We start from the raw sequence: 72,089 nt of genomic DNA on the forward strand, positions 1-72,089 counted from the left end.
AACCCAATGGTTAAAGGATTAACTGCTAAAAGGAGCGAGCGCGATGAGGATGTGTTAACCATTTAATTTTCAATATTGCAAAAAAAATAATTATACATATAAATACAGATAACACTTACTACACAAAATAAATACAATAAATTAATATGAAAAAAATATAATAATTTTTTGTAATATAGAAAAAATATATATTTTTTTCATATTAATGTATTGTACTTATTGTGTGTAATAAGTGTTATCTGTATTTATATGTATAATTGTTTTTTAGCAATATTGAAAATTAGGGCCAGATTCAATTAGAGGCGAAAAGTCACGGCAAGCGAAAAGCATTCGCTGATGTTTTCGCCTCATTTGCCTGTTTGTATGCGAAGTTATCGCATACTTTCACTTTGCGCTCTCCTGCTTTTCGCCCTATTCAATTGCAAAACAGGCAAAAACACGGACGTGCGGATGTCAAAACTAGCGAATAGGACTGCTTATTTTGGGGAAATCAGTCTGTTCCCCCCCAAAAAAACCTAAGTGAGCCTGGTAATCAAGATAGAAGTGTTTTAATAGCTCTGATAAAAGTATTGTGGGTTCCTAAATTGAGTCAAATGACTGTTATATGCACTTTTGTATTAGTGTGATAAAATTATATAAAGCAATTTTTTTGGTTGAAAAAATAATTGCTGTAGTAAATTGGGGGTACATTTAAATGGGTACTAGCATATTTTGGTGTTAATAAAGTGCATTTTTTAAAACTTTTTTAATAACAACCGGTGCAGCCCCTTGCCATCCTAAAAACACCTGTCCCAACCATACAGCCCCCCAAAATACCGGTCCTAGTACTTTAGGCACATTTTCCATCACTTTTAACTTTTCGCCCCAAAATTGACATGACATTTTTTGGGGATATTTGGATTTTTTTTTAAGTTTTTTTTTTTTTTTTTGCTTAAATGTCATTGGGGGGGGATTGTCCAAAGGGTTCTGAACCAAGTACCCACATTTTTAGCCCAAAAAAGATCTTGCACTTCTGCTCTCCTGCCTTGGGTGGAGAAACTTTTTTGCCTGTTTTAGCCTATGGAGTTTTTGCACATGCGAAAACATACCGGAATTGTATAGGGCGATGCTTTGAAATGTGGCGAAAATATTGTGTCAGACTAACAACACATTCCTCATTGCACTCCTTCTGTTTAGCAGTTTAAAGCTTTAAAACCAATCTTTATTCATTGATATTGCTTGCTTTGTCTGGTTATTGATGTTTTTAATTTCCATTTATCCAGGCAGTGAACGATGTACTCTTGGGGTTCAATCCAAATGTTTGAGATGATTCTCGCGGATGCGAGTCATCGCGACAACTGCAGCACTTGATGGCAGCCCGAACTCGCACAAAAGTGCTCACAGCTCCATAGGTCTCTGAGCAAAATTGTGCGAATTCGGGCTCAGAGCCGGTAGCGAGGGGTGTGGGATGCCGTGGCAACGTCAACTCGCACCCTTTGCAGCTATTTGGATTTACCCCTTGGTATCTAAATATATTTATTTGTTTTCACCTGAAAAGTAAAATTAAAAAAGTTGTTCCCTGGTAATTTGTTTCCGTACATTGCAAGTTCATCTTAATACCAGGATCATATTTGTTTCCTGCCGTACATACCACAGTATATGCACCATTTATTATAACAATGTGAAATAAAATAAGGTGGTGATACAACAGTATCATAACTGTGTACAAGGTTCAGCTGTGATAAAAGTATATATATATATATAATGCACAAATGGTCCAGCTCTCTCTATTACAAATGGAACAACACCGTGTGCCCGCACGAATAGATAAATGGTGCAGCACTCCTGGATTGAAAAGAATTAGTCCACCATCGGCATGTATGGCAACGTTTCAGTGCCTGGCTTTAATAGTGTGGCACTTTCATCAGACAAAGATTAAAACAAAACATCTTACCTTAAATACAGACGAACACCATGTGCAAGCTGCAGGCGGACGCGGGACCTCCCACCCAGCCAGCGGCGCAGTGAGTATGACATCATCCTAGTCAACGAACCAAGTGTCATCGTTGTGCACCCCATCACCATGGCAACGTAGTACATAGTATGTTGCTGTAAACAGCATAAACATTAGTATAAATGAAAAAAATACTAACTATAAAAAACATGGCTTTGATTTCACATAGAGCACATATACACAACCCGTATGTTCAAAGATAAATGTTGAAAATTATGTTATATACCCATCAAAGCTATTACGGATGTTATAATATAGATTGGTTATTTTTATACCCTTAAATCACTATAGAGTCATTTATAAGTAAGGAAAGACAGGAGGAACAAAAGAAGAAAAACAGAGGAGAGAAATATACAACTTCATCTATGATGTAATGTGGCAGTATGAACGGCACCAAATATAAATTAGATATATTAGATATAGACCAATGATGGATACTGTAGTAAGTAGTTTGCAAAAAGCTGGATGACAGGATGACAAGGGACCATGGCTAATCCTGTCTAATAACGATACAAAACTATTAAGGCCTAAATGGCCATTTAACCCTTTAGGTGACAATGTACTTAATCTAAAGATCCATTCAGATTCATGTTGCAATAATTTGAGAGGACGGTTACCACCTCTGATGGAATATCTAATGTGGTCGATCATATGATAACGTAGGGAGGCTGGAGAGTGGGGGATCTTACAGAAATGTCTGGCCACAGGCTGGTCACTATCTCCACTGCAGGGCCGTAACTAGGGGGGGGGCTAGAGGTGCATGTGCACCGGGTGCTGCAATGCAGGGGGTGAAAAAGGGCTGACTCAGCCCCTGCACAACCCACGTAGTCTTGTAGTGCGCTGTGATTTGGGGGCGGACTAGCCGTCTGCATGGGCTCTGCTGAAAATGCCCCTCCAAAAATGGCCGCCGCCAAGGAGGAGACAGATGCTAGAGGTCCTACTGGACCTGTAGTGTCTGTTAGGCCAGTGCAGCTGCTGGGAGAAGATGCTGAAAGCTGCATCTTCTCCCGTAAAACCCCCTGGCAACAAGCATGGAACCCCTGGTAATGAGCATAAAACCCCTGACAACAAGCATGGAACCCCTGGTGACAACGAGCAGGTAAATTTAAAGTAATTAGAAGCCTTACTGTGGGGCATAAAATGGTGTCAGGTGCAAATATGTTAGTGGCACTTTGGTAATAGGCATTACAGTGTGTTGCATAATGTGTAATGGGCATTATGGTGTGTGGAATAATGTAAGTCACTATACCAGGGACGTCTGACTACTGCACTGCCTTATGGATGAGCAAGGACAAAATCCAGGTACGGGAAGGGAGGGGCGCAAAATTACTGCCTTGCACCGGGTGACCGATATCCTAGTTTCGGCCCTGTCCACTGGTTAAAGCTGCTCTTATTGCTGACCTGTGTGCCGCCATCCTCCCTTTAAAAGTACACTCAGTCTTCCCAGGGGCGAACGCAGGATTTTTAGGGGGGGGGGTTTCCATTTGTGTATGTATATATATATATATATATATATATATATTATATATATATACATACATATAATACATAGACACACACACATTAAATATATATATTCACATATATATTATATATATATATATATATACACATGTATGCATCATATATATATACATATATATATATATATATATATATATAACACTGTGTGTATGTGAGAGAGGAGTGCTGTGTTGTTGACGTAGAAAGAAGAGTGCTGTGCAGCCAGGTGTACTGACCTTCCTTCCTTACTGTACCGGTATGTCTGTTCAAACATCTTCTAAGCGCGGGGGGTGGCGTGGTGCAACTGCTGCCCTTGTGTGAGCCAGACTCCCTGTGGTCACCGTGCTGCGCTCCGCCCACCAGGTCTCAAGCTCCAACAGTGAGTGGCTACATGAGTCCGTCGCTCCGGATCCAGTCTGGGAGCAGGGGAAGACTGTGTGCAGGCCTCGCTGCTGCTGCTCAGGAGCAGTGGGCAAGGCCTGACGAGTCCCGGGAGGAGGCGGCGTGGGCCAGCCAGTGTCTGTCTGGCTGGACGGAGCTGCCTGCTGGCTGAGGAGACACATCTGCGGTGGGGACTGATTAAGGAGATGGCACCAGCGATTGGCTGTTGCGGCGCTCTGCGCGTAGCACAGCCATACACTGCTGGACCCGCTCAGCATATTTTGCAATCACTGGGTTCATCAGGGGGGGTTTATGGGTACTCAGAAACCCCCGCTGCGTGAGCTAGTGCTTCCCTATGTATGAAAGCCCACAAGGACAAATTATTTGATATACAATAAATCTAGAGTTACAGGCCTTAATATTTTTGTATAGTTATTAGACATGATTAGCCATGGTCCCTTGGCATCCTGTCATCCAGCTTTTTGCAAACTACTTGCTACGGTATCCATCATTGGTCCCGCGTCCGCCTGCAGTTTGCACATGGTGTTCGTCTGTATTTAAGATAAGATGTTTTGTTTTAATCTTTGTCTGATGAAAGTGCCACACTATTAAAGCCAGGCACTAGAACGTTAGCATACATGCCGCTGGTGGACTAATTCTTTTCAATCCAGGAGTGCTGCACCATTTGAGAAGTATACATTTAGCTATTCGTGCGGGCACCCGGTGTTGTTCCATGTGTAATAGGGAGAGCCGGACAATTTGTGCATTGTGTATTGGATACTGCTTTTGGCATATGTTGTATCCTGTCAAGGCTCCCTTACATATATATTTTTATGACTTTCATCATGTGTGACAGTCTGTGATAGATACTATTATCTGTTATTATGTACGCACTTGATGTTTGAAGAAGTGTAATACAGTTAAACTAAAAATGTTCTTATTAACATGGCTGACACAAGGGTCAGAACTATGGAAGTCAATGGAGGCGCCTGCTGCCGGGCTCCAGCTCTGAAGGTACACTCCTCCACTGTCAACATCATATTCATCCCACTTAGGGCTGTGACTATGTACCCAGAGTGTACCGTCATAGCCGCCCAATACATGGCACCCCTTCCCGGCACCTGAGAAGTCACCGTACAGTAGTGGAGAGCTCCATGTCAGACCATCAGCTGCTGCCTTTGTCTATCTATAGCCGGTCTGCATGCAAAGTGCTACATTACAGCGTCAGTGGCTGTAAAGGTAGGGGGCAACAAATTGTAACTTGGTAACTTGCCTCCGGGCGTCTGGGATGAACTTACGCCACTGGCTGACACAGAAGGCACCGATAATGCTAGTGGTTTCCACTATACTAATTACCCAATTGGAGATGTCTATAGCTACTCGGAATCAGAAGCTGAGCAGATACTGTATTCTGAACAACTGGTAGAACAACTTGAATCCAGCTGAGGATATACTGTATATAGAGAGTTATTAAAACTTAAACGGAAAGAAACAGACTTTTATTTTCACTGCATATCACTCAGTGATTACCACCGTGCAAAAAAAATCCCTAGAGGCTTGCGTATAAGAAACGGGCCTACCATTGGTAGAAACGATCCCGCTTTTTGCAAAAAATGGGTAGCAATTGTCAACAAGTGTAGCATGGATTTAATGCTCCTTATAATTGAACAATCAACCAAAGGAATGAACAAAATAAAAGATAAAATTACTGTGTTTGAACAGACACAAACCCATATTAGTTAGGGATCAATCCACTGATTGGTATGACAAATTATCCAACCAAATCCAGATATATAAACATGACTTGATAAAATTCAAGAAAGAAAAACGCATGAAGGTGGATTTGGATTATGATCACAATACAGTGTATCAGTGGTCGCATAGCAGCCACAATCGAACATTTAAAAAAAAAACATTTTTTCGGAGGGGACGAAGGAGAGAGCAAGATTTTGATTCAACCAATGACTTTATATCATCGGCTAGTGATTCTCTAAAAACAGGATGCTCTCTTTAGGGATAAGAACCAGAACCAGAGATATAAACGTAGAGCAAGACATTACATCAGACGAAGTAAACAGTGGCAGAGGAAGGGGACGTGGCACAAAACCCCCGAGGCAACGCAAGAATTAGTTATTAATTTATCTTCTCACCAATTATCCCCAGTGGAGTCAAGAGTACTGTCCAAATGACTTTCCTTTGTGCCATCTTGTGCAATAAAGCCATTTAATATGCAAATCGAACAACACCGATTAATCAAACAATTGAAGCTCCGTGAATTCTTTGCAAAGAATACAAGTGACAATTCTAAACCTTCAGATATTCCTGCTACATTAAAGAAAATACTACCTAAATCATCCTTTGACCCGTTATCAACAAACCCATCTATACGTACTTTCTCACGTTTACTTGAACAAAATGTTACCAATTACATCAAACAGGGGGGGATATGTATGAAGCCCAGAAACGGTATCAGCGCACATTAGGTGCGCTGATACCGCTTCTCCCCGATGTATGATCGGGGGTCTGGGCGGTAAATGACAGGGGTGCTATGCGCCCCTATCATTATCGGCGCTGCTATCTACAAGATAGCAGCGCCGATGGCCTGGGCTATGTATGAACAGTCAGATCGCCTGACCATTCGGCCCACTGTAGCTGTCGTTATCAACAGCTACAGCCTGGCGCTGCCCTATACCCACAGCAGGGACAGCGCTGTCCCTGCTGCGGCGGCTGCCAGCTCCAGGCTGCATGCGGGGATCTCGCGATACTTGCCAGATCCCGCGCATGCTCAGTGGAGCCGGCCGGGACAGAGACACAGCGCATCAGCACTAGGCTGATGTGCTGCGGTCTCCAGCAGGTAGAGCCGGAGGGGGGAGTTAACGCTCCCCCTCTCCGGCCAATGAGATGTTCTTACATCTCATCGGTAGTGCTTCCTGCTTCGGCTCGGTAAAGAGGCGAAGCGGGAAGCGTTATAGCGGCACGTTCATACATCTACCCCAATGTCCAATACAGTGACATAATTTAAACAGAGAGGAGCGTACAGCACTAAAAAACTTGTCCAAAATGAGCAGCTGATATTCCGTCCAGCAGATAAGGGTGGTGCCCTTGTAATACAAGATATTGATGCTTACAAAGAAGAGATTAATAACCAATTACTGGAGGGGCATACCTATCGTATCTTGGACAAAGATTCTACATCAATATACAAAAAGGACCTTCAAGATCTATTGACAGTAGTGGTACAAGAGGAACTTATTACCAAAAAATTATCAGACGCTTTAATTCCGGAATATCCCATCGTCCCTGTACTCTATACCACACCTAATGTCCATAAGTCCATGATTAAACCCCCGGGCAGTCCTATAAGTACAGCTGTCAATTCCTTATTTCAGCCTACATCCATTTATTTGGACTCATTGTTTCAACCATGCATTCAGGCGCACCAGACGTTTTTACTAGATACTACATCTTTATTGAATTTTTTATATAAACTACCTAAATTGGAGGGTGATGTTTGGTTATACAGCATTGATGTAAACAGTCTTTACACTGTTATACCCCATGATATGGGTGTAGCAGATGTGAGAAGTTTTCTTACAGGACATCGTTTGTATGTCGGTCCTGATTTGGATCTTTGCATGGAGTTACTGTATATGATTTTGACAAAAAAAATCTTTGTATATGATGGCAAGTTTTATTTACAATGTGTTGGCTATGCGATGGGGTCCAGTGTGGCCCCATCGTACGCCAACATATTCATGTTTGAAGCAGAGCATGATATCTTTTTTTCTGACAGTAACATTACAAGTAACATTATTGCATACCATTGATATATAGATTATGTACTTATATTATGGAGAGGTACTAAACAGTCCTTCATATCCATCATTGAAGATCATAATGCTAAAAATCATCCAATTAAATTTTCGTATAATATAGATAAGGAAAATATCACATTTCTTGATGTAAGAATCAGTTTGGTCAATGGTTTGATAGAAACATCGGTATTTACCAAACAAACAGACCGCAATAATTTATTACATATGTCAAGTTTTCATCCACCATCGTTGAAACGCGGCCTGCCGTATTCACAAATGCTTCGCATTATACGTATTACATCTGACCCTTAATTAATTGAACAACAAATCGATGACCTTATTGACAGATTTTTATTGAGAGGATATGATCGGAGTTACTCCAACAAGCAAAATATAAGGCACTAAAAATGGATAGGAGGTCACTATTAAATACAAAAACTAAAAAAGAAAAATTTGAATTTATTCCATGGGTTACTGAATTTTGTCCCATTAGTAGTAATATACATCAGACAGCTAAATAATTGTGGCCCATTATCCAGTCGGATAACGACTTAAAATTACAAGACACCAGGCTTATGGCATGTTATACCCGGCCACGCAATATGAGGGATATACTAGTTAAAGCTGATATTAGCAATCGTAAAAACAAAACTAATGTTAACTTTTTAACTACTAAATTGGGCTTTGTAAAGTGCTCGTGCACAACGTGCAGATATTGAATACCAGGAGATAAATTCTATCATCCAGACACTGGTAAGGAATTCAAGATTAGGCACCGGCTCACTTGTAACTCTAGATTTATTGTATATCAAATAATTTGTCCTTGTGGACTTTCATACATAGGGAAGACTGAGCGTACTTTTAAAGAGAGAATGGCGGCACACAGGTCAGCAATAAGAGCAGCTTTAAAAAGCGGAGATAGTGACCAGACATTTCTGTAAGATCCCCCACTCTCTAGCCTGCCTACATTATCGTATGATCGACCACATTCCATACTCCATCAGAGGTGGTAACCGTCCTCTCAAATTATTGCAACGTGAATCCGAATGGATCTTTAGATTAAGTACATTGGGCCTGATTCAGAGCCGTTCGCTATTTGCGGTCGTTCGTTCAAAAACAAGGGGTGGCTATTCAAATGATCCGTTCGCAAATTGCAGTCTGTTCACACCTCTAAGTCTGAATGAGCGAGCAAAACATACGCTCGTTTATTTGTTAAAAACGCCCCCTGGCCGCTCGCACCATACGTCATGTCCGCTATTTATTAGATTAATCGAGTACATCGACCAGCGTCTGAACTGCTCGCTATTCTTGTGGTTGGTTTTTGCTACCACAATCTTGCGAGCAGTTCTGGCTATAAAATAACCCAGTGACGTGGTCAATGACGCTGCTGTATTAATTATGCACACCCATAAAACGCCCGTTTTGACCTTTAAGCACGCCTGCGTTCGGATCTCCACTCCCCATTTTCAAGCACCTTCCCCCGTTACCACCCACATATGCCTCATTCTGTCACTCAAAATAGCAGGCATTCGCTATATTGCGAGCACATGAATTTCGGCCGCACTGACTGGTTCGCGCATGCGCATAACGATCCGTACGCATGCGCAGAAGTGCGAACATCGCTCGGAACGAGCGTACTGCCGCTAGCGAGTGGCTCTGAATGAGGGCCATTGTCACCTAAAGGGTTAAATGACCATTTAGGCCTTAATAGTTTTGTATAGTTAGCCATGGTCCCTTGGCATCCTGTCATCCAGCTTTTTGCAAACTACTTGCTACAGTATCCATCATTGGTCTATATCTAATATATCTAATTTATATTTGGTGCCGTTCATACTGCCACATTACATCATAGATGAAGTTGTATATTTCTCTCCTCTGTTTTTCTTCTTTTGTTCCCCTGTCTTTCCTTACTTATAAATGACTCTATAGTGATTTAAGGGTGTAAAAATAACCAGTCTATATTATAACATCCGTAATAGCTTTGATGGGTTTATAAGATAATTTTCAACATTTATCTTTGAACATACGGGTTGTGTATATGTGCTCTATGTGAAATCAAAGCCATGTTTTTTATAGTTAGTATTTTTTTCATTTATACTAATGTTTATGCTGTTTACAGCAACATACTATGTACAACGTTGCCATGGTGATGGGGTGCACAATGATGACGCTTGGTCCGTTGACTAGGATGATGTCATACTCACTGCGCCGCTGGCTGGGTGGGAGGTCCCGCATCCGCCTGCAACTTGCACATGGTGTTCGTCTGTATTTAAGGTAAGATGTTTTGTTTTAATCTTTGTCTGATGAAAGTGCCACACTATTAAAGCTAGGCACTGAAACGTTGCCATACATGTCGCTGGTGGACTAATTCTTTTCAATCCAGGAGTGCTGCACCATTTGAGAAGTATATATATATATATATATATATATGTATATATATATATGTATAGCGCCAATAAAACATATAATAGACAAGTGGAAACTATGATGATGCACGGGAGATAAAGATTTAAAAGTGCAAGTCTAAAGGCAGGTATCCTCTACCCGATTAAAATGAGCGATTGAACGATAACGATGTCGTTATCGTTCATTAATTGATCACAAATTGGCCATGAAAATTTAAAAAATGACCAGCGATGCACGCTCCCGCTGGTCATTTTTGACATCTATCATCGCCTGAACATGCTGATCAATCTGCCGATAACGACAGATTGCCCATGTTCGGGGATGATTGATGTGCCTAAACCAGGGCCAGATTAAGGGGAGGGTGACAGAGCGGTCGTCCCGGGGCCCCCACACACAGAGGGCCCCCCACCACTAGAGCACGGCACGCTGACAGTGACAGAACAATTTCCCTGCTAGCATGGTCGATGTGGGGGCGGAGCCAATATGACAAGCCCCGCCCACATATGACCCGCGAATCACGGGATTTCATCGTGAGGGGCGGAGTCTAATGAAGGGAACAGCAGCTGTATATAATGAAAGTGTATGTGTACTGTTTTATTGTTTATATATGTGTGTGTATGTATGTATATACAGTATGTGTATGTATGTGTATATATGTGTGTGTTTATGTGTATATCAGTCAGGTGCATAAATATTGGGACATTGACATCATTTTCATATTTTGGCCTCTATTCACCACCACAATGGCTTTGAAATGAAACAAAGAAGATGTGCTTTAACTGCAGACTTTCAGATTTAATTTGAGGGTAATTACATCCAAATCAGGTGAACGGTGTAGGAATTACAACGGTTTCTATATGTGCCTCCCACTTTTTAAGGGGCCAAAAGTAATGGGACAAACTAAACAATTCTAAATCTAACTTTCACTTTTTAATACTTTGTTGCAAATCCTTTGCAGGCAATTACAGCCTGAAGTCTGGAACGCATAGACATCACCAGACGCTGGGTTTCATCCCTGGTGATGCTCTGCCAGGCCTCTACTGCAAATGTCTTCAGTTCCTGCTTGTTCTTGGGGCATTTTCCCTTCAGTTTTGTCTTCATCAAGTGAAATGCATGCTCAATCGGATTCAGGTCAGGGGATTGACTTGGCCATTGCATAACATTCCACTTTTTAGCCTTAAAAAACTCTTTGGATGCTTTTGCAGTATGCTTTGGGTCATTGTCCATCTGCACTGTGAAGCGCCATCCAATGAGTTCTGAAGCATTTGACTGAATATGAGCATATAATATTGCCCGAAACACTTCAGAATTCATTCTGCTGCTTTTGTCAGCAGTCACATAATCAATAAATACAAGGGAACCAGTTCCATTGGCAGCCATACATGCCCACGCCATGACACTACCACCACTATGCTTCACCGATGAGGTGATATGTTTTGGATCATGAGCAGTTCCTTTCCTTCTCCATACTCTTCTCTTCCCATCACTCTGGTACAAGTTGATCTTTGTCTCATCTGTTCATAGGATGTTGTTCCAGAACTGTAATGGCTTTTTAGATATTGTTTGGCAAACTCTAATCTGGTCTTCCTGTTTTTGTGGCTCACCAATGGTTTACATCTTGTGGTGAAGCCTCTATATTCACTCTTGTGAAGTCTTCTCTTGATTGTTGACTTTGACACATATACACCTACCTCCTGGAGAGTGTTCTTGATTTGGCCAACTGTTGTGAAGGGGTTTTTCTTCACCAGGGAAATAATTCTTCTGTCATCCACCACAGTTGTTTTCCGTGGTCTTCCGGGTCTTTTGGTGTTGCTGAGCTCTCCGGTGCGTTCTTTCTTTTTTAAAAATGTTCCAAACAGTTGATTTGGCCACACCTAATGTTTTTGCTATCTCTCTGATGGGTTTGTTTTGATTTTTAAAGCCTAATGATGGCTTGCTTCACTGATAGTGACAGCTCTTTGGATCTCATATTGAGAGTCGACAGCAACTGATTCCAAATGCAATTGTCAAACCTAGAATCAACTCCAGACCTTTTACCTGCTTAATTGATAATGAAATAACGAGGGAATAGCCCACACCTGTCCATGAAATAGCTTTTGAGTTGATAGTCCCATTACTTTTGGCCCCTTAAAAAGTGGGAGGCACATATACAAAACCATTGTAATTCCTACACCGTTCACCTGATTTGGATGTAATTACCCTCAAATTAAAGCTGAAAGTCTGCAGTTAAAGCACATCTTGTTTGTTTAATTTCAAAGCCATTGTAGTGGTGAATAGAGGCCAAAATATGAAAATTCTGTCAATGTCCCAATATTTATGCACCTGACTGTATATATGTATGTGCATATATGTGTATGTATGTATATACAGTATGTGTATATATGTGTATGTATGTATGTATATACAGTATGTGTATATATGTGTGTGTTTATTTGTATATATGTGTATGCATGTGATTGTGTATATATGTGTGTGTTATTATATATACAGTATGTGTTTGTGTGTGTATACTGTGTGTGTATATATGTGTGTGTATGTGTTATTGTATATACAGTATGTGTTTGTGTGTGTATACTGTGTATATATGTGTTTGTGTATATATGTGTGTGTGTTATTGTATATACAGTATGTGTTTGTATACTGTGTGTGTGTATGTATGTGTTATTGTATATACAGTATGTGTTTGTGTGTGTATACTGTGTATGTGTGTATATATGTCTATGTATGTGTTTGTGTGTATATATGTGTGTGTATACTGTGTATGTGTTAATGTGTATATATGTGCTAGTCATACTTGCCTACTTTTGAAAAAGCATTTCAGGGAGATTGTGAAAGCAGCACCTATGAGCGCAGCGGTAAAGTGGGCGTGTCCTGCTACATCTGAGAGGCGTGTCATAACATTGATTTACATCCACATGTAAATAAGCCCCAAAGCAGTTAGTAATATCTACTTGTTGATGAAAACACACTGATACTTCTCAGAGAATGCATGTAACCATAGGGATCATTATGCCTTATAACATATGCAGGGACATTACACTAATGATCCCATTTGAATGTATATATCTGTTTTTTCTTTTATATAACAGTGTCATAATGGGGGTAAGGTGAAATGAGGGAGATTGGTAGACTCTTCAGGGACAGGGAGATTGCTATTTCAGGGAGTCTCCCTGACAATGAGGGAGAGTTGGCAAGTATGGTGCTAGTGTGTGTATACTGTGTATGTATATGCATTAGTGTGTATGAGTTTATGTGTGTATACTGTATATGTGTGTGTTAGTGTGTAAGTTATATAAAATATATGTTTGCTACATATATATCCTATGTGTGTGCGTGTGTTTAATGTGTGGCGGGGGAGGGGGGTAGGCTCCATGTGGCTTGGTGGGGGGCCCCAAAACTTAGTTGCCCCAGGGCCCCCACAAGCCTTAATCCGGCCCTGGCCTAAACTGAACTACTGATCGTTCAGTGTAGGCAAAGCACAGACTGTGAAACGACTGCACGATTATAATGTCATAATTGTGCAGTCGTTTCACAATCTGCTAGTGGATACGCACCTTTAGAATCAGTGTTGCTTATTTTCATTCCTGTGGTTGATCAGGAGTTTTACAATGATCCATAGGATAACTGTCACATAAAGAGAAGACTGTGATCATGAAAATATATTCATCTGGGGATTTCCGCTGAGTTCAGCCCAGTAGTTGTGGCTCCTGAAACGTAATTGCTCCATTGTGCTCGTATTTGGCACTATATTAGCGAAACAAAAGGACGTTATTGATGCCATATATTAATCTTATCTTGTCTGTATTCAAAACATGGATTGGTTTTTACATTTATTGCAGTACATGACAAGCTGATCAACTCGGGCCACTGTATCCCCATCAGATCAGTTCCTAGGTCCGTCAGGCTCGCAGTGCTAATTTAGTATCCAACTCACTGCAAATAGCAATAGAGCAATTCAACATTGCTCTATTGCGGGGACAGCTGATCCAAAAATTGCCCAGGATGGGGAGATAATGCCCGTAATCGGTGATCCGTAAAGAATGGGGCGGGGCTAAAATTCTGTGAACCACTTCATTTTAGCCCCGCCTCTACCTCACAGATCTGTGATCAGCTGCATTTTGATGTGAAAGACCCCCCCACGATTTTGTCAGCTGCATTTCCACTCTGGCTTCCCGGAGAGGAGAAACAAAAAGTAGGCAGGCATGGAATAGACCCCTAGGGGTAAATTTACTAAAATGAGAGTTTTTAGAAGTGAATTTTAGAAGAGATGTTGCCCATAGCAACCAATCAGATTCTACTTAACATTTAACTAGCACCTTCTAGAAGATTATAGCTAGAATATGATTGGTTGCTATGGGCAACATCTCTTCTAAAAGTCACTTCTAAAAACTCTCCCCTAGTGTTAACTAAAATGTATGCAGTATATTTTATAGCTGCTGCTTTCTTCAACATATTGCCAAGGTTGAGTGGTGATGATGCAAATTGTGCAATGAGGCAATAAGCTTCACCCCAATCCTTGCTCCGCCCACTTGTCATAGTCATCATTTGTATGTCCACACCCATCATTTTTAGACACATGATCTTTTTTATAATATATTTTGATTTTGGGTGTGCCACTATTTTTCAATCTCTTTATACTGTATGTCTTTTATTGTGTTCTCAATTACCAACTATCATAATATTCCAGGAAAATAATTAAATGCAATATAACATTACATGTTAGTCTGGCAAATAATAATCGTCTTTTTACTATCCAGCTTGACAGATGCCAGCTGCAGCTCCCATCAAACCTACGATGATGTTAAGGTAGAGTGAACACAGCTAATTCCAATTTCGAAAAACACCCACCAACCCTTTTCCAGATTCTTTATTAATGTGCTGTCTGAATAATTTAGGACATTGCCAATTAACCTACCAGTATGATAAGACAGTGTTGGAGGAAACCGGAGCACTCTGAGGAAACCCATGCAAGCACGGAGAGAACATACAAACCCCACATTGATAGGGCCTTGGTCAAGAATTGAACTCATAACCTCAGGGCTGTCAGACAGTAACGCTAATCACTATGCCAACCGTGCTGTGCCATGAATCTTTCTCTGAGCCAGATATACTTATATGTATATATGTATATATATATATATATACAATATTCTGTAGTAATTGAGTTTATAAACAAGACTATATTGTTATCCAACATTCTCAGTTCTCAACGAAGTCTGTTAATAATGAGTAAAATGGCAGGTACAATAGAAATTTCTGAATGGTGAACAATTATTTTCTTATAATCTCTACCAACGGGTTGGGTACGGGATACTGGCATTCGGGATCCTGACGTTCAGAGTACTGAGGCCGGCATCCTGGCTTGGTTACCATCCTGACGGCTCTAAGTAAGTATCTTAATCTAACCCCTAACACTACCCCTCCCTCCCCGTTGCCTAAACCTATCCTCCCCCTCCCCGCACCCTAACCCTCCCTACCTTAGTGCCTAATCCTAACCCTCCCCCTAGTGCCTAAGGCCTAACCCACACCCCAACCCCGCTACTTAATTTTGGGATTTCGGTGGTTGGGATGCCAGAGCCAGTATTCCAATAAGTGTCGGGATTCCAGCATCTACATTTTGACCCCGAAATTCCGGCTGTCGGTATATTGAACTTATCCCTTCCGAACGCCTGTTTGTGGAGCGTATCTTGTGTCTATTTGCACTGCGCTTGTTCAGAAAATGTATTTACAGTTCTAATCAGAGAGGTGGAATGGAGGGTATGAATGTGTGTTCTTACTTCTTAAATAGGCAAAGTTCATGAAGGGCATCAGAATGTGGGGCCTATTCATCATCGAAGGCCGTATGGCCTCCGATGATGAAGTATTCGACTTGCTGCGAGGGATACTTAAGTATCCAACTTGCAGCAGGGGAAGCGTGACACCGGAGCAATTCATCATTGCTCTGGTGAGGGGACCTCTCTTCAAGGCTTTAGTACATCTACCTCTTAGTCCCGACACGGGTTAGGAGTAGAGATGACCGGTTTGGCTTAGCTGAAAACCAAACACACCTGAACTTTGGGATTCTGATTTGAACCGAGTCCCAGCTCCGATCACTTTTGGGGTTCCGAGTAGTACTAAGTCCCTGCTCGGGTCCTACCAGTAAGTTCAGATCTCGAATTTAAAATTCGGATCTTGGGTTTTGGATTACATCATGTAAACAGGTCCAAATTACATGATTTTATCTGTTTTTAGTAGGGATGAGCAGGTTCAGATTTCTGAAATCCGAGCCCCCCCGATCCGAGTCGTATCCGAGTCAGGCTCGACTTTTCCCGACTGACTCGGATCTGAAATCGAGGCAAAACGTCATCATCCGCCCTTCCGGATCTCGCGGGTTTTGGATTCTATCAAAGGTCCCCGCGTCGGCGCCATTTCTCACTCCGGCTGTCTACAGTGAAGAGGGAGGGTGGGAGCAAGGGCTGGCTGGGCTGTGTTGTGCTGCTGTTGTCCATAGGGGCTGTGACCACTCAGTCCATAGGGGCTGACTGGGCTGTGTTGTGCTGCTGTTGTCCATAGGGGCTGTGACCACTCAGTCCATAGGGGCTGACTGGGCTGTGTTGTGCTGCTGTTGTCCATAGGGGCTGTGACCACTCAGTCCATAGGGACTGACTGGGCTGTGTTGTGCTGCTGTTGTCCATAGGGGCTGGCTGGGCTGTGTTGTGCTGCTGTCATAGGGGCTGGCTGGGCTGTGTTGTGCAGTCAGTTGTCCATAGGGGCTGTGTCCACTCCAAAGTCTATAGGGGCTGGCTGGACTGTGTTGTGCAGTGTCCCATAAAGGCTGTAGTCCTAGAGGGGTGCTGTAGTGTTGTCCAGGGGGTGATCTGTACATTAGGGGTGCTACCCCAAAGTGCACTCCAAAAAAAATTAAAAAAATTTCAGTGTTTCTGAATTGTGTGCGCAGTAGCCGCACGTGCATCAACAAAGTAACGCCAAGCATGCGCCTGTGTCATAAGTAAAGGGCCGGCTGGCTTGACCATTAAAGGGTGCTGTAACCCCCAAAGTGCACTCCAAACAAAATAAAAAATAATTTTCTGTGTTTGTGAATTGTGTGCACTGTGGCTGCACGTGCATCAACAAAGGAGCAGCACCAAGCGTGCGCCTGTGTCCCATAAGTAAAGGGCCGTCTGGCTTGTCCGTTAAAGGGTGCTGTAACCCCCAAAGTGCACTCCAAACAAAATAAAAAATTATTTTCTGTGTTTGTGAATTGTGTGCACTGTGGCTGCATATGCATCAACAAAGGAGCAGCGCCAAGCGTGCGCCTGTGTCCCATAAGACTGTTAAAGGGTGGTGTAACCCCCACAGTGCACTCCACAAAAAATAAGCAATTCTTTTTTTTCTGTGTTTGTGTGCAAAACGTATGCGCAGTAGCCGCACGTGCATCAACACAGCAGCAGCGCCAAGCGTGCGCCTGTGTCATAAGTCAAGGACTGAAGGACGTGCCAACAATGTCAATTTCTGACATGTCTACTGTCACTGCATATGATACTGTCACCACTGACAGAATGGTGGAGGAATTATTTTCTGTGTTTGTGAATTGTGTGCACTGTGGCTGCACGGGCATAAACAAAGGAGCAGTGCCAAGTGTGCGCCTGTGTCATAAGTAAAGGGCCGGCTGGCTTGTCCGTTAAAGGGTGCTGTAACCCCCAAAGTGCGCTGTAACCCCCAAAGTGCACTCCAAAAAAAATAAAAAATTCTTCTTTTTTTTCTGTCTTTGTGAATTGTGTGGGCTGTAGCTGCACCTGCATCCTCAAAGCAGCAGCGACAAGCGTGCGTCTGTCTGTTAAAGGGTGGTGTAACCCCCAAAGTGCGCTCCACAAAAAATAAAAAATTCTTCTTTTTTTTCTGTCTTTGTGAATTGTGTGGGCTGTAGTCGCACCTGCATCCTCAAAGCAGCAGCGCCAACCGTGCGTCTGTCCGTTAAAGGGTGGTGTAACCCCCAAAGTGCGCTCCAACCAAAATAAAATAATCTTCTTTTTTTCTGTGTTTGTGTGTGAAATGAATGCGCAGCAGCCGCACCTGCATCCTCAAAGCAGCAGCGCCAAGCGTGCGTCTGTCCGTTAAGGGGTGGTGTAACCCTCAAAGTGTGCTCCACAAAAAATAAAAAATTCTTATTTTTTTTCTGTCTTTGTGAATTGTGTGCACTGTAGCTGCACGTGCATCAACAAAGGAGCAGCGCCAAGCGTGCGCCTGTGTCCCATAAGTAAAGAGCCGGCTGACTCATTTCTTAAAGGGTGGTGTAACCCACAAAGTGCACTAGTCTCCAACAAAAATAAAAAATTATTTTCTGTGTTTGTGTGCGCCTTAGCCGCATGTATATATCAATATAACATAAAAGGAGGACCAAACTCTCTCCGATAAAAATAAAATAGAGAAAGTTCAAGAACCACTTCCTCCTAGTGCTGAAGCTGCTGCCACTAGTCATGACATAGACGATAACATGCCATCAACGTCGTCTGCCAAGGCCGATGCCCAATGTCATAGTAGAGGGCATATACAATCCCAAATGACAAAGTTCAGGAAAATTATCTTAAAAAAATATTTAAATCGTCTGAGGAGAAACGTAAACTTGCCAATATACCATTTAGGACACGGAGTGGCTAAGGTCTTTCCCTATGTTCATGACTAGTGGTTCAGCTTCACATGACGATGGAAGCCCTCCTCCCGCTAAAAAAATCAAACGAGTTAAGCTGGCAAAAGCACAGCGAAGAACTGTGCGTTCTAAGAAGATATCACAAATCCCAAAGGTGAGTCCAAGTGTGGTGGCGGTTGTGATGCCTGATCTTCCCAGCACTGGATGGGAAGAGGTGGCTCTTTCCACCATTTGCACGCCCTCTGCAAGTGCTGAAAGGAGCACCCACAGTCCACTTGCTGATATGCAAATTGAAGATGTCACTGTTGAAGTACAACAGGATGAGGATACTGGTGTAGCTGGCGCTGAGGAGGAAGTTGGCGAGGAGGATTCTGATGGTGATTTTGTTTGTTTAGATCAGGCTCCGGGGGAGACTGTTGTTGTCCGTGGGATGAAAAAGCCCATCACGGTAATGCCTGGGCAGAAGACCAAACATTCCACCTCTTTGATCTGGCAATATTTCTATCCAAATCCGGACAACAACTGTCTTGCCATATGTACCATATGTAAAGGTGAAATAAGTAGGGGTAGGGACGTTAACCACCTAGGAACATCCTCCCTTATACGTCACCTGTAGCGCGTTCATAAAAAGTTACTGTCAAGTTCAGAAACTTTGGCTAAGACCGTAAGCAGTCCAGGGACACCTAAATCCCTTTGTCCTGTTGTATCCAAGCGCCTGCAGACCACACCGTCAACTCCCTCCTCGTCAATTTCCTTCTTAGTCAGGATCGGAAGTAGTCCTGCAGGCCATGTCACTGGCATGACTGACTCTCCTATCCGGGATTCCTCTGGAGGATCCTGCATTGCTACGCCTACTGCTGCCGCTGCTGCTGTTGCTGCTGGGAGTCGTTCATCATCCCAGAGAGGAAGTAGGAACACCACTACTTTTACTAAACAATTGACCCTCCAACAGTCCTTAGCGAGGAGGATGAAGTACGACAGCAGTCATCCTGAAGCAAAACGTATAACTGAGGCCTTGACTGCTATGTTGGTGTTAGACGTGCGTCCGGTATCCGCCATTAGTGCAGTGGGATTTAGACAATTGATGGAGGTAGTGTGTCCCCGGTTCCAAATCCCGTCTAGATTCCACTTCACTAAGCAGGCGATACCGAGACTGTACTGAAACGTCAGAAAAAGTGTCCTCAGTGTCCTGAAAAATGCGGTTGTACCCAATATCCACTTAACCACGAACATGTGGACAAGTGGAACAGGGCAAACTAAGGACTACATGACTGTGACAGCCCACTGGGTAGACGTATCACCTTACGCAGCAACAACAGCAGCGTCACCAGGCTATTCTGTGTATCACCGGTTTCAGTAAGAGGCACACCGCCGACAACCTCTTACAGAAACTGAGGGAAATCATCGCCCAGTGGCTTACCCCACTTAGACTCTCCTGGGGATTTGTGATATCTGACAACACCTCCAATATTGTGCGAGCATTACATCTGGGCAAATTCCAGCATGTCCCAAGTTTTGCTCACACAATAAATTTATTGGTACAAAATTTTCTGAAAAGCAACAGGGGCGTGCAGGAGACGCTTTGGGTGGCCTGAAAACTTTGTGGCCACTTTCGTCATTCAGCGACTGCGTACCGAAGACTGGAGCGCTAGCAAACACTCTTGAACCTGCCCCGCCATCACCTGAAGCAAGAGGTTGTGACGCGGTGGAACTCAACCCTCTATATGCTTCAGAGGATGGAGGAGCAGCAAAAGGCCATACAAGCCTATACATCCACCTATGACATAGGCAAAGGAGGGGGTATGCACCTGACTCAAGCACAGTGGAGAATGATTTCCGTGTTGTGCAAGGTTCTCCAGCCCTTCGAACTTGCCGCATGTGAAGTCAGTTCAGACACTGCCAGCTTGAGTCAGGTCATTCCCCTCATCAGACTTTTGCAGAAGCAGCTGGAGAAAGTGAAGGAGGCGCTGAGACGGAGCGATTCCGCTCGGCATGTGGGACTTGTGGATGAAGCCCTTCATTCGCTTTGCCAGGATTCCAGGGTGATCAATCTGTTGAAATCAGACCACTACATTTTGGCCACCGTGCTCGTTCCTAGGTTTAAAGCCTATGTGGTGTCTCTCTTTCCGGCCGACACAAGCCTGCAGAGGTGCAAAGACCTGCTGGTGAAAACACTGTCAGCTGAAGCGGAACGTGACACTTCAATAGCTCCTTCTTCATTTTCTCCCGCAAATGGGGCTGCCAGGAAACAACTTAGGTATCCTAAGCAACCCGCTGGCGGTGATGCAGGGCAGGAAGGACCAAGTTTGGACATCTGGTCCGGACTGAAGGACCTGGCAACAATTGCTGACATGTCTACTGTCACTACATATGATACTGTCACCATTGGCAGAATGGTGGAGGATTACATCGGTGACAGCATCCAAGTAGGTATGTCAGACAGTCTGTACCTGTACTGGCAGGAAAAAGAGGCAATTTGGAGGCCCCTGTACAAACTGGCTCTATTTCACCTGAGTTGCCCCCCCTCCAGTGTGTACTCCGAAAGAGTGTTTAGTGCAGCCAGTAACCTTCTCAGCAAAAGGCGTAGGAGGTTGCTTCCACAAAATGTGGAGAAGATGATGTTCATAAATATTAATTATCAACTCTTCCAGAGAGACCAGGCTCCAGAACGTACAGAGGGACCTGTGGTGGTGGATTCCAGCGGGGATGAATTAATACTCGATGAGGATGTACACAACACTGAAGAGGGTGAAGAATCGGTGAATGAGGAGGATGAGGACGACATCTTGCCTCTGTAGAGCCAGTTTGTGCAGGGACAGATTAATTGCCAGCTTGTTTTGTGGGGGCCCAAACGAACCAATCATTTCAGCCACAGTCATGTGGCAGACCCTGGCGCTGAAATGATTGGTTTGTTAAAAGTGTGCATGTCCTGTTTATACAACATAAGGGTGGGTGGGAGGGCCCAAGGACAATTCCATCTTGCAACTCTTTTTTTTCTTTGCATTATGTACTGTTTGGGGCCTAGTTTTTCAAACTGCCATCCTGTCTGCCACTGCAGTGTCACTCCTAGATGGGCCACGTGTTTTTGCCGCCCACTCGTGTCGCTTAGCATAGTCATCCAGCCACCTCGGTGCAACCTTTTGGACATAAAAACACTATTGTGAGGTGTGAGGTGTTCAGAATAGACTGGAAATTAGTGGAAATTAAGGTTAATGAGGTTAATAATAGCATAGGAGCAGAAAAACCCACAAATTCTGTGATTTTAGCTGTTTTTATGCTTTAAAAAAAAAAAAAAATACAGATCCAAAACACAAATCCCAGAACCCAAAACACGGAACGGTGGTTTTGGCAAAACCAATCCAGATCCAAAACACGAAGAAAGATCCAGATCCAAAACACAAAACACGAAAATTGCCCAGTGCACACCCCTAGTTTTTATCAATTTTAAAGTAATCCAAAGACAAAACCAAACCAAAGCACTTGAGCATGGTTTTGCCGGAACTAAAATCAAAACACAGGGGGTCCACTCCATGTACACCTCTAGTTAGGAGGCATATTATTTGCACCTAATACAGGGCATGTGCAAGTACTCATGGATTATGATAACTTGCAGAAAACCATCTTGAGATGGGCAAATATACACACTTCTCCTGTGCAGTAGTTTTCACCCGATTTAGGGCTTTGTTCAATTAGGTGTGAAAAGCCGTTTTCGCCCGTTTTTGGAGAAAATTTATCTCTTTATTCAATTACAGTTTGTTTTCGCCATTGCAAAAAGTCAATGCACTGAAATAGGCGAAACTTTTTCTCCACAGAATGGCAGGAGAAAAAAAGTGCAAAATCTATATTTTGGGGTGCAGATGTTGGGAAACCACCCAGAACCCTTGGTACACCCCCCCAAAGGACAATTCACCCAAAAAAAGGGGAAAAAATTCCAGAACACCCCAAAAAACAGCTTATCAACTTGGTCCGAAAACAAAAAAAGTGGTGGGACAACGTAAAAAAACGAACGAAATAAGCTTCGGGGGGTGCTCTTAGAAGGGGCCAAATGTTTTTGGGATTGCAGGTGCTTGTATGATGGAGGAATTTCACTTTTTTCAAATTCACTTTATATACATAAAAATATGCTAGTACCAGGGGCGTTTTAAGGGAGGAGGGGGCCCGTGTGCACTCCTCGTGCAGGGCCCCCTCCTCTCTCCCTGGTGCCTGGCAGCCGACTGACGCGCCTGGCCAGCCACCGCAGAAGCAGTAGACTCCGGGCACTAGAGTGTGTTCGGAGTCTACAGCGCATGTACAGAACGCCGGAAAATGGCGCGGCGGCCATTTTTCCGGTGTTCTGAGCAGCAGTGATACCTGATATGGGTGCAGTGTGTGCGGTGCAGACCCCCCCTGGACTGCACCCATTATAGATACGCCACTGGCTAGTACCCATTTTCAAGCACCCCAAATTTGATGGGACTACTTATTTTCAACCAAAAACACTGCTTTATGCCATTCTTCAACACTTTTACCTAGATGCTAATAGCAAGCAATTACAAACACTTAAGTACCGTAACTAGTTCAATTGGGGCTAATACTAAACTACCATCATGATTTACGAAGTTAGACCATCTTCTTCTTGGGTACAGAGTGATTCCCCCTATTCATCCTACACTTTTCGCATGTTTAACATTCACCGGGTGCCATCGTTTGGGAATTGATTTCGGAGTAAAACGGGAGAGCGCACAAAACGTTTTCCGCGAAGGCATCGAAAAGTTGGGTAGGCGAAACTTTTTTAGTGGATGCAAAACATATTGAATACGGCCCTTAGTATTTTGTATCAGCCCCGACTTATTTACATTCTAGGAATCATATTTACATTAATATTTATCCAACATTTGCTTATTTCACATGCAGAAAAAGACACACAGTGTATAGCTTGAAGGAATCAATAATCAATATTAGCTGACATTGTATGTCATTTTTGCCTAAACAGGACTATTATGGGAAGCAATTGAGCAATACTAAGGATATTAAAACCTCAGCCTGTGCTGCTCCAGCAAACCCGCTACCGAAACACATAAAGGATGCGCTGAGTGAAATACATGAGGATATTTCTTCACGGTATGGAACCCCTGAATGAATCCTATTATATGGTAGATGAAAATAATTGTAGAATATTACTGCTGTCTCGATTGCTCTTTTATTCTTTATAAGGATTATCATTTAAACCATTCCTAATAAACCAGTAATAGTTTGCATTTTTAGTGTGTAAACCTTATATTGGATATTGCTTGTAGAAGCAGGTCGAGGAATTAAATTTGTACCAAGTTTTTAAATCGGTTATTAAGAGCAAGCATGATATCAAGCAATAGTATTTACAAAAAAACACATAAAAAGCAGTACAACAAAGGACCACCAGGTGGCAATGCAGAGCTATTCCTCTCACTGTGGGCCTGATTCAGAAAGGAACGCAGCCGCGAATTCGCACGCACCCAGCCGATGTTTGAGTTCTGCGCATGCATATGCATGGCAGTGTGCGTACGCAAACCGGCCGCTGCGATCGGGAAGCAATCGCAATGAGCTAGTGATTGACAGCAAGTAGCCGTTTGGGGATGGTGATGAGGGGTGGTCAGAAAATCACAGGCATGCCTGTGCATTTGAACGCCGTTACAGGGGCGTGCATAATTAAGCCCCTGCGACGGAAGATGCAGCCAGAGCTCTAGATGCACACAGGAAGCGGCCCAAATCCTGAGTGAGGTCGGGTCAACCACTATTATGCTAATGTTCGATGGTTCTTGCTGTTACCGATGTTTTCGCTGTATAGCAAGGTATTGCGGATGCGAGTAAAGGGAAGTGGGCGGCATTATGTAGTGGTGGGCGTCTGGTTCTTGTGCTGCAGTGTCATTGCGATTGGGTTTATTGGCATATTTTCGCAGCGACCGCTGCGTGCGTGTGCAGACTTGCGTTCCGTGGTGATTCAGGCCCTGTATGGGGTCAATGCAATTAGCCATGATTAAGTTAGCTATATGCCTCGCTTAGGATACCGCCAGACCCACCGATTTTTGTTTGCAGCCCCACGTGCACACAGGAGGATCTGAATCACTGCACCAGGACACCCCCTACCCGTTTCTGGGAAACCGCCCATTGCGGCCCCTTCCCCTGTCAATCACTCTGCTGATTAGGGAGCACTGTGAGCGATCTCGCAGTATAAGGGCTGCACATGCGCAGTACAGGTTCTGTTCATGCGCAGATCAAAAACCATCGGAGTTGTATTGCGTTCGCACTAGGGATGTGCGCCGGACCATTTTTGCCGGATTTGGATTTGGTTCTAATTCGTCGTCCGGCTTTGGATTTGCCAAACTGCGGTGACTGGATTTGGATTTTTTTACAAAAAATGACAAAAAAAAGCTAAAATCACATAAATTGGTCTTTTTTTTCTTCCTAGAGTATTATTAACCTCAATAACATTAATTTCCAGTCAATTTAGAACACCTCACAGCTTATAATATTGTTTTCAACATTATTTGCCAAAACTTGCAGTGAGCTGACTTGTTACTAAGCGACAAAGCAGCGGCACAGTGACGCAGACACCACAGTACAAAGCACATCTATGAAACATTGCCACACAGCAGTGGCAGAAATGAAAAGTAGTGCACCCACCCAGTGGGGTACGGGCAGCAGAATCAAGGTACTTGTTTACAAAGTGGGCTATGGCCCAAGGAGTCACAGTGCACAATCTTATTCACATTACACCATAAAGTTGTGTCTCTTATTTATGTTACGACACACAGTAGTGCCCTTTTTACACAATGCCCACAGTAGTGCCCCTTTTACACAATGCCCACAGTAGTATGCCCCCCAGTAGTATGCCCCCACAGTAGTATGGCCCCCCAGTAGTATGGCCCCCCAAGTAGTATGGCCCCCAGGAGTATGGCCCCCAGTAGTAGGCTGCCCAGTAGCAGGCCCCCCCAGTAGCAGGCCCCCCCAGTAGCAGACCCCCAGTATTATGCCCCCCCAGTAGTATGCCCCCTCAAGTAGCGGACCCCCGCAGTAGCAGGCCCCCCAGTAGTATGCCACCCCAGTAGCAGGCACCCCCAGTAGTATGGCCCGCAGTATTATGCCCCCCAGTAGCAGGCCCCCCCAGTAGTATGCCCCCCCAGTAGTATGCCCCCCCCAGTAGCAGGCCCCCCAGTAGTATGCCCCCCCAGTAGTATGCCCCCCAGTAGCAGGCCTCGCCAGTAGTATGGCCCCCAGTATTATGCCCCCCAGTAGCAGGCCCCCCAGTAGTATGGCCCCCCCAGTAGCAGGCCCCCCCAGTAGTATGGGCCCCCCAGTAGTATGCCCCCCAAAGTAGCAGACCTCCCCAGTAGTATGCCCCCCAGTAGTTGTGCCCCCCAGTAGCTGTGCCCCCCAGTAGCGCCCCCGGCCCTTACGCACATAAAAAAAATTAAAAACTTACCTGAATCCCCGCTCCCGCGCCGTCCGCTCTGCATCCACGCAACGAGGAGGGAGCCGGAAGACGGAGCTCCTGAGTGAGCTCCAGCCGGCTCCCTCCGTGCAGCAGCCAATGAGAGTCTGTCTGACTCTCATTGGCTGCTGTAACAAGCACACAGCTGCTGCTGGCGGCTGTGTGTTTGTGTCTGTGTAGGGCAGACTGCTATCACAGCGGTCTACCCTACACTCGAGGAGCCCTGATGTCGGATTCTCTAGCGAGATCTGAGTCAGGCGGGGAACACCCGAACAGCGTTCGGGTGGACTCGGATCCCCTATGTTCGGAGCGGCTCATCTCTAGTTCGCACGCAGTTCAACTGCGATAACTCAGTTTACTCACATTACTCAGATATTGCTAACAACCACACACGCTATGAGACCTCAGGCTGCTATCGCAGTGGATAAATCATGCATGCTTTGAAACGGCGTGCGAACGCACTAGCACACCTGCGTTTCCCCGACCACCCCCTGTCCCCACCCACAAATGGCACTTCCTGTCAATCGCTCTGCGATGGGTCTGTGTAGCCTCTGCAATCGCAGTCCCGATCGCAGTGGCTGTCCCTGATGCATACGCACGCGCAGAACACAAAACCCATCTGATTGCGTGCATAATAACAGTTGCGAACGGTAATGAATCAGACTCTCAGTATGCAGCAGGTACACAGTGCAGTACCTCCAGGTGCAGCAGGGAATGTATGGGGTTAATGCAGGTGTTGTAGCAGACACCTATATATTATACAGTGGTGGTAACAGAGTATATTATATATACTTGTCAGTCACCTCAGGCAGTCCAGGCGTCCTAGTGCCAGGACTGAAGAGGAGATAGCGCAGATCGCTTTCTTGTGACCTGCATGGAATGCATTTGCACTTACGCCTAGAGTAGCGGGCAGGGCCTTCTTACCTCTTTGTCTGTCTGTTATTACCCAGCCTTGTTTTATTACTGATCTATGACTGTTTTGTTCCCAATTATAAAGTGTAACAGAATATGCTGGTGCTATATAAGTAAATGTTAATAAATAAAATAAAGGTTTGTGTGCAAGTCAACGCCTCTACTGTATTCAGCCAACGCTTACACACCACCACCCTTGTTTGTTCTGCCCTTCTGGGTGCAAGGAAGCGTAAGCACAAGATACACCCATATCTACAAAGGCATTGATTCTTAAAATGTTTTTTGTGCGCAAAAGTTTTTTGTTTGAAAAAGTGCAACTTGTGGAAAAAAAATGTGCCTGTGCCCAACTCATTCCCCTATATTTGGTGGCTGGAACACATTAATAACTTTCCTCCCAAAACCGTTAGGACTGGGCAATCTCACCAAATGTGTACGGGAAATTCATTAATAACTTCAGCTCTTACCCACCTTCCAGTCTCTTCTGTGTTTCACGCACTCCTGCCTTAGTATAGTTACTGTATCTTCCTCCCACTACTTCACCCCACTTTCATTTTGGGTTTATTCTCCCTGACTAGGTACTATGGCTGTGGACTTTTGGTACCGGAATGCCTGGAGAGCTGCAGGATGCTGGACCTGGGCAGTGGGAGTGGAAGGGACTGTTTCATGCTGAGTAAGCTGGTTGGACCTAAAGGACAAGTCATTGGAATAGACATGACTGATGAGCAGGTACCTTGTCCATACAGAATGTAGGAAATTCACTGATTATATTGGTGATATCCTGCTAGGCTTTGATATACTGTATAAGATGCACACTGAAAGTCCCCACAAAGACAGGAAATCAAATGTGCTGTCTCCTAACATCCACATGGTCACATCCCAGAGATTTACCCTAACATTCCATTCCAGGCATCTAAAGTCACATCCCACATCTTTAGGGCAATATCATATTGGATCTGAGAGCTGAGATTTCAAAGCAGAGCATCTTAGCCCGTCCCCTGTGCATAAATCCACATTAAGGGGGTGATTCAAAGGTAGACGCTATTGCAGACGTATGGGCGTAACCAGTGCAAGGGGTGCAGCTGCTATGGGGCCCAGAGCTGAGGGGGACCCATCTGCTGTGTCAAAGTTACATGTGTTATATACACTTTTCACCATAGGGGCTCTTACAAACCTTTTCTGTGGGGCCTTCCAATACCTAGTTACACCTCTGTGCAGAAGCGCTGCCATGGCCGATGGGCGTCCTATTGAGATGCCCACCTGCTGCGGTGCAAATCCACCGATGTGCGTACAAAGACGTACTATTGGCACACCATTGCCCACATCATTGGCCTATGGATGGCACAGAATGAAGACTGAACATGGCCGTTGGTATCATCAGTGCAACAGCGTCTTTAGATACAGTCACTGACACCGATACGCCCACGACATGTCAGCATCTGGTAGCCATCCCCCTCCCAGTCACCCCCCAGAACGCCCATCGTGGATCTGTATACGATTTTGATCTGCACCACTGTGCGTGAAACCATAGAGGCGCATGCGCAGTGTGGCTCGGACGCATGCACAGAGGGAAACCATTGGCCACTTGCACTCGATGGCTTCCCTGCATCCACCTCTGAATCACCCCCAGACCCTTAATGCAGAGCATCCAGCAAGCCTGTCACCCACCCTCCGCTGGCCCAAATAGAGAGGCAGCACCTTGTGCAGTAATTTGCTACAAGAGGGTGAAACAGAGCATTATGAACACAGGGCCTGATTCAGAGATGTGCGCTAATGCCGCGCTGCTGCGTCCGTGTGCATAGCTGTTATGCAAAAATATGCAAATGTCGCAGCCCCCGGGAGACGTATTGCAACGTCCACCTGCAGCTTTGCAAATCCAATGATCTGCGTATAATGTTGCAGCAACTGCGTACATAGACTCAGCATCGGTCACAGATCATCCCATTGTTGCAGTCCTGAGTGAGTCTATTGTCCCGTAGAAAGGCCGTGGGGATTGAGACACCGGTGCCATATTCCTTGCATGGGCTCGCAGTTGCAGGGTGAGACATGCCCCCGACACTCCCCAATACCTCCCCCAAACGCTCTCTGACTTTTAATCACACTGTATATAGTCGCCGCAAGTGACTGCGAAAACACCGGCGATGGTGTACAGCTCCGAATCTAGCCTATATTTAGCCAGGTGTGTAGCTCCTGCACCACTGTGCACCTGGTAGGGAGAGGGATGATAGGCACAGATAGGCACACCATACATTTTCTTAGATTTTCAAATGCGCTGCCCTTTTCCGAGTCATATTCTCACTTCCTACCATCTCGCCAGCCAGAGGCATCTCTGGAAATGTTTTCTGACACATTTGGCAGCAGAACTTGCAGTCTATTACATCTGATGATTTGTATTGAGAACACTTATAGATTGGGATGGCAATCACGCATATCTGATGATTTTTCTGCACGTTTGCCTTTAATACATCTGGGGGTTTGCAACTCATCCCCATAAATTGCGCTCTATTACGTTCCCCCCTGCAGGTTTCTGAAAGCAGTTACTAAATCCTATTGTAATTAATATGGAAGAGCTGCCCTATTAAATTATTATTATGATTATTATTATTATTATTACTATCACTTGTTTAAATGAAAATACTGTTTCTTTCTGTTTCCAGTTAGAGCTCTCCAGAAAATACATTGATTATCATATGAAGAAGTTTGGATTGCAACAGCCTAATGTGGACTTTATCAAAGGCTACATTGAAAACCTGAAAGAAGCTAAACTAGAAGATAACAGTTTTGATGTTATAATGTAGGTGATATTTTAATGTAATATGGATTATTTCTCTCCCAGAATGTGGATATTAGATCAAAGATCTGCTTACTATACAATTGTGTACTATTCAGGAAATAAGAATATATGACCATTAAGGACATGTAGCAATGAGTTTGCTTATTCAGCCAGTTGGTTGGAGGGAGGGGGGCTTATTCTGAGTTGGGAGCAAGGCAAAAAAGACCTACAGTAGTAACTTTTCAGCTTGGTAAAGCCATGTTCCACTGCAGGTAGGGCAGATTAAGACTAGGCCCACTCTCATGGAACAGCTAGGAGGCTACCGAATCATGGGCAGTGTTCCCGACAGCCTGGAAGAGTGTTCAAGTCTCTGGGAGCTACTTACGTCCGCCCGGAGGAGTGAACTGGATGGTCCGGGCGACTGACGCAATTCACGCTGAATTACATAATTGTAGCCCCGCCCCCCACTTTACAATGCCGGCAATCTCAGTATTGTATAGCAGACGATAAGTCCACAATGATGCGGTCCTGTCATTATGCTCCCTGCACCGCCCACTTATGCCGCCTCACCCCCCCCCCCTTCTGTGCAAGTATGGGCAGGTTTAAAATGTGCAATGAGATTTAGATGTGAGAGGGGAGTGTCCTAGCCAAAGCCGTAACTTGACTTTTTGGTGCCCTGTGCCAGAGAGAGCATTGGCGCCTCCCTCATTTTTCAAATAGGGACATAAGATAGTGCACCCGAAAAAGGGCCATGGCCCTATGGAGAAGAGCCAGGGAAGAGATAGAGGAGGCCAGGAGATGCTGGGGATAAAAGAAGAGGAAGCTACAAGTGATAAACAAGAAAATTGACAGGCCCAAACAGCGCCCCCTGCCCTGCGGTGCCCTGTGCCATGGCGCAGGTCACACTACCCTAGTTACGGCCCTGGTCCTAACTCAAAATATAAATTGCAGTGTAATGTTAAAGCTGTATAGCATTGTGGGCTACATATAAAAGCAGCCAGTAGTTACCCTGCATGCAAAATAACGTATTAGCACCTCTTGCAGTGTAACATGACTTGTTCCAGGTGCACAGTTACTGGCTTTTTTATTTTCTGCTTTGCTCTCAGCTCAGAATCAGCCCCACATGGACTGATTCTGAACCGGACGCAGCCGCATCCGCGTCGGCATCTTTTGCCGGTCACATGTCTGCGACTTTGTGTAAATGCCTCTACAGAGCCCTTCCCTGGTGTAGAGCCGTTCGTCCGAATGAGCAAGGACTGAGGCGCCCACTGTCAGTGTCTGCAGACGCTGAAATACCATTTGGTGCATCTTTAGTCTTTAGATTCACCATTGGTCGCAACATCGAAACTTAGCAGGCGCAGATTTTCCATCTTAAGCTGGCCACACACTAGACCAACTTACATCCAACCAGCCAACTAGTTGATTGGTTGGAATGAAAATCTGGTAAGGTATGAAAGCAAATGACAATCAGCAATTTGCTCCCAAACGCCGGAAAATGGACAAAAACTCTTGTTTGAACAAGTTGTTTAGATCAAACATTTAACAAACTTGTCTGAACAACCATTTTCATCTGTTTTCTGGTATTTAGGAGCAAATTGCTGATCATCAGTTACTCCCATTCCTTACCAGATTTTCATTCCAACCAATCAACAAGTTGGCTGGTTGGATGTAAGTTGGTCTAGTGTGTGGCCAGCTTTAGAATGGCTTCCAGTGTGAGCAACTAAGCATCTGTGTACTCAAACACGTCAATGACACGTCTGCGACACTCCCATAACACGCCCATAAGATGGGCCATCTCCGTGCACATCCTAGAAATGCCCAATACATTTTCAATGAGCTTCTCCATTGGTGCTTCTGAAATCGCAAGTGCGAACACAATCTGGACTCATGCGTGGTGAGACTTAGCTGCGTGTGACTCCAAATCAGACCCAATGTGTGGCCTGCAAATTATAGCCATTTATAGATAACATGTTAGATATCCCTATCCCAATGCATACTTACTGGCTTCTATAATCTCCTCTCTGGGAGAAGACCAGATATTGGCTGGGGCTGCTCTATTTGCGTCAGTAGACCCTTGCGGCATAATGCCAGGAATTGTGGGTCTATGGTGAGGGGGCAGGACACAAATTTACATGATTATCACGTCATGGTGGTCCCGTCCTTTTCCCATGGATCCATGATTTATGGAATTATTCTCCCCATCCTGCCCACTTCCCTAGGAAGTAGGTGGGATACCGGAGGATTACCCAGTCTTCTGGTAGTCTCCCAGAGGATCCAGGATACTAGGTAAGTATGTCCCAATGCAGAGGCTGCTAGAACTCTCTCCAGACACAGAGTGACAAACAGCAATTCATGATCCTACGTGGGCCAAACTGTGCTTGACTACTGTTCCAGTTTCCTAGATCTGTGGTTCTCAAGTACCCCCCAACAGGTCATGTTTTCAGGATTTCTGTCTGTCGAAGCAGGTGGGATAATTACTGACCCAACATAATAGAGTAACTCACCTGTGCATGATTAAAGAAATCCACAAAACATGACCTGTTGGTGACACTACATTGGTCCTGATGCTGAGTTGGACGCACTATACTAGACGGAATTTACACAAAAAGAAAAAAACATACCATAAACACAGCGTATTTCCGTTCACATTCTGACGCATACGTATTGCGATATGCGTAAAAATCGGCACTAGTAGCATACGCGCCCGGTTTACACTTGACATAGGTCACATACACTTACACCCCACCCATGTTTTTAATCATTTGTTTTTTTGCATTCGTCTTTAGGTTTCAATAAAACTTAAAAAGAAAACTCTCTAATATAATAGGGACAACCATCCATCTTTGTGTACAGCCCCCCAAATATTGCAAAACCACAAGCATAAAACCGTATTAGACGCTGGAGCAATATTAACACGTACCTGTCAGCTTCAGAGGTGAAGTCACTACCAGCCATGCAGGAACAGGTGCTGTTGCTATTTATTAATATATACAGTATTGCAATGAGGACTGTGTGTCCAGTGCTGCCGACCAGGGCGCAGAGCTGGAGGTGCTGTATGTACCCTATTCCGGCTTCCAGTTTTTTGAAGCTTGAAAAAAGCTCTAATAATATACCCGGATGCTGCCTGATTTTTCCTGTCATGATACTGGCACTGTTATCTTAAGGGCGAGTACCAATTTTTTAAACTTATTCACCTATTTGGCACTACAGGTAAATTCTATGTATCTCAGTGTAAATTATGCATTGTACAGTCTACGAATATAGATGACCGTACTTTACTGATGTTGATTATCTGTTTCCTGCAGATCTAACTGTGTGATAAACCTTTCTCCGGATAAAAAGGCTGTGCTTGCTGAGGCTTACAGAGTTTTACAGGTAACGCTCGCTGCAATGAGTATCGCCCCAATTAATGTCACCAATGTACTATTAAACTGACACGATAACTATCTTGTGATTTGCAATAATTTAAGGGTCATTTTACGAACCAAACATGCAATAGGCAAATGCTGCTGTGGGACATCTCATGTCTACTTTTGCACAATTGTACAGTATTTTACGTAAAAGCGCTTGGATTTGCAGGACAGGATGGCGTGGTCTGTGGAATAAGCCAAACGAAGGTAGAAGTAGGATGGACTATAACACCTGGGCAAAGACGTGTGTGCAAAGGTTTCTACATCTACACACAAAAATTAGATTTCACTTTCCAGCACAATCATGTTTATATGAGGTAAAAGGGTAGAGCAGTGCTAGGTACAGAGGGCCTGATTCAGACCCGCTCGCGAACGCTGAGCGCTCGCAAGCGGGTCGATGGTGCCCTAGTGCACATGCGCACGACGGAGGGAGCTCCGTCGTGCGCATGTGCGAGACCCAGATCGCGACAGCCAAGCTGTCGCTCCGGGTCTCGCACCAAAGGGGGCGTGCTGTCGATGCTGAGTGACAGCATGCCCCCTTTGGTGGGCGTGCCGGGGCTGTGGCTGCCAGACGGAGGCGTTCCCATGGGAATGCCTACCATCTGGGTCCGGCCCCACTGACATCACTAGTGATGTCAGTGGGAGTGATTTTGGCTCTGATAGAGCCAAAATCACTCCAGGGCTTGCGGTCACCGAGACCCTACCGCAGGGTCTCGTCGCAAGCCCGATGGTCTTGACCATCGCGACCATCATCATAGACGCTCGCATAAGCTGTGGGTGGTCACCCACAGCTATGCGAGCGTCCAGGAGGACGCTCCAAAAATAAAAAATAAACGCCCTGATTCAGAGCGGGCGCTCGTTCAGAGCGTCCGGTTCTGAATCAGGCCCAGAGTACTAAGGTGTCCTAGGCCAATACCCCCATGCTCCCGGTGCGCAACCCTCATTACAGCCCTGGGGTGGAGAAGGTGTATTTCCAGGGACGTTCCCTGCTTCGTGGGAGCACTTAGCCTTTTTCTCTCCACAACAGGTCTTCATGTCCATGTCACTGACCAGTTCATAGTGTGCAGACTGCATATGTCACACATTCAGTGTTCTAGGTCCCCTCTAATCCTTGGTGACCTCCTCACTTTGCTTAGGCCCTGAATACATCCATCTGTTTTTAACCCCAGTGGAATTGCTGTACCTGCACAGTTTTGCACCTTGGCCAGCAGTGGAGTCCCCAATCCCCTCATTGCCATTTCCAATACCATCACCCTCTCTTCTCTCTGTACTTAATGTCTCGGCCACTGTTCTTCTTCCTTTTCTTCTCTCTGGCGACGCTGACAGCATCACCACTAGCACTGCTGAAGGGAGCAGGGAACTGGGAGCCTTCAGAAACAAGGGGCGAGATGTACTAAGCCTTGGAGAGTAATAAATTGGAAAGTGATAAAGTACCAACCAATCAGCTCCTAATTGTCATTTTTCAAACACAGCCTGTGACTTGGTAGTTAGGAGCTGATTGGCTGGTAATTTATCTCAGTTCACTTTATCTCCATCCAAGGCTTAGGGTCTATGTACTAAGCCTTGGAGAGAGATAAAGAGGACGGAGATAAAGTACTTACCAATCAGCTCTTAACTGTCATTTTTCAGACACAGGGGCCTATTCATCAACACTAAAATAATGTTTTTAAGGACATTTTCCTTAAATAACGTTATTTTGGTATTCATGAACAGACTTAGCACAGGAGATATCACAGATATCTCCTTGCTAAGTTCCCCTGCGTTAATTTCCACACTCCCCATACATTAGTACATTAGTATGGGGATGTGGAAATTGTGGTATTCATCAAATTCCGAAAATTATGAATTTTCGGAATTTAATGCAGTTACTATTCGCCACTGTGAGGTGGTGAATAGCAGAATCGACTTACCTGTATCCGCGTGTGCAGGTCCCCCGACGAGTCCCTCCGGCGCTCTGCTCCATCCTCAGGCTCCGGAGGCTGGTCGGACATGTGTGCTCCCCAGCAGAGCACAAGAAAGTTTAGAAAAAAAAAAAAAGTTTTTTTTTCTAATGTCATGTGGTCTGCTGGGAAACCACATGACAGACCAGCAGGACGGAGCCAGAGGCTGCTGCGCGGACAGGTAAGTCGGGGGGGGGAGGTGAGCGGAGGGGAGAGGGGGGTGGGGGGGTCAGGGGGATTACACAAACTTAACGCATCTGTAGGCAGTGCTGCGCATGCGCTGGTTTTACAGATGTAACAGCGCATGCGCAGCACTGTTTCCAGATGCGATAAGGTAGTGTAGGCAGGGAAAAGTATCTATTTCCCGAAAAGCTGTCATTGCAAAAATGACAGCTTTTCGGAATAGATACTTATGGAGAGGTGGAATGATGAGTTCCACCTATAATTAGGTAGAACCATACTTACCTACCTTTTAGAATCTCTTCCCGGGAGAAGCCCGGGTAAGAGAAGCAGCACGGGGCAGATGGGGGCGGGGCCTAATGAATTGCGTCATTAAGCCCCGCCCCTCACTGATAAACTGCCACGATTGGGTGAAATTTACATAGGGGCGGGGCCAAATGCTGTGATACATGGGCTCTGAAAACAGCCCATCCTAGCGAATGCTAAAAGTTATGCTATCACTTTACTTGCAGTTTTGGATCCAGGTTCAGGTCACTCTCCAAAAAGAAAATGTGCTAATATAGCATGTAAGAAATGGCATTGGGGGCTCAGGGCCTGATTCAGAGCCGGACGCTATTTGCGCTCGCTCGTTCAGAAAAAGGGGCCGGCTATTTAAATTGAGCGCTCGCTCTTTGCGGTCTGTTGACGCCTCTATGTCTGAGCGAGCGAACGAAACATGCGCTCGCTGTTTTGTAAAGACGCCCCCTGGCCGCTCGCATCCTACGTCATCTCTGCTATTTATTTGATTAATCGAGTACATCGAAAGGCGTCTGAACTGCTCGCAGTGCTTGTGGTTGGATTTTCCTACCGCAATTATGCGAACAGTTCAGGCTAAGTGACAACAACAAAGTGACGTGGTCGATGACGCTGCTTTGTTAATTATGCACACCCTTAAAATGCCCGTTTTGACCGTTTGGAACGCCTGCGTTCGGATCACCACTCCCCGTTTTCAAGCACCTTCCCCTGTTACCACCCACAAACGCCTCATCCTGTCACTCAAATTAGCAGGCACTCGCTATTTTGCGAGCGATCGATTTCCGACTGCAATGACTGGTTGGCGCATGCGCATTATGACCCATACGCATGCGCAGATGTGCGAACATCGCTCGGAGCGAATGAACAGCCGCTTATGAGCGGCTCTGAACCAAGCCCTCAGCTCAAACACGCCCAGCTTTTCAGAGCTTGGTAAATGGGATTTTTTTGCAGCAGCCATAGAAACCTATGGGGACTGCTTCTGCATGCATAAAGAGGGGGTCTACAGCAGTTATATCCAATATCTGCTGTGATACCCCCTTGTGAAATGACCCTAATATTCTCAAATGCGGCAACCCTTAATTGCATTATTTTTGATAATAAATAGGCCCTATAAACAGTTCTTTCCTAAAATATTGTAGATACTGAGGTAATCATTTTCTATTTAAGCTACAGTACTCAATTGTACAAAATAATCACAATATTTTCATACATGATATATATAATGCAACCTGCAGCTACCAATAAGACCACTAGGTGCCAGTATATGATCATTCATAGCTCACATGTTTATTGAGAAGAACTGTCATCCTCTATCCTGTGCTTTTGTTTTAGCAGCGTGTAACTCATTCATATAGTCCCCAGTAGGAAGGTAACTGATAATACCTGCAATATTTGTAATAAATCTAAACATATAAGTATAATGCTTCAGCGTAAATGAACAAACATGCTCCAGAGAGCTTTCAACACGTTTCAGCACAGCCGGGAACCTTGTCAGTGATCAGCATACAATAGGCTACTTCCTCAAAATGTGGAAATTATGTTCATCAAAATGAACTACAAATTTCACGAGGAAGATCTTTACTGCCAATTACATCCAAAAATTATAGAGGCACCTGGGCTGTAATGGTGGATTCCAGCGGGGACTAATTAATATTGTGTGAAGATGATGTACACATTGATGAGGGTGAGGAATCGGATGATGATGGCGACAACAACTTGCCTCTGTAAAGCCAGTTTGTGCACGTAGAGATCATTGCCAGCAATGTCAGCCCATTGGTAGCTTGTTTTGTGGGGGCTCAAACAAACCAATCGCTTCAGCCAGATTTGGAAGTCCCTGTTGCGGAAGTGATTGGTTTGTTAAACTGTGCATGTCCTATATACAATATAAGGGTGGGTGGAAGGACCCAAGGACAATTCCATCTTGCACCTCTTTTCTTTGCATTATGTGCTGTTGGGGCAGTGCTGCCTGACATTTTTAATTTTATAGTTTATGAAACTGCCATCCTGTCTGCCACTGCTGTCTTGCAAAAGTTTAATAGATGTCATCTTTTCTTTTAAACTGCCGTGCTTTTGTGCCACTGCTCTGACATTTACTTTTTTTTTATAGTTTCATACTGTATTTATTTCAACTAAAATCACATTGCAAGATACTCTTATGCCATTTTTTCAACCTTGATTTGTAGATACAAACCTGGGGGGCTTGGCTTTCCTTGATCATAACAGTCATGTTTGGTCAGATGCAACTCAAACACCAAATGGAAAGGCTATTTTTTGATGACGTCTGGAGATGTTCTCTCTCCTCCCCTCCCTGCCTTCCCATCCATAATCCAAGAAGCACAATGATAACAGATGTTTTGTACCAAACTTTAAAAAGTCCCTCTGCCCCCTTCCTGTTCAGAGCTTCCATTTTGTGTGCTGCCACAGACAACATCTCCTGCATGCCCCTTTAATTGAAAAAATAAATAAATAAATACTGGACCACCACAAGAGCTCAACTGGGGCAAGGACTGATGTGAATAAGTCAAACATTCTTTGAAAATTACTCTCCACCTCCCTCCTTCATACATTTGCTTTGGAATGAAAAAAATAAATAAATTCAGTTTACTATGAATCAACTCTGCCTTTCCCTGCCTGAAACTACATACATACTCCATCTCCCTCAGGCCTCTCAACATATGTTTCCTTATGTGCCATGTTTGAAGTTGAACTGCCACGTGTTTGTGCCACCCACTGCTGCCACTTAGCTTAGCAGTTGAGAATGCATTAGCGCACAACTATTAATTAATCAGACTCATCAATTGTCCCAACACCTCCAAAAATACTCCACCATTATATCATCTCACATCCCCAAGTCAGTAGTTTATTTGTAAGTGCTGAAACATCAATTATTGTATTAATTAGTTTTCCATTAAAGCAGTGTATATTCTGTTCCACAGGATGGGGGTGAAATGTTCTTCAGTGATATGTATATTAACAAAAAACTTTCTGAAGACTTGAAGAAAAACAAAATGCTGTGGGGTAAGTATGAAGGAAAAACTACAATGATCTAACCTCTTTATTAATTCTTAATTATGAAGTAGCTAATTAGCAAGGTAACTTTTTATTTGTGAACTTGAGTTCAAGAATTCTTCACATTTGCAACTTGCGAGCTGGGTCTTACCCAGTGAAGAGGGTCATGTACAAAGCTGAATACCTGCAGAAACTCAGCGTTAATGCCGGTTTGTTACTTCGTGCAACCATTTATGATCGTTTGTATGGAAAGAACATGATATAGCTAATGAAGACGTCAGTAAATGAGTGGCTATGAAACTTTGCTGCTTCTCATGGAAAGAGCTGCTCGTATTGTAGTGTTCAATGGTGAATTTTGGCAAAATGGGTTTTGATATGTTATGTCAACAAGAGCATTGCAGATAATGTTCTTGTCAGCACCATAATCTCGGCACCACAGAATGGAATTTGTATAATGGGACAAGTTGTTTAAAGAGTAAATAAAGCAACAATTTTATATAATTATACAAAGATCTGTCTTTGGGGCATATTTATCAAACCCTGCGTCGTAGCACTGATGAGTATAATTTCTTCTTGCTGCAATAAGAAATTATTTTTTGGGAATATGTATCAAACTTTTACAGCGAAGCCTAAAGAATAAGGTGATCACTTTGCTTCCAGGTTCGGACCCAACTGAGCTGCTGTGCATGTTCTGCTGCAGATGCACTGGTTTCTGCTGCCAGGAGCAGACGGGCATTCTGCGTCTCCACAGGGCTGGTGCAAAGGAGCTCATTCAGACCTGCTCGCTAAATGCGTATGCTCGCTCCCAGCGTATGCAAATTTGGCTATGTGACGGCATGGCAAGCGATCGCACGGCAAGGCATAAGCACAACCACTATGTTTTGACATGCGATTGCTTTATGTATGTAGACGCCCACCAGCCATTCATAAGACGCCCACTTGCCCACGTCATCTCCTGGAAGTGCTTGTAACCATTGCTATACCGAGCAGCATTGGATGCGATCGCAGCGCTTAAGGTTGCCTTTACCCTGCCGCAAGTACAGTGATCACTTCAGAGTGAAATCCCACCAAGTGACGTGTACTATGACGCTGCCTTTTAATTATGCACGCCTCTGAAACGGCATTGAGGCACTCAGGCACGACTGCGTTTGCACCTCCACTCCCCCTCTTCCAGTGGTCAGCCCCTGTCACCACCCACAAACGGCCTCTCCTGTCACTCCCTCTACTGGGCAGTCTATACGCAGTGAGCGAACGCATCCTGATTTCTCGCATTGTTTTGTGCAGGCGCATTACGATGTGTACGCATGCAGTTAGCGACTATCGGCCATCTACGAATGTTCTCATCATAGCGAACGGGTTTGAATCAGCCCCAATGTTTGATGATGCAACCGATAGGCGGCTGAAGGTGAATCTTAATATGCAAATTGACGGATTAGCACCGCAGCTGGTGGGAATCTCAGTGCGAACTCCATCGGCATAAGCATAAAGACGCAGTTGTACTGCGGAAAAAGACATGGTCGCGGCTCCAATAGCGTCCACCTCTGAATCATACCGAGAGAGAAAGAGAGAGTAAAGCTGGGGGGAGGAAAGAAGGTGGGAGGGAAAGAGTGTGGGGGGCAATGGGAGATAGTGGTAAAGGGAGAGGAAAATTAAAAGCTTTATAAGAAAGAGAGGTGGGGGAGAGGGGAGAAAAATGGGGGCAGAGAAAGGAGGGAAGGGGTAGTGTGGAAGGTTCTCTGAGTGAGGGGTAAAAGTAGTGAGAATTCAGGTGGCCTGATTCAGAGATTTCTGCAAAGCCGATATTTTTGCAGATCGATCAATTGTTTGCAAATACGCCTGCGTGAAAGCCGCACTGCGCACATGCAGCAATTGATGTGCGATTACTCTCATACATAGGAACCACTCGTAAAGTGAGTGACAGATAGTCAGTGTTTGGGGGTGGTAACAGGGGGGGTCTGACCATTTAAACGCTCTTTCATGGGCATGTATAAATTAGCCATTGCCATCTCCTACATAGCAGGAGAGCCCTGCATGTCAGGGGAGCTGCAGTGTTTGCGGCTAGTCAGACTTCCCTTACATGCTGCAGTCACTGGCGAATGTGCATCGATGGTACCGATGTTTACCGTTTTGCACATCGTCAGATGGATATCAGGAGGTAGAAGTGGGCGTCCCTATGTGCGGCTGTGCTTTGGAGGGCATTAGCATATTTTAGCAACTGCGATCTGTGAGAATATGTAAATCTCTGAATCAGGCCCCTTGTATATAAATTATGTATAGGCTGCAGAATATACAGTCATGCAGAGCGTATCATGCTACATTGTGGTTTTAGGAACCCTCCCCCTAGAGAGCGCTCTGTGTAACCATGTGCGAGTTTGGGTGGAAATGTACAAGGTGGATAGTGAGAAAGTACCATCTGTACTAATAATTTGCATCCAACTATTGTATATTTGAATATTTTATTATGTTAGATCCCCATATATTGCTATATTGTGCTTGGAAGGTACTAATGAAATGACTGGCTGATGCTAGGTTTCCACCACCTCCGAGGTAATGTAAGAAGTCCTGACCTCTGCGGATGACAAGAAACCAGGGAAAGCACATGGAAATGCCCCTTTTTCACTATTTGAATCTTTTAATCATCTTAAAATCTTTTTTTACATCATAACTCATAATTTTTACTGGTGCATCTTCAGCGTTAGTGCATTATAATTATAGAAACAGTTCCACAATGTTCTACATACGTGTTGTGTAAAGTCATGTAGAGTAACCAATGGATCTGTTGTGACGCAGGGGAAGGCATCGGAGGAGCGTTGCTGTGGGAAGACCTATCACAGATTGCTAAAGAGATTGGGTTCTGTTACCCACGATTAGTCACTTCTCGGTATATCACCTTTAACAAGGAACTGAAAGATCTTTTAAGTAAGTTAAATGGAAGATAATTTTATTATTTATAATACAGGGTGTTTCACTCGCTATTGGCCCCAAAGTTTTTCTTATAACTTTTAAAGTAGTTGACATTCCGGAGGTGAAAATTCAAATAGGGGAACCACACCAACTGCCATCCTCACTGGCTATATCCTCACTGGCAGTTGGTGTGGCTCCCCTATTTGAATTTTAAACTTCGCTGCTGACTAGGGTGGTGAACAGCTGAACTTCCCTTTGCACATGCGTGAACAGCTGGCCTTCACTTCGCACATGCGTGAACAGCTGGCCTTCACTTCGCACATGCGTGAACAGCTGGCCTTCACTTCGCACATGCGTGAACAGCTGGCCTTCACTTCGCACATGCGTGAACAGCTGGCCTTCACTTCGCACATGCGTGAACAGCTGGCCTTCACTTCGCACATATATGAACAGCTGGCCTTCACTTCGCACATGCATGACCAGCTGGCTTCCACTTCGCACATGTATGAACAGCTGGCCTGGATGCTAATGGCGAACACTTTCAACACTTGCTATGACTTCCTCATATTTCTCATAGACCAAGGTATGTCTGTGTCAAATTTCACTAAATCAATTACTTTAAAAGTTGTAAGAAAAACTTTGTGGACAATAGTGAGTGTAACACCCTGTATTACCGAACAGGTGTTGAGTCCAGTTTAGCTTTATCATTTAAATCATGTGAATCACCTAATATGTGTTAATGCCAAAAAAGATTTGGTTATGGTAACTATTCTGATTGCAATAAACACATTGAGCTTCATGTAGAGTTGGACACATTGCTATCAGAACATACACAGGAAAGGACATGTGTCACACATGTGTTCCGTTCAGTCTGAAGATGTGTCTAATGCAGTCATTTGTGCCAAATGTACGCAGGGCTGCCAAGAGCCGCGCCTGGCCCGTGTGAAGGGACGTGGCCTAATTGCGGGAGGTGTGGGCACGCCCCCTTAAGGAATAGAGATGCATTGTGGGGAGGGGGGCTCTGCAGCAGAAAGCAGTCTCCCTTTGCAGTCCAGCACAGCTGATAGGAAGGAGGGGGGGCGGCGGCAGACCTTGGCCCCCGTCGGGTCCCTCTAGCAAGCCCGGGCCCGGGGAATTAGTACTTGCTCTCCCCTCCTCTCTGCGCCCCTGAGTGTATGTCAGGTATGGTTGCGAAACCTCCTTAAAGTTTACATTCTTATTAAAGTTATAAATACATTTGTAATGGACAGCATAGAAATATATCATGTGCGGGTTTTCAGAACATTTCATTAGATTTGCACCAACAATACTTTATCAAGTAAGCTTTATACTGTATTAACATGAATGTATTGCAGGATATCAGTGAAGCTTATGCTGGAAATAACTAGAAGTCTATGCGACTTCCTGCAAGTGGTAGCATAATAAAAGTTCTGTCTTATTTACTAAGCATTTTGCAGAAAGTAGCAATTGATGCTAGCGATTGTGGTATAACCAGTACAGCCAGTTAGCAATTAGTAGTCAAGGGCAATACCATAACAGATAGTAACGACCCACAAAAAATAACCTGTCCTGTTTACAGGTACTCTACTGTAACATTTATATAATCTAATCCAGTGGTCTCCAACCAGTAGCTCGCGAGCTACCGGTAGTTTGCGGCCATAATTTGGTAGCTCTCCTAGCTGCAGTACCGCTCAGTCAACTAGGAAGAAGTGACCTCTGACAAAGCCGTAGGCGGAGCGACGGGGAAGCGTGTCAGGTCATTGCCATAGGGCGACACAATACGTGACGGACACCATCTGGATATCACAGGAGTTGACTGCAATTGGGGCGAGTGACTCCTGCCCAGCTCTCCCGAAAAATCACACAGCAGCCCAGCCTATATCTTTTGCTCCTCTACTGTACTTACCTCCTTGGAGCCAGTAATTAAAAGTGATGTGTGCAACAATATCACTGTATTAATGAAATGCATTGTTGTTTTCTATGAAACATTGTTTTAATTTTCATTAAATGATTTTTAATTTTGCGGTTATTAGCCAGAGTAGCTCACATCCCAATAAAGGTTGGTGACCACTGATCTAATCTAAAGGATTTATAGATAGTGTATCAAAGTAATGTTTATGTATACAAAATATTGAATTGCTCAGTAACTAGGCAGAGTTAAAAATAATTAAAATACACCTGGATTAGATAAACCCACTTATCAATCGTAAATTGAAGATATGTGACCCGGGGCTTTCGGGGGTGGGGTGGGGGACGGGATGCCCTGCTTGGTCGGCCCTGATGTGGGCATCACATTGTCCCATAGCACATCACTTTTATTAAAATACATTGCCTGCTATGTCTCCCAAAGACCTAATAAATGATGCACATGGAGGGTAAAAAGGATGACTCATACCCCCTCACCCCCCATACAGAAATGCAGGGACAATATACTTTCATTTATTAGATGTTTGATCTCCTTAAATATTCAAGCTGTCTGTGATCTCAGTATTGTCATATACTGTAAGCTTTGACCAGCAGGGCCCTCTCCACTGTGATTTTCACGTCTGAACCTCTATTGTAAATCTCCATGTTCTGTGTTTATATTTCATTTGTATTTTGTATGCTTTGTATTTTTGAGAGTCCGGCACTGCAGAGTTTTGTTGCGTCCTATAAATAAACAGCAGTGGCGATGATGAGGGAATGTAGCAGGAAGTTTCGACCATATGTAATAATGCTAAGGCTAAGACTATTGTTTTATCACTAGTTTAATATATTGTAGTCTGAATTGTGTATTTTAATGCCAAACATAATTTTTCGAACAATTGTTCAATAAAACATTTAGCAAATTGAACACTTTTTAACTTTAGTGGATCAGTTAAAAAAATGTATTCATTGATATGTACTTATTTATAGAAGATGACTACAAGCTTGTCTCTGCTACCTTTCGCCTGTTCAAACTCCCAAAGGAAGCTGTAAAGGAGAAGTGCCGGGTTACCTACAAAGGTGGAGTTACAGGTTGCAAAACGGAGTTACAGTTTGATGCAAACTTCACTTTCAAGGTACCACATTCTATTAGTGCAGTGGTTCTCAAACTCGGTCCTCAGGACCCCACACAGTTCACATTTTCTAGGTCACCCAGCAGGTGCACAGGTGTGTTCATTATTCACTGACATGTTTTAAAAGGTCCACAGGTGGAGCTAATTATCTCAAACTCGGTCCTCAGGACCCCAAACAGTGCATGTTTTCCAAGTCTATTTACAGAATCACAAGTGAAATAATTAGCTTCACCTGTGGTTCTTTTAAACGGTGTCAGTCATTAATAAATACACCTGTGCACCTGCTGGTGACCTGGAAAACGTGACCTGTGTGGGGTCTTGAGGACCGAGTTTGAGATCCACTGTACGACTGCCATCCAAAACTTGGCTGCTGTCAGTATTAGCCACTCCTAAGTAATGTATGGGCTAAGAGATAGCTTTGAAAACTTGTTCTTGATTTGTTAACTTGTATTTTATTCTCTCTTTGCAACCATTGAATTATAACCTAGTTTAGCAGCTATACATGCCTTCCGGGGTCAGATTATTGTTTGTGGGAGGCTTAGGGAAACTAATTTGTGTGGCCCCGACCAGAGCAAAGTTTAACCTAGGGGGGAAACAGACGCCACTGGCTTGTGAGAAGTCATTAAAAGGTAGTTTTAGCCACATGCTAATAAAATTACATAATGCCACACAGTGCCCCCATTCAGCACATAATGCCCCCAGTATAAGCATTATGCCATATAGTGCCTACAGTATACCACACAGCACACCCCAGTAAGCCACAATGCCCTCAGGATTCAGGGGTACCTGCAAATAATAAGTATCCCCTGGATGGATCCAAGGTTTTTGTGTGCAATAACAGTCCCCATATAGAAACCTTTGATGGCTGCTTTCTTGCACATTTACCAAGCGGAGCTGGCCCCGATAGCTAACGTCATGTGAAGATATAGTTAGCCATTGTAGCCTTTAGGCTTCATATCGTAAAAATACTGGGAGAGGAATCCATAGGGTCCCTCCCTGCAATCTCCACTCACGTCTGTGCAGTTAGCAGACTGCATATGAGCAATAGCAGAGCGGCCGATGGAAAGTGAAAGTAAAGTGATCGCTAATGCAAATCATTTCAGAGCCCCCGTCCTTGCGTGTGTATATTAGTACATCCCGGCGTAATGTCATTTTTTATTGCCATGAATGAAATTGACAAGAAAACATCCAATGTCTAACTAGCTGGCAGCTCAGATGCTGGTCCATGTAATACTGCTCAGATTTTGTACCAGAGTCCAGTGATAAATACTACTGCAAAGCTTTACACCATCCGTGCTGTCATATTGGTGCTCAGAGGTGACGTACTGCATAGTGACTAGTGAGTGATATTTAAATTACTTTATTGTATTGTTATTTTTAAGGAGGGCCAAGCTATGGAGGTGGATGAAGAGCTCGGTGGGATTTTGAAGAATTCCCGGTTTATAGATCATTTTTCATTTTCCTCACTTGAAAGTAGCGCTGGTTCTGAAAAGGTTAGTTTTATTTTCTAGATCGAGCAGTTATTTACCCTTTCCTGGTCTAAAATGCATTTAAATTGGATAATTTCATCTACTTTTTAGATCCCACTTGTGTACCACAAAACTACCCAGACACTGCATTTTGTACTTTAAAATTTTTGTACAGTATAATTACACTGAATGGTGCAAACACAATTTATTTCTACATCATCATAACCGCCTTTAACGTAAACTTTCCTAACCTCCTGGGGCGGAATGTATTAATGCTTACCGCCGCGGTCAAGGTTCTGAATCTGCAGCGGTGACTTCATCCGGTTTCTTTACATAAAGTTAATGTGAAAAAAAAAATTTTGGAAAGGGCGTTATTACACTCCCACGATGATACATACACAGATGATGAGACAAGTGGATGCGCGTATGTAACAAGGGAGGCAACGGGAGTGCGAAAGTACTTTTGACGTTAGCTTTATGTAAAGAAACCCGATGAAGTCACCGCTGCAAATTCAGAGCCTTGACCGCGGCGGTAAGCATTAATACATCCCGCCCCCGGAATGCAGCGAGTTTCCTGAGTTTCATGGGAATTCTCATTTCCAGCAGAATAGACTTGCCTCCCAGATCCCACCCACTTCGCTGGGAGTGCAGTGGCACAACTCAGGGCCGTATCAGGGCTTTATGACGCCCAGTGCCAGACAAGCTCTCTAAGTATATGATGTCATGCCGAGGGAGGTGGGCCGCCAGCGTCGGGAAGAGCAGCACTGCCCAGAGCACAGCGTAGTAACAGCAGGGGGCGTGCGAGAGCTTGGGACGGCACAGGGGGCGGTGCAGGGAGCGTGTGTTGGGTGTGGTACAGCATAGGGGGCGGTGTGTGGGCATAACTACATGATTGCGTCATTGTGGCCTCACCTCCCGCTATACAATGCCGGGATTACCAACATTGTAAAGCGGGGGCGTTGCTACGATTACGCGATTCAGCGCGATCATGTAATCTGGATCACTTTACTTGGGAAGTTGGCAGCGCTGGGTGGACCTGGGTCAGCCTCCGGGAGACTTGGATGCTCTTCCAGGCAGCTGGGAGCAGCACTCAAGATTCGTGAGCCTCCTGGCCGTTTCTGGGAGAGTAGGTGGATACACTTGGGGAATGCAGTCAAACCTCCGAAAACATCAGTTTTCTGAGTTTTGACCGCATTTTGCCATTAGTACATCCCACCCCCTGTGTTATGTTTGCTCTATTTTCCCCATGTCCAGCGCTATGGAGCATTGTGATGCATTAAAAATCTACAACAATAATAATTATTATATTTTTTGCACTAAAACTGAGAGATGTACTCAGCAGATATATGATAATGGGGATTCTCATCAGTTTTAGTTTTGCTGTTGTTATTTTTTTAAATTAATGGTTTGCACTTTGTTAGTGTCGGTATTAGGGTGGTTGTTAATTCTATTTTACCGCATATTTAAACAAAAATATCACTCTGTAAATGGTCCTGGACATATAGAAAGTTCTTATCTGAAAGGTGAAAATTTTAGTTATGAAAATAATAGCACAACCCACTTCTGAATTTCAATAAACGACTCTTTTTTTATGTCACTCTTTCTTTTTTTATAATCTTCCAAAAAGCAAAAGGGTCTGTGCAGCCCGGTGTTATGCAGAGCTATAGAATGTCAGATGTTATCCCTCTAACAATGCCTATAGATTAAAGTGACTTAAATACTGGGCTATGTCAAAAGTTCACTAGTTTACCTACAACCCCCAGCTATTTACTAGTAGAAGTACTAGTTTAAACCAGAGATTGAGTCAGGTTTCGTTAAACATTTCTGGTAATTAATAACAAAATCTATTAGTTCCTTGCACCTGGGAATGTTACTGCACACATTTACATGGCAGCAATTCTGACAATTGCAACTCCTGACTATGGTCAAAGCGTGAATTTCAATTTGTAGCAAGTTAATAAATGCTAGTCATTTCTAAGGTCACACGATTGGGATTGTTTTGAGACTCAGTTGCTCAACATACTATAGCATGAAGTAATTCAACTGGCTGCCAATAACTTATTTATATTTTACGGTGCGCCAGATTCAAAAAGTTCTGATAGGTGTTCCCCTCTCAGCTAACGAAGTTTCATTCATGACACATGGTTCATTAAAATATATTTTTGAAGTTGAACCATGCCCATTCTTGGGGCTAATTCTAAGACGAGCGCATTCGTGGTCTCTTTAACGTACGGGTGAGACAGCCTATGCGCGAATCTCCCCGTGTATGCCGAACATTCATGTGTATGCATGTAGAAGCCTATCCCGCCCACTGCTTTTCCATGTGGAGAAGCAGCCATCATTAGTATCCGGACTCATTGCTCTCATTGCATGATGGGTGCAAAATATCCATCTGAAATAGGTGGCCCATCTCCATCTGCCCGCTACTGAAGTTGGCTTACCCGTCCATGGCACTCCCTGTGGATGGAACAGTTCCGTGTTTTTGCATGATTACCGCCCAGAAATTCCCATTACCCGGAAAAAGCGGTCCGATTAATCCGCTCGTCCTTGCAATCTACTTCTGAGTGTGTGCCTGAATCGGCACGTGCACAGTTGCCGATTTATTTTCGGCAGGGCATGCACAGTATACTGAGATCTGAGAGATGAGTCCACAAACCCACTTGCATCCAATTCAGAATCAGGCCCTTTCTCCACAATAACGTGGAGGAGAGGTCAACTTTGTCCCAGAATTGCTGTATTGTTTTGTTTGGTTTGAACAATTTGTCATTTTTCAACAAGAGTTCCAAAAACAGGCATGTTTATTGCCAGACAATTGCATCATTGTCATAATTATGCTCTATGGTAAACAGACTCCAGCAATTGGGGGAAATGTACTGAGCTTTGGAGAGAGATTAAGTATTAACCAATCAGCTCCTGTAAAATAACAGTAGCTGATTGGTTGGTAGTTTCTCTATCTCCAAGGTTTCATACATCGCTGGGTGCCACTGGCAAAGTGAATGACTTGCCACCACCCGTCCCCCAGAAAAAAAAAATCACTAATTAAATACCTTCAAGTGCATGATCATTCATTGGAATCGGGTGTATCAGAGCTTCTGCATGCAAGTCCCAACATCTTTACCTACTTTTCACGTATTGTCTGGCAATAAACATGCCTGTTTTTGGAACTCTTTTTGAAAATCCATGTAAACTACCATTGAGACCTATGTTAACTAAATACAAATCGGAGGAACCCTCTCCTGGTAATTTTTTTAAATTAGTAGCCAAAAGGAGGAAGGAAAGATGGGCCAACAGTCAGGAGTATCACCTGAATCATTTATAATGCTGGGTGGTGCACTGGCATTGTGATTCTTCTGTGAGGATCACGGTTGATTGTCAGGCCAGGGGGACTGCCATGGTTTTGCCTATGGTCAGAGTGGCGTCCCTCCACCCTTTGTACAGCGCCCATGGTGACTGCCATCCCAGCCAAACTCTAGTTACAGCCCTGAGTTTCCTCTATCTAACCTCAGGGTTGTCTGTATTAACAAAATCCATGCAACAAATAATGTTAACATGAGGTGAGTCAAATGTGCCAGCCAACCCGTCTTTTAAAGGTAACGTACAGCCAGGGAAAGTTGAGATAAAAAATATGACCAATCATGATGTTCCATTTGCAAATAGATGCTGATTACATGAAGCTTATAAAAATAAACTCAAGTATTATTGATACATGAATACTCTCCTGTAAGCTATATCGGTTCACAGAATGAGCTTCATTGTCACTGCTTATTAATATTGAATCCTGATACCAATACTTCAGTGATCATTAGGAAAATATGTTTATTATAATGAATAAAGTACACCTCTATGGTAAATAACCCGGTATGTCATAGACACTACAAGTCCATATAATAAAGTATACTGTACTAGGGAATGCATTACCCCATCTATAACTAATATAAAGTATACTGTACTAGGGAACTCATTATCCCATCTATAGCTAATATACAGTATACTGTACTAGGGAACGCATTATCCCATCTATAACTAATATAAAGTATACTGTACTAGGGAATGCATTACCCCATCTATAACTAATATAAAGTATACTGTACTAGGGAATGTATTACCCCATCTATAACTAATATAAAGTATACTGTACTAGGGAATGTATTACCCCATCTATAACTAATATAAAGTATACTGTACTAGGGAACGCATTATCCCATCTATAACTAATATAAAGTATACTGTACTAGGGAATGCATTACCCCATCTATAACTAATATAAAGTATACTGTACTAGGGAACGCATTATCCCATCTATAACTAATATAAAGTATACTGTACTAGGGAACGCATTATCCCATCTATAACTAATATAAAGTATACTGTACTAGGGAATGCATTATCCCATCTATAACTAATATAAAGTATACTGTACTAGGGAATGCATTACCCCATCTATAACTAATATAAAGTATACTGTACTAGGGAATGTATTATCCCATCTAGACTATAACTAATATAAAGTATACTGTACTAGGGAATGCATTACCCCATCTATATAACTAATATAAAGTATACTGTACTAGAGAACGCATTATCCCATCTATAACTAATATAAAGTATACTGTACTAGGGAACGCATTATCCCATCTATAACTAATATAAAGTATACTGTACTAGGGAATGCATTACCCCATCTATAACTAATATAAAGTATACTGTACTAGGGAATGTATTACCCCATCTATAACTAAAACAATAGTTCATGCAATGGCGTGATTACTACTTAGGCCCCAATTTAATAAAAACCCATCAGTAAATTCTTTGCTTTCCTACTAATATAATGGTCCCTCAAAAATTCTGACCAGATGCCCAGGTGGTGCCCTGGAATGCCGAGTCCTGTGATTTTAAGAACCTTGTTGGAATATCTGCATAAGGTATAGAAATTGCAGAGCTTGGCAGCTATTAGGAGAATGGAGGTGTCTGGAGGCAGAGGAAATCCACTTTTATAACCGGACAATCATCATTAGTAATATCTTTGTCTTTATATTACAATATACATGTTTAGGGTGTTCTTATACACAAAGGAGGCAGTTTTTCTGGACTCCAGTCCTTAAGTACCACCAACAGGTCATGTTTTTTTAATTTCTTTAATCATGCAGAGCTGAGTAAATCTATTTTGCTGGGTCAATAGTTATTCCAACTGCTTCCACAGGCAGAATTCCTGAAAACATGGTCTGTGTTGTAAACTTCAGGGTTGAGATTGAGAACCACTGATTTAGATTTAAATAAACAAAAAGTTGCATTACCACTTATGAGCAGCAGTTGGCGATGCAGAGCCCTCCTGTCTAAACCTTGTATACTGATGCTATTGTGCTGTACTTTGTGGACTATTCAGGGCATAATTCATAAAAGAATCTCCAATAGGTATAGTATATGGAAGCTGCTCTACAGGACTGGAGTGGGCAGAGGATTCCTGGATATAAAATTACAAAAATACAGAGAGAGTTTGAATCACTGATAGGGTCTAAATAATGTGCAATAAATGTGGGTAAAATAACCATTAAACCAAAATAAATCGAATTAACCAGTTCATAAGAAACATATATACATTTTTACTGAATTGAAAAATGTATAAATAAAGGCAACATAAAAAAATATAAACATAAAAGAAGGTCAAAACATACACAATGTACTGGGGCCCTTGGTATTCTGCATTTCATAGACAGTTGCCCGGAATGGACTGATTTTGATTTATTGTCAGTGATAAACTATACCATAGTTTGTCTTTCTTTAATTCCCCCCCTTTTTTTTTCTTCTCCTTTTTATTCTTTTTCTGTATAATTTTATTTTCTTTTGTTTTATGTATTTTTGTATCAAATCAAAAATTTGATTGATGTGTATTTTTTAGTGAAGTTTTATATTTTGGATATATTATTTGATATATTTGAATTGTTGATTATTTAAATAATTTTTTGTGTATGTTAATATTTGTGATGTATACATTTTCAAAATTTATCAATAAAAAAAACACATACACAATGTATACAATATATGTATTATCAGGAATATATAATATCTGCTAAAATTATACACTGAGACATATAGTCATGGAATACTGTGACTTGGGGGCCCATGTATCACTGAATATTTGAGGTAAAATCCCCGAAAACACCCATTTGCAGGGGGAGGGGTTACCTCAAATATTAAGTATTCCCCTGATGTATTAAGAAGGGATCACAGCAGGTACCCTGATACCTGTTGTGATCTCTCCATTACCGCATACAGCCACATCCTCCATAGGTTTCTATCGGGGATGTGATGCTGCCAGATTTACCAATATCCAGAATTTGATGCATTTCAGATCTTGGTCCCCACAACTAACGCCATCTGAAGATGGCATTAGCCACTGTAGCCTATGGGCTACACCGCATAATCAGCCGGCGGAGGGTTCCCCCAGAACGCTCCCCCGGCAATGGCCGGCAGTCACCGGGACTGCGCATGCGCAGCAGCCACGGCATTGGCTGGCATTCTCCGGAGACATCGCAGGGACCGGCTCCTTTTGGAGCCTCTGTCCCTGCATGTCCTGGATGATACATCCGGACGAAATGATCGCATATTGCAATGCGATCATGGGCGGTACTGACATGCCCTGATCGCATTGCAAATGCGATTATTATTAAATGGGGGCCTTAATGTGTTATTTATACTGGAGAGGTATACTTTGTCAGTATTGATAGCGTACAGGTTTGGCATTCAGATTCTATTGTGCTGTGCCTTATACCGATTCACATTGTGCTCTGAATTTACAGAGTTTGTAATAGACATCATATAATTTAAAATCCCACAATGATAGATGTATTGTAATACACAAGGGAATCTGGTACCAGATCATTTTTAGAGGAACGTCCAGTCCTTAACGGATGGAAATTCAATGAACTGAAGGTGCAACACAGTGCAGTTGTTTCATAAAGGTATATTAATACAATACCAATTGTAGTTGGAGTCGCATGCTTCTTCCTGCTGTGCACCTCCCCGTGTTTTGTGGTTTAAACGGTCCAATGCTGAAGCTTATAGGGTGGTTCGTTCAGCAGGTCTGGCAGTAATGAGTATACTCCTGGAGAAGGTAATACACAATAGGATGTGTACCATTCTATTGTACTGTAGCCTAGTGATATTAACGTGGTGTCAGCTTAGGAGAATAGATCAAAGTCACCGTTTCAGTATAAATCTAACGCGTTTCCCCAATGATGCACCAGCTTCTTTCGGACTGTTATAGATATTTGACATTAACTTTAACATTTATAATACATCCCTCAGAAATCCTGTGCTTTCTCCGATACAAAGTATTTCTGCAGTCTTCCAATTCAAAAACTGTTTACAGAAATGAAATATCTTTTATCCTTATACATCAGGCTTGCCTACCCTCCCGATTTGGCCGGGAGTCCTCCCGATTTTTGGGTGCCGCTCCCGGCCCCTGGAAAGGCAGACAAGCCTCCCGGAAGCCTGGGACCCTCCCGACCTCCCCCCAGTAAAAACTAGAAACCCCTGCAGTGGGGGGGTCGGTGACGCGCTTCGCGCTGAATCGCGTCATTGTGGCCCCGCCCCCTGCTTCACAATGCCAAAAATAACGGCATTGTGAAGAGGGGGCGGGGCCATGATGACGCAATCGCGTGGCCCGCCCCAGCTCTGCCCCAATGAGATGTCAATGGCCAGCCCGCCCCCCGCTGTTAGCAGACAATCAGCTCCCTGCCAGAAGGCTGGAGCTGATTGTCGGCAAGTATGTTATACATTCAATGTAAATAGGGCTTCTGGAGTAAAGTTTAGCTGGGTACACACTAGATAGGCGGGTATGCATTCACACTTACCAATCGTCAGCCCAATGTACCGGTATTGACATCACAACTGGGTGGGCATTTAAATTTCCCCGCCCAGTTGAGCGGTGACTCATCGGCGGGTCCCTGCAGCATGTGTACGGGCGATCGGCGGGTCACCCGTACACACCAGCAGATGACTGATATCTTTCAGATATATCGGCCATCTGCTATGCTGCAGGGCCAATCCGATATGTCTGTGAACAACATCGTTCACAGACATATCGTGTGTACACGTATGGTACAGCTTTGGGTGGAGTTCTCCACTAGTGGGCAAAAATGTTAAAAATAAATTGTTGTTCTTTCCTTGCAGGATATAATCAGGAACCCTTTTCAAGCATGTACCTAAAGGAGTGTGGAGGAATACGCAGGAGTGCAAGTGAATGGAGCCACGTCGCATTTTACTGAAACTGTGTTTAGATTGTATTCTTACTAGGGATCCGTTTTTTTGGAGGGAAAAATCCGAACTCAACGTGCAAACTCAAACCTATCCGAGCCTGCACATCCCTAATTTTTACAGATCACAACTGACCGAATAGCTTGGTACTCCAAGCAGTGCCTCTAATCCCTCCTCATCTCCCACCTGGTTAATTTTTACCTCAGGCTTACAGCTTCCTCTCTGTTTTTCTATTGTTCTTCAATGTTCTTTGTTTTTTCTTCTATGTCTTGAGTCTTCTGTTTGATGGGGGCTGCTGTCAGCTCCTCTTCAGTGCGGTGATGTCATGTGTGCTATGCTGCAGACAACAGGGAGCTGGGAGGAGGAACCTTTGAGTCGGACGCCGGTAGCATCTTGTGGATGCTAGATACATCTTTAGTAATCCTCTGGGTACTGGCCCTTGGCCTTGAGCACTGGGTGGCGATATCGATCACACCGCCCTCTTTACGGCCTTGACATCAAGAGACAGTCAACTAAAGTATCCAAAATAAATCAGGTAGTTTCTCTTTTCTGTTGTTATCTTTACTAGCAGTAAAAACATAGGGCCTCGTTCAGAGATGGGCACAGCAGCACAGCCGCTGCGTATTTGCACACAGCGGCTGTGCTACAATATGCAAAATCTGCAGGAGGCGCCTTAAGTAATAAGATTCCCACTGCCGTGTTCTCTGATCTGATGCTGCTGCCGGAGACGCAGCCATTGGATCAATGAGAGAACATCAGGTTACTCAGGATGACTGCTGGGGCCAGAAAAGTTGCGTCTAAGAACAAACAGACCACGCAGAGCCATCGCAGAGTGATTGATAGGCAGGGAGCATTAGGGGGAGGTGATGGGGAGGCGGTCGGAGAAAAGCAGGCATGTCTAACCATTTGAACGCCGTTGCATGGGCGTGCATAAATTAGCCATTGCGATTACATACGCAGATTGAGTACTCACTGCATGCAACGAGGTTAACAATTTCTAAGTAAAGTCAGGGCTGCTGTAATTCTGTGTGAGGGGCCGATGGTACTCGATGTTACCGATGTTTATGGAGGTTTGCAAGGTATTAGGAATGTGAGATAGCGGTAGTGGGAGGCAGTGGGCGTCTCTATGCTGGCAGAGCAACGGCATTGCGATAGCATTCATTAGAATATTTTTGCAGCAGATCTGCATGCAATTACGGAGCTACAATCGCAATCGCAATAGCGATCCTTACTGAATCAGACTCATAGATCAGAAACCCATTTAACACAATGTAAAATATAAATAGCTTTCACCACAAAGCAATGGGTTAAAGCTATAATGGAGCTATGGGTATCCTCTTGTTCGGCCATATCCCTCACTATGAAAGGAAGACTTGCTAAAACGTCTAAGAAGGAAAAGTGGAGGTTCCTACAGCAACCAATCAGATACTAGCTTATAAAATCAGTTATCTAGTACATTCTATCTAATGGTAGTTGGATTTGTCTCTATAGATTATGTTTTCAGCATTTAAACGTTAAAGATTTGGGCCCCTTTTAGCCTTGAGCCCAAGGCTACCTTCGTAAATGTCCCTTTTATAATATGCCACTGCCATCAATGGTTTCTGGTCTGAAAAGAGCAATTATCCTCTATGTCCTCTTTGTGCTATGTACTCACATCACATTATGTTATATTGTACAATAAAATAAATGATAAGGAATGGTTATCAGTTTTTTCCAGAGTTCACTAGTTCTGCTCATTATATATCTGACTTTGCCAAGGTCTATTAACCAACTTGCTCATTCTTGACCTGCTTCACTAAGGATGCCCTGATCTAGACCTGCAGTTTGGAACCGAATAAGTTCAACATTCTGAAATCTATTAGCTAGACATAATTTTATGTCAGTCCTCTGTGCTGGCTATCAGCAAACTCAGCAGGTTGTTGTTACATGCTTTCTGCCGTATTCTGGATGTGGGCTCTCCTCTAAAAACATTGTATGTCTCCCCATTATGCCATGCCCCTAATGATGTCCAAAATTCCTTGCCACTAGTCCAAATTGTAATCTTGTGAAGGAATCGGTATGACATACCGACACTCGGGATCCAGACGGTCAGAATCTTGAAGCCGGGATCCCGACAGGGTTAACATACCGACACTTGTTGGTTGGTATGCTAACCCTGCCCCCTCTCCCTACTCTTACCCTCCCTCGTTGCCTAACCCTAATCCCTAAAACATAACCCTAACCTCGCCGGGATTCTGACCGGCGTCGGCAATCTGGCGCCGGAAATGTAAGCGCCGGTATCCTGACCACCGGGATGCCGAATGCATACTCTTGTGAGGGTTAGCACTTTTATTCAAAACTAACAAGGAAAGCTGTGGGAGCAGATAAGAAAAAACATGTAAAGAGAAAACAACTAATAGCAGCTGTACTGAATGTTGGGCTCTACATTATTATTATTAGGTAATTAATTATTATTATTATTATTATTATTATTATTATTATATATTTCATTTGTAAGGTCTCATAGTGCTCCACAGTGCTGGGCAGTGGGAAAAACAGGGCGTGCATAAAACAGGGACATACAAGGCAGACAAAACAAATACAGACAGGGAAACGCAGGGTAGGAAGTGCCCACTCCTGGGAACTTACATAGTGATATGAAGAGGGCACAGGAGTGAGTGTGGCTCAGAGAGGAGGTTGGGACATTTGAGGAGGATGGATAGTATAGGTGGGAGTAGAGTTAGTGTAAAAATATGTGCTATTACTACACTGGGAAAAGATATATAAATACTAGACCAGTGTGGATCTGTTAGGCTTGAGGCACCTTGCAGCAGTAAAAAGGAGGTATGCCAACCTCACAAAATTCAAAACAAGATAAGGATACTGCGCTGGTGTATCTCAGTCAAAATAACACAAATATATTAATAAATACATTTATTAAAAAGACAATAAAAATAACTTGTTTCTAAATAACTGTTACAAGCAACTGCCGCGTCTTGTTGGACAACGGTGCTACTGGTGATTCTCTTAGGCCTGTTGCCAGGAGACAGAGACGCCATGCTATCAACTCATGAAGTCCTCCCATCCGGCTGTACGTCATCCCTGCCGGGACTGGATTGGTTCTTCCTCCTTTTTCTGTCCTGCTTGCGCGTTGCTTGGATGCTGGTGAATAGCGTCTTACACGTGTTTAATAGAATTGGTATCTCTCATTGTGATTGTCAACATTTCCAGTCCTGAGTCTGTCGTGTCTCTTGTCGAATAACATCTCAGCAGCATTAACCGCACTGCAGCATGTTAGGTTCCAGCGTAACATCGCGGCTATCTCCGCTGCAGAGTGCTTCCAGCCTTCCAAATGCTGTGTCATATTCCAGCGGCACAGTGCACACTGCTGCACACGAGTCTCCAGCCTTACACCGCAACCACCTCCGCAGTGTGTTTACACATCATCTCTACACTGCCGCTCCGTCCCGGCGGCATTAACCGCAGTACAGTGCCTTCAGTAATCAGAATTGCCGCATCATCCTGGCGGCATTTACCACAGTGCTGCGTCTTCAGCTGTCACATTCCTGCACCATCCCGGTGGCAATAACTGCAGTGCAGCGTCTGAAGTGGACTATATTGTTTACCAAGGATATCTCCGCTGCCCTGCCTCTCGGGATACCTTCAGCCCTCAAGGCTGCTCCATGACCATCAGGTCACCATCTTGCCAAGCACCTCCAGCCCTCAAGCCTGCTTTGTGACCATCAGGTCACCATCTTGCCAAGCACCTCAAGCCCTCAAGGCTGCTCCGTGACCATCAGGTCACCATCTTGCCAAACACCTCCAGCCCTCAAGGCTGCTCCGTGACCATCAGGTCACCTTCTTGCCAAGTATCTCCAAGCCCTCAAGGCTGTTCCGTGAGCATCAGGTCACCATCTTGCCAAGTATCTCCAAGCCCTCAAGGCTGTTCCGTGACCATCAGGTCACCATCTTGCCAAGCACCTCCAGGCTGCTCTGTGACCACCAGATCTCCACCTTTGTCTAGCAACTACGGCCCTGGGTAATAACTGCACTATCCTTCTGAAGAGAATCTCCCTAGGATTCATAATAATAACAAGTAGATAGAGAACCTCTTTTCTTCAAATTTCATTTGACAGGTACCACGCCCCCAACCATGCCCCTAACACCTCCCCCTGACACTCCCTGTTGTATGCCCCTTTTGATTGTGTTTGATATAAATTTAATATCAAATTAATATTAACTTTATATAATTTTTATATAAAATTCGTATTCATTGAAATAATGCGCTGTCAGACAAACAGTCATTGAAAAACTTCCTGTTTATAATGAATATTGTTTATTTAATTCAAGCGATGCTTATATATATAGCTATAAAAGTAAAAAACAGAAATCTTTTTTCTTGCAGTCTGCTATGCCTACAAACAAAAGATCCAGCATGTTATGCCTCGCGGCTAACCGAAAAAAGCGGATGAAAAAAAGCATATTACACTGTATTAAATCAAGGCAGTTATAGCGCTGTCGATAAATATTATAAGGCAAATAAAGGTGCATTTAAAAGGTACGATAGTAAAAAAATGGCTACAAAAGCAAGATACATATACATTACATGAACCAGCTAGTAAAAACTATAAAAGGAATATGATCTGCGTATCGGCTATAAATCAGCAATGGCAATGCGACTTGGTTTCACTCATAGACCTTACGAAGTGCAATGATTGTTTTAAGTGTATATTAACCATTATCGATATATTCAGCAAGAGAGCATGGGCTGTAAGCCTAACAACAAAGAACGTTACAACAGTCGCTAATGCTTTTGAAAAAATATTTCAGCAGGGTTGCATACCAAAGAAGCTGCAAACTGATCGCGGTAAAGAGTTTCTAAACAAAATCCTAAAAAAATTAGGGGGTTCCGATCAAAGGCTCCTGAAAATACTTTGTTGTCCACCAATGCGGCTATGACTGTTTTCGGCACTTGACCTAAAAATAGATTTTCTAAATGAAACACTCTACTGCCTGCAGGTACACTGTAGATTTTCATTCCGACGCGATCAATCGTGTATTTCGCGTTGCCATTTAGCAGAGCCTGTGCGTGCCCAATCTGCACGGCTGGTGAGACCTGCACTCTTTTCACAAACAGGGATGCTGCGACGTTCTGTATTTTAAAGGGATCTGCTTCAACCTCTGACCATCTTATTTTTTAAATCTTTTTAAATCTTTTCCACTTTGTAAATTCTATTATAATTTTTGGGTATGCTTTGAAGTTCTTCGGGGTAAAAACTGCCTGTTATAGCTTCGCCATACAGATCCGTCAACATATAAAGCGGCTTAAGTCCTTTAGTGTTCACACCCTGTAAGTCAAATATTTCCTCAGAATAATTCTGTTCATAGCCTTTCTGAAATATATCCTTATATTTGGAAATGCGTAGAAGTTCACCGATGGCTAAACGCGGCTGGATTTTATTAGTAATCACCATACGTCGTCTTGAAAATACTCAAAGCGTTAGAGCAGGGGTGGTCAACCAGTCGGAGGCAAAGAGCCAAAAATATATGTAGTCAAGCGAAAGAGCTGATAGCATGTGCGCGCCGTCACAAGGCCACGCCCCATTTTTGTGCGAACGCCTTTGGTATGACATTTGCAGGAGCATGACCTTGTATCACACCCCCGTTTTTAGTTACGCTGGGGGCGAGACCAGGACAGTGAAAATACACATTTTACATAAACTTCCCAATTTACATTTTTCAATGTTGAAGTGAAAGAAGAAGCCAGAGCAATATAGAAAACATTGAAATAGCCACGTTCACAGAAAATAATAGAAACAAGCCAGATCCACATAAAATACATATTGAAATCCAGAACCACATAAAATACATTAAGAATGGGGAAGTCAGAGCAGAGGTGAGCAACGGCCAATCCTTGGCTCAACTCTGACAGTAACCCCCCTTTACAGGGTGGACACCGGACACCCACAAGGTCTATCAGGAAATTTCCTATGAAAAGCTCAAATGAGCTGAGGAGCATGAACATCTGAAGCTTTGATCCATGCTCTTTCTTCGGGGCCGTACCCCTTCCAGTCAATGAGGTACTGGAGGCCATTAAAACGATACAGAGAAATCAATTTTTTTGAGTCTGAACTTCAGGCTTTCTTCAATGAAAAATTAATAGTTTTCCACAAATATGAAAATGAGGCTTTTGGAAGTCAGGCACATGAGGGTGTCTACCATTGACTGTAAAAAATGGCGTGGAACCAGAGGACGTTTGATACCTGAAGTTGTGGGAAAATTCAGCCCAAGGCAACAGGTCGACCCAGTCATCCTGACAAGAGGACACAAAAAGTCTAATAAAAGGTCTCCAGCTCTTGGTTCACCCTCTCGGTTTTACCATTCGTTTGTGAATTTTGCTACGAACTGTACCCCCCCCGATCGGAGACAATTTTCTTAGGTAATCCATGCAATCTAAAGATGTCCCGGATAAAAAATGTCGCCAATTGTGGAGCGGAAGGAAGACCGACCAGAGCAACAAAGTGAGCCATCTTTGAGAAGTGATCCACAATTACCCAGATTATCCAAATAGTATTATGGCCTTGGGATGGCGATGACTCTGTAATAAAGTCCATTGATACATGAGTCCAGGGAGCAACTGGAAATGGTAAAGGATGTAGTGGGTCAACAATCTTTTTTTGAGGTACCTTGTGCTGGACACATTTAACACAGGACAAAATAAAATCTCGAACATCACTTCTCATGGTAGGCCACCAATAACTTTGTTGTAAAATCTTGTATGTCTTGTAAATACCGGAATGTCCAGCAAAGAGTGAGGCATGAGCCCAAGTTAGTAAGCTCTTATGTAGTTGTGGAGCAACAAAGATCTTGCCAGGTGGAGGAGTCAGCAGCTGAGTGGGTGCAGAGGATCCAGGATTAGATAGACTTGGGATTGTTCCTATTCTTCCTCCTGAGTCGTCATGAAGGACCGAGACAAAGCATCAGCTTTTTTGTTTAGAACATCAGGACGGAATTGCAGTTTAAAATTTAAAATCGAATCTGGCGAAAAAAAAGAGACCAACGGGCATGTCTGTCGTTAAAAGAGCATTTTGTAAGTATACCAGGTTCTTGTGGTCTGTGACAATGGTGATAAGGAATCTAGCCCCTTCCAGAAGATATCGCCATTCCTCCAGTGCCAAGCGCATTGCCAGTAACTGCTGGTCACCAATAGTATACTTTTTCTCCACTGGGGAAAACTTTCATGAGAAGAACCCACATGGATGCGGGAGTCCAATGGCAAGGATTAACTCCTTTCCTTGTGAGTACTGTAATGGGTGCAACCAGCGAAGACAAATTAGAGATAAACCTCCTGTAATAATTAGAAAATCCTAAAAACCGTTGGGTGGCTTTCAGAGAGTTAGATTGAGGCCAGTTCCGAATTGCAGTCAGTTTGTCTGGATCCATCTCCAAGGATTTCCCAGATATAATACGTCCCAGGAATGGTACAGAGGATTGCTCAAACAGACACTTGGAAAGTTTCCCGTATAGACTATGGTTCCAAAGGCGAGATAGAACCTCTCGTACATGACTTCGGCAGTTTTAGGTAAGAATAAATTAACTTACCAAGAAACATGGTGTCTGCTGGTCCTTCTCCTCTCTGCGTCCTCAGTTGCTGTTTTTTGGTAAGTAAATTTATTCTTACCTAAAACTGCCACATAGTGTCTATGTCACCCTGATACTGCGTTCCTTCCTGAGGTGGTGAGAACTGTGACAAAGGTGGTTACCTGCAGCTTTTTGGAAAAAAGACTACATCTGCTCATACAACACCCTGCCTAAAGTTTTTGCCTACCTGATTCACATATTGATTATTGGTTATGTACTATTATCTTATGAGTCTGACTCTTTCTTATTGTGGTTTACCACACTTACATTAGTGACTCATTTGCCTATCTGAGACTTTTTTCACTAGACTTTCTGTTGGACATTAATTCTCAACTCCCAGCCTCAAGTTATTACCTGTTTTTGTGCCTGGTATCATACACAAGAGGAGAGAGCGATATATATATTCTAAACATAGGAGGACATGTATATGAATTTTTGGGGATTCCAATTAGTCATGTAATGTAGAGGTTAGTCTCATTTGCATATCCTAATACCACAGAGCGCTCTTTTCTCTATTTTAGCTTGTTTCCACAATTTAATATACATTCAGCTTTTTTCTTCTTCCGGTCTCCTAATCGGGCAGTTTGGGTGGGGTTAGTGACGTACTTGAATATTGTGGAGATAGCCAAGAATTAGATCCCTGGGTGGAATGTGACCTGGGGAGTACAATTAGGCACAGTAGTGCAGATGTAAGAAATTGTCATTAACCCTGCGTCAGGCGCAGCTGGCCTGACAAGTGCCACAAAGCTGTTCTCGCTCACCTCTAAGCCACAAGGGGCCACAGGGGCCTGCCCCTCCTAGTACCTTGCTATCTCTAGGTGCTGTTTGAAACCCCCCTAGTCAGTTTTCCCACCGCCTGCGTGGAGTGCAGAAGTGACCTTCCTGGCCTCATTGCACCTGAACTCATCTAACTTTTGAAGGTATGTATTTCTTTTTATTTTCTCACAATTTGTGTGTTTTGCTCATTTTATGAATGAAAATTAAAAAAGGTTGTGAGTATTTTGCGGAAATATGTAGGTTTGTCCAGGGTGGCCTCTTAGGCACACTCCGCCTCTTAAAATTTTGTATTTTTTGTTTAACTTGCTTTAAGATTAATAAATGTGGTTTTGTGAATCAGATTTCCATATATTCTCTCTTTGTACATCCTAATGAAGGTCACTAATCACTTTAAGAGTGTTAGAATTGAGTTAATTAGGTGCTAATGACGATTTTATAACAGGCGCCTGTCAGGCGCACTGTGCCTGAACCTGGGAGTCCCATAGGTGCGCCTTATGCAGGGTTGAAGTCCAAAGCGAGAATGTAAGCTCTTGTACTGCTTTTTATTAGAGATGACTGGTCCGGCTTTTCGCCAGATTTCACAAGTTCAAATTAGTTTGTTTTTTTCTATTATTGGCTATCCAAAACACGTGAGAGCCGGATAGCCAATATGATGGTGTTTTTTTTAGATCCAAACATAACCAAGTAAAACCGAAACCTCTCATCTAGACTTTTTATTACGTAAACCAAGAACTGTACTGGACAGTAGAATTAAAACATTTGTTATGCTTATTTCATCAAAGAGAGATGGTCTGGTGCCCCCATTACTTAAGCTGTCCATACACTATACCAGTGGCAATTCCAGATGTGCTGGCAGTTGGTGTGCCACACCAACTGCCAGTGAGTCCCAGCCAGCAATGTTTGGCAGCAATTGGAAGGACAGTTGGTGTGGCTCCCCTATTTGAATTTTGGACTAAGTTGTAGCTCCACCTCTGGAGCCGGCACTGCACCATACCAATTTTCATCCAATCCATGGGCATAACTACCATATATGCAAAGGGTGCAGCTGCTATGTGTTATATACATTTTTTACCATTTGGTGGTACATAGGGTCCCTTACAAACATCTTGCTATGGGGCCTTCAAATATCTGTTTATGCCCCTGATCCAATTATCCAACTAGTTGCTTGGTTGGATGATTGTCATTTGCTCCCATACATTACCAGGCAATCAGCTTCCAGGCCCCGGAATACGTATGAACCAAGCAAGACGCATTCACTTTTTGTTAGGAAAATAATCATGTTTGAGGTCCCCAAAATCATAATCAGGTCAAATAATTAGACACAATCAGGTATTACTTCTTACACTATACTCACAAATATTATGCTTTGTCTTATAATTTGCATTCTATGTACAAACCACGTATTCTCATCATTCAGTAAAACTGAAGCCTAAATCTAGGGCATGCTAGCTGACGTATGCACACATCTGCAGGGACTGGCCCGGAAAGAAGTACGTTAACTGTTACCATTCTAAGCAGTATTGCTCAACTGCCTCCGCGATATTGGTTTATAAAGGCAGCGTTTAGGGAATTTTTGTTTTTCATCATAGCAGAAAGTGCAGATAAAAAAAATCATCCTTATTACTGCTAAGGGGGTGGCAAAGATAAATAGTGTAATAGGTTCCACTTCCGAGTTTACATTATTATTTCAACACTATTGTGACACCCCTGAAAGATTCCCCCAGGGAAAGCAGGGGTTAACTCCCTGACAGCCTTTCGCATGAATAGCACAGAACTGCAGTGTGCTTGGAGGAAGGAGGAGGACTTTAGGACCCAGAGCTGGCTATAGGGAAATAGCATGTGTAAGCAGCTTGTGCCCTGACTGAACGAGATCGCAGGAAGTGTGAGGAGAGGGGAATGTACGTGGTGACCAGGGGCCAAATGGAGAGCAGGAGGGCTATGTGTTTGGAGCCCCTGTAGTTACAGTAAGTGGGGCAGCAGAGTGAACCTGTGGCTGCAGTGTGAGAAGAGCCAGACCCCTAGAGACAGGCAGAGGCAGAGTGCTAGGAGAGCTGCATTATCCTAACAGCAATCACACCAGGGTGCAGACAGCAGAGTAGATGACACTTCTACAAGCTAATCTACAGCAGTCATAGCTGGGAGGCTTTTCCCCTATCTTTGCAACTATTGTACCATAGCAGTGAACAGAGGCTGCAGCTCCTGATTAAAAGAGTCAGCCAGCTCCACCAGAGACAGACTACAAAGAGATACAGCTAGCACTGTGGTGAGTTGTGAACTTTGTGACATTAAGCACTCACATATGCCCTGGACACTATTATTGCCAAAGTAATTTGGGATAGCCTGTTTCTGGAGTGAAGCTACAGTAACTTTCCTGGTATAATAGCTATTATACACTATCCCACTACAACATTGTCACCTGGTAGTTATAACCGGAATCATCAAGGACATATATTTCATATAAGGAGCATAAAGTACTAAGCATACTTACCCTTGGGCCCCAACGGTCAATACTCCAGGCTGATATTTTCATGCGCACTAGTCAAGGGTTGTGGGATTGTTTATCAGAGTTTTGCAATGTTAACTATTGGTTTTATGTTGTGAAGTAACAATGAAAATGGTAACTATGCAGTATTAACGGTAACTGTGAGATCACTTGAATTGTATGTTGCACACCATATTTGCTCTCAATGTGATGATGTCGTTATATGACCAACTGTTTGTTGTGAATAGTAAAATTGCCAAGTGAATGTACTGTGAAGAATTTTGTTAAATTATAATTTTTTTACTAATCTTTGAGAATTACAGTCTGTTTATTAATAAAACCGTGTTCTATGGGAATAAACTGAAATTTTATGCTCTTAAGCAGATAGCAGAAACCCTCCAGGACTACGCTTTCAACTTACAGGAAGCCTTACAAGCAATACAGGCTGTTGACATGGAGGATGTCAGAAACGCTGATGGAGACCTAATAATTCAGCTTATCGAAGGGTCCATGGGAGAAGGTATTCGAGCACAATTACGATTGTTGAGACTGCAGAAGCCAGACGATTCGTTTTTGGATTACAAAGAGGCTGCGATCAGAGTAGTAGGCACTAATACAGACCGAAGGGTGGAGTTCCCAGAAATGCTAGGCTTCCACGAGCACCTATATTCACATGGGACTGCTACTACAAGGTGTCCAAGCCCCATACACAGATCAATTGCAAACCCTGAAGAAACAACTGGAAGAGCTGATAGTAGGGATTACAGAGATGCGGAGATGAGCAACTTGTCAAAACCCCAAACACCCATCTCGACTGAACCTCGGTGGTGAACAGAGGGGAGCCACCAATGATTCGTGGGAACCCTCGCAGCAGAGTGAAAGGAGGACCTCTGACCATTTTGACCCTCAAGGTTGACCGATCTGCCGATGTTGTAGCAGGAGCGGCCATATTGAAAGAAATGATCATGGGGAAACATTAAACTCCAATGCCCCGAGGAGGGAGACTGACCCTCAGGGGGGAAGAACAAGAGTAAGGTCAATCTCTAAAGAATGGTGGCCCCGCTTTGGCAGACAATGCTTTATGGGTAAAAATTAGTTAATCACCATATTTGATAATGATCCTCCAGTCCACACAAGAAAAATATTAGGAAAGGTCATCTGGTTTCATGTGTGACGTGTGTATGGGTTCATCAATCGTGATGACACCAAGCAAGATATTTTTGTTCATTATACAGCCATCCAGAGGAAAAACCCCAGAAAATACTATCATAGCCTAGGAGAAGGAGAAATTGTGGAACTTTATATCATCAAAGGAGAAAAAGGTCTACAGGCAACAAACATAACGGTCCTGGTGGTGCTCCAGTTAAAGGCAGCAGATATGCAGCAAATCACAAGCGTTACTGGCGCTATCCACATTGCAGAGGTCCTCCACGCTACTACCAGCAAAACTGCCAATACCGTGTAAGTGGAGAGGAGCCCGTGGAAGTGGAAAATGTGGCAGAAAGTATATATCAACCACAACTTTATTTAATGAGTTGCTACCCACCATACATTTCAGAGCAACCATATAAATGCACACAACGATATCTTGATGTCCCAAACGAAAGTGAATCGTTGGGATGAATAGATGAGCAAATTGTGGAGGAATGAAGTGACACCGTGCAGCAGAACCTGCAGGATGTAACCAGACCACAACTTCTTCCACATCCAGCATGTGAGAGTAAGGTTAGGATGGAGGACATCAGACTGGTTCAAGTGCAGCTGACCAGAAAAAGGACACCAAGGAAGTGCTCGAGTCTACACAGCTGCAAGGGAGGCTTGGGTGTTCCATCGACATTTAATGCATCAGATTCAGCTATGTCAATGTCTAAGCCTCATGATCAAGCAGAATCCCTGAGTGAAGCTAAAGAGGAAGTAAACTGGCTTTTTCTAGAGTGGCATCAACCAGACGGCGAGTACACCTCAATGAGTGGTGAAGAGTTTGTCTTACTACTGCAACAGGCAACGAGAAAGTCAGGAACAATTAAAATGAAGTAATAATGAAAATGGTATATGACCAATGTGATGATGTTGTTATATGACCAACTGTTTGCTGTAAATAGTAAAATTGCCAAGTGAATGTACTGTGAAGAATTTTATGTTAAATTATTATTTTTTTTACTAATCTTTGATAATTACAGTCTGTTTATTAATATGTTTATTAATAAAACCGTGCTCTACAGGAAGAAATTGTTTATCCGTACCTCTGTGTGACTCCCACCCTCCTTGCCTCTTCGAATCCATCCGAAGAACCTGCCACGGGCATATGGGGTACAAGGTAATCTGTTTAGTTTTTCCCTGTCGGGTGCAACACTATTACCCCTGCACCCACCACTCCAGGGGTGCGAGGAAGAGCCCCAGGCTTCAGCTTACTATCTGCAGCTGCAGAACAATACACAGATCACACTGATCTGTGTATTTTTCAGCAAAACATGCACCTTTAGGTCTGAGGGCCTGATTCAGAGCCGGACGCTGTGACCAGAGCGCTCGCTCTGAATCAGGGCCCTCCTACCTCAACTTGGAGCGGCCCCATGGACGCTCGCATAGCTGTGGGTTACCACCCACAGCTATAGCGAGCGTCCATGATTATGGTCGCGATGGTCAAGACCATCGTGACCATCGGGCTTGCGACGAGACCCTGCGGTAGGGTCTCGTGGCCACAAGCCCTGGAGTGATTTTGGCTCTATCAGAGCCCAAATCACTCCCACTGACATCACTAGTGATGTCAGTGGGGCCGGACCCAGACGGTAGGCGTTCCCATGGGAACGCCTCCGTCTGGCAGCCGCGCCCCCGGCACGCCCACCAAAGAGGGCGGCTGTCAGTCACCATCGACAGCACGCCCCCTTTGGTGCGAGACCCGCAGCGACAGCTTGGCTGTCGCTCCCCGGGTCTCGTGCATGCGCACCCTCCGTCGTCGCCCTCCCTCCGTCGTGCGCATGCGCATTAGGGCACCATCGACCCGCTTGCGAGCATCCTACGCTTTCGAGTTTGGCCAATGGCGTATTTAATCGTGTTTGCAATCTCACCCAAGTTTTTCAGTGTACATCTCTCCCAAACTTTCCCAGGTTTATCTTTAGTACTAAATTTGCAAGTTGAAAAAAATGCCTAAACACACCCGAGATTGCAATCTCGACCAAACACAATTCTTAGTAAATTTACCCGTTAGTCTTTAGAATAAAGACTTTATTTCACGAAATTGATTATTCTAACATTTTTTTTTTGTTGATAAAGGTCTAGATAATCTATAGATGATGTACAGTTGATCTATTTTCAAATATATCATGTGCAATTATTTTTTTGGGAGGTGTTATGAGCACCCACCTATGTACTTACTTGGTTTTTACCCGCCTAGCCAGTTAAAGGTTAATTAGATTGTAAGCTGTAATAATTAAGGTTGTCTCACACTGTCTTTTTGTTCACTATCCCTTGCTTTATACCCGTTGAATGGCCTGTGCTAGGATATTTATTAGTTCGGTACCTTGCCTATTACATCTTCTGTATTATGCTTCATTTATTGCTATTATTGCATTTATGCTTCTTGAATGGTCACATTTTTCTTTTGTTTGTTCTGTATTTTACTTGTTAAACCTTATCTTATTTATTATGTTCTTGTTTATTATGTTCTATTCCCCCACTGTAGGGAGATGCAGAATTTTATTTATTGTATATATAAACAATAACAACAATCTAGACTGCAACCATTTTACATAGTCCTATCATCAACCTAAAGGGCCCATTTAGCAAATATTAGGATCACCCAGATTCAACATGGAGGGACCACTTGCTTGAGTAAACAAGCGACATGAAGAATATGAGGAACCTTATGTATTATTTAATATATTTAAGTGTAATTTCCTGATGAGCACTTCAAAAGAAAAAATGTGTATCATTAACAAAATATCTATATCAGTGGTTTTCAACTCTAATCCTCAATTATCCCCAACATGTCATGTTTTCTGGATTTCTTTAATCATGCACAGGTGAGTTAATCTTTTTTGCTAGGTTAATAATTATCCCACCTGTTTTCAGATAAAGGAAACCAGAAAATATGACCTATTCGTAGCTATCTATTGGATCGGAGTAGAAAACTACTCGGTCTGATTCAGCACGGATCGCACAGCTGCGTTCGCAGGCACCCGCTAGCTGAGAATATATGCTAATGAATGCAATCGTATCACAACCGCAGCACTATACCAAGACGTCCATCACTGTATAAAACCGCCCACTTCCCATGACATGCATCGGCAGCTAAAACATCGGTAACATCGGATCCATTCGCACAGTTGTGGTTGACCTGACCCTACCGCACAAACTGCTAAACTTCCTGTCCTCATCTAGACCTCTGCCAGCGTATGCAATCGCAGGGGCTTAATTATGCACGCCCCTGTAACGGCGTTCAAATGCACAGGCACACCTGCGTTCCGCCAACCTGTGCAGTCCTCTTCATCCCCTCCTCTCTTTCCTTTATCTATTTACCATTCAGTCAATTAGTTGACTTATGTTCTATGGTTCTGATTCAGAGTTGTACACTAATACCGTCGCTGCCGCGTCTATCTATACAGCTGCTGTGCGAAAATATGCAAATGTCACAGACGGCGAGGAATGTATTGGGACGCCCACTTGTGACTTTGCTAATCCAAGTATCTGCATACAAAGATGCAGCATCGGCCGCAGATCCTTCAATTATCTGTCTTCTGAGTAACCCTATGGTCACGCAGGATGGCTGTCGGAACTCAAACACCGGAGCCATTTTTCTTGCGTATGGGATCGCAGATGCAGGATGTGCCACTCCCCCAGAAACTGTCGCCTGCGTTCTTTGCCGCCACTCCCCGTTACCACCTCCAAATGCTTCCTGAGTGTCAATCACGCCGCGAGTAAATCGAAGCTGCAAGTGAATACAGTAATTTACCCTGATGCATTCGCAGTGCGACTTAGACGAATGCATTGTTTACCGATAATCACTCAACTATTGGCATCTCTGCTCCTTATCTATTACTTTAACTTCACAAAAAATAATTGAACATGTATTTGATAATATGATGTTATAAAAGTAGTTATACATAAGACAATTCTTACTAAACTATGACATGCGTTTCCTGCTACATAGAGGTTACAGTACCAGAGGTCACTCGCACCAGAGTTGTACAGCTGCCAGTCCCAGCAGTCACGTATTGATGCATATATCAGCAAATTGACTCCCAAATGCTATACTATGAAAGCCAGGGCCGGCAACAGAAATGTTGGGGCCCGTTACACAGATATTTCTGCCCCCCCCCTCGACCCCGACCCCTTGCCGATGCCAGCAGTGACAGCCGGGGACATTTGGCAGCATGACCCCCGCTAACTAAATCGCCCACTGGATCTGCATGCAGGGCCAACGGAGGATGTCACTGACTATGCGTAGGAGCGCGCTTCGTCAGCAACATATAGAAACATATATACATATATGTATAATTATACATACATACAGTATATATAGACATATTTATATATAGTTACATATATAGATCTGTATGTCTATCAATCTCTCTATCTATCTATCTATCTATCTATCTATCTATCTATCTATCTATATATGCCTATATGTATAGTTAGGGGGCACACTGCACTGTCAATCTAAATAAAATGAACACTGTCTGTCACTTACCCTAGCATCCGCTGGGACAGACAGTGCACTGTGGAGGATGGTGCAGCCCAGAGCTACAGCCGGTGATTAATTCCCGGTTGCTGGCGCCTGCTGGACTCCCGCTGGACTCCCTGCTGAGCCCGCTCCTCGGTGGGTGGTGGATGTAAAAGGAAGCCAGGGAGATGGGCCGGCGCATCTGCGCAAAGTCATGACATCATACCCATGAAGCCATCTCCCTGGCCAAGCATCCGACCTCTACCGGCCTCCCTCTGTACAAGCGAGTGAGACGGGACCGGGCCAGGCAAACACTTTGGAGGGGAGCAGCAGTGGGTAAAATTACACTTTTACACAAGCCACGGCAGAGTGATGCTTTATGCCCCTGAGCCAGGGGCGTAACTAGAAGTTGTTGGGCCCCATAGCAACATTTTTAAGAGGCCCCTTACACAATCAGCTAAAACACTAAATGCCCACTATCATGGTGCCCCTTATGCAATGCCCACTGTAATGGTGCCCCTTACACAGTGCCCCCAGTAGTAATAATGCCCCCTGTAGTAATGCCCCTTGTAACAATGCCCCCCAGTAATAATGCCCCTAAAAGTAATGCCCCATGCAGTACCACCATTAGTAAGGGCCCCTGTAATGCCCCCATATTATGCCCCAAGTAGTAAGGCAGGTCCCTGTAATGCCCCCTGTAGTGTCCCCATATTATGCCCCCAGTAGTAAGGGAGGCCCCTGTAATGCCCCCTCTAGTGCCCCCATATTATGCCCCCAGTAGTAAGACAGGCCCTTGTAATGCCTCCATATTATGCCCCCAATAGTGTGGCCCCTGTAATGCCCCCTGTAGTGCCCCCAGTAGTAAGGCAGGCCCCTGTAATGCCCCCATATTATGCCTCCAGTAGTAAGGCCCCTGTAATGCCCCCTGTAGTGCCCCCAGTAGTAAGGCAGGCCCCTGTAATATCCCCTGTAGTACCCCCATATTATGCCCCCAGTAGTAAGACAGGCCCCTGTAGTGCCCCCATATTATGCCCCCAGTAGTAAGGCCCCTGTAATGCCCCCTGTAGTGCCCCTAGTAGTAAGGCAGGCCCCTTTAATGTCCCCTGTAGTGCCCCCATATTATGCCCCCAGTAGTAAGACAGGCCCCTGTAATGCCCCCTGTAGTGCCCCAATATTATGCCCCCAGTAGTAAGGCCCC

The 72,089-nt window shown here is 43.8% G+C and overlaps 1 protein-coding gene across 1 annotated transcript; it reads left to right on the forward strand.

Annotated features, from left to right (window-relative positions):
- Positions 1-9,880: 9,880 nt before the first annotated feature.
- LOC148504643 (arsenite methyltransferase-like) lies at positions 9,881-56,020 on the forward strand. The gene is made up of 11 exons (XM_088448745.1): positions 9,881-9,966; positions 14,856-14,904; positions 23,697-23,824; positions 27,659-27,809; positions 29,738-29,874; positions 33,159-33,228; positions 38,614-38,695; positions 41,477-41,605; positions 44,486-44,631; positions 46,011-46,121; positions 54,270-56,020. Exons 1-11 carry the CDS (start codon positions 9,881-9,883, stop codon positions 54,303-54,305), a joined length of 1,125 nt encoding a protein of 374 aa, XP_088304871.1. The 3' UTR covers positions 54,306-56,020.
- The last annotated feature ends 16,069 nt before the right edge of the window (positions 56,021-72,089 follow it).

This window comes from Taudactylus pleione, unplaced genomic scaffold, assembly GCF_031769625.1.
Source record: "Taudactylus pleione unplaced genomic scaffold, aTauple2 ptg000464l, whole genome shotgun sequence".
Classification (NCBI taxonomy): domain Eukaryota; kingdom Metazoa; phylum Chordata; class Amphibia; order Anura; family Myobatrachidae; genus Taudactylus; species Taudactylus pleione.

Coding starts and splice junctions, on each gene's coding strand:
- LOC148504643 (XM_088448745.1), top strand. CDS start 9,881: ATGATGTCATACTCACTGCGCCGCTGGCTGGGTGGGAGGTCCCGCATC. Junction 14,905..23,696: donor AAACCTACGATGATGTTAAG/GTAGAGTGAACA, acceptor TTGCCTAAACAG/GACTATTATGGGAAGCAATT. Junction 29,875..33,158: donor AACAGTTTTGATGTTATAAT/GTAGGTGATATT, acceptor TGTTTCCTGCAG/ATCTAACTGTGTGATAAACC.